Source organism: Myxine glutinosa, chromosome 9 (assembly GCF_964187855.1).
Source record: "Myxine glutinosa chromosome 9, kmMyxGlut1.1, whole genome shotgun sequence".
Lineage (NCBI taxonomy): Eukaryota > Metazoa > Chordata > Myxini > Myxiniformes > Myxinidae > Myxine > Myxine glutinosa.
In genome coordinates this window covers 100,090,448-100,162,536 of record NC_136269.1, presented here as the reverse complement: position 1 = coordinate 100,162,536, position 72,089 = coordinate 100,090,448, and the positions used below count along the sequence as shown (strand labels likewise).

The 72,089-nt window shown below is 48.1% G+C and overlaps 1 protein-coding gene across 1 annotated transcript; it reads right to left on the bottom strand.

Annotated features, from left to right (window-relative positions):
* Positions 1–36,124: 36,124 nt before the first annotated feature.
* LOC137435187 (uncharacterized) lies at positions 36,125–65,478 on the bottom strand. The gene is made up of 2 exons (XM_078785115.1): positions 65,434–65,478; positions 36,125–37,476 (listed from the first exon to the last, which is right to left on the bottom strand). The coding sequence occupies exon 2, from the start codon at positions 37,454–37,456 to the stop codon at positions 36,125–36,127; it is 1,332 nt and encodes a 443-aa protein (XP_078641241.1). The 5' UTR covers positions 37,457–37,476; positions 65,434–65,478.
* Positions 65,479–72,089: the final 6,611 nt, after the last annotated feature.

The window sequence follows — 72,089 nt, the reverse complement described above, 5'->3', positions numbered from 1 at the left end:
ACGCAAAAACAAATATTTGGAGGATCGATGTTTGAGTGGTCTACTCGGGATCATTGATATTAAGAGTAAAAGGTTCATAAGGATAGAAGGATCATAGGTTCCTCAGGGTAAATGTTAGGAGGCTCATAAGGGAATAGGGGAGTGGTTTACTAGAGATCAATGATATTAAGAGTAAAAGGTTCGTAAAGATCAGGGTGGGAGAAATAGAGGTGTTAAGGGGAAATGAAGAAAAGTGAGGGGAGATGGGAAATTAACATGTCAGTGAATGGAGAAATGAAGGTGTCCTAGGATCAACATTTATATCCTACTCATAGGCATTCAACAATGTGATCTTATGGCCTCCATAAGAAAAAACAACAAAGGCCAAATGACCTCGCCTGACTTCATGAAATGCTATTTGGCCGGATGAGATTCCTGATCTAAACCAGAAAGCGACTCCAGCTCTAGGACAATCAAATGAACTGAAAAACCAAGAACCTCTTATTGTATTCTGCCATTCGGCTGAACAGGTATCCCCACAACGTACATCTTGCAGAAAGGCGATGTCTACATGCCTTTGCTCCAATAATACCCGTAAATGTGTCTTCCGTATAGGGGCACGGCCCCCGTTTATGTTTATACTCGCAATAGATAAAACCATAACGAGTTTTAAGAGTTTATCAAGTGGCAGATCGTCGAAGTTCTTTCCTTGCTATGGAAACAAATTTTTTCAGTCTGTACACCTGAGACTCATTAGCACCACAGGCTGTCGGATCGCTTATGATGCGAAATGCAGTGACATGGAACTTGTCCAATTGTGGGAAAAATTCAACAAGTTTTATCTTTTTCCGAAAAGTATTATGAAGAAATTTAATTACTTCGGTAGGAGAGGGGGCATCTAAGTCCTCGCAGTCCTGCGAATCCCCAGCTGCACCCCCCATCTCATTAGGATCCAAACTCGAACACGTGTCGTCCGAATCGCATGACTCCTGCTCAATAACGTGGTCTTTTACCTGTACAGGTGCAGCGGACACTGGCATTGGCTTAACGAAAATCAATTCGTCAGGTAACGGATCATGCTCCGCAACCTTGGTTACCTCTTCAGAGGTTTCTGGAGTACCAGGTACACCTATTGTTTGACTGTCATGCCTAAGCTCATCATTTACTGATGTACAGTCTGCAGAAGGTTTACCTCCACTTGGAGCATCACCTGACAAGACGTGTTGCGTTGCTGCTCCATAGCCTCCTCCTCACCAGGAGGAGGACAGGACTCAGCACCGAGGAGGTTCGGACTACCCTCATTCCTATTGAGTGAGACCCTCTTCACAGCGACTGCTTCAGCATATGAAATAGGCTCGACTGAACTTGAATCTTGGTGCCTTCGTTTTCCACGTGTAACAACACAAAAGCCGCACGTATCCTCGGTTTGATTTTCAGCAGTTTCACCTGGCTCTGTGGGAGCCTCGTTACCTGGCACAGGTTTACTTTCCTTTTCAGACTCCCCCCTTAGCTGTTTGGACACGCTACTGGGACATTCGTTTTTAACATGTCCGTGCTGACCACATTTAAAACATACCAAGGTCTGTGACGTAGCAAACACCCAGTATGTATAGTCGTCGTGTTTAATTTTCAACATCACCTCCAAATTGCGAATTCCCGGCTTTAAAATAATAAATAATTGACGCCGGAAGGACAGAACATGTTTTACCTGCTGATCCTTAAATCGAACAGGAATGAAAGTTATTTTTGACACGACGTTACCATACTGCTCCAAAGCAGTCTTAATCTGCTCGTGTCGGATGAAAGGCGGAATATTGGACACGATTACTTTCACCGAAGGTGCATCCAACGGTGAAACAAACACAAAGATATCCGGCTCGACAGTCAAACCGTTTTCGACGAGCTGCGTCACCATTTCCTCTTTCGAGACGAAGATGACGACGCACTGATTCATCCTCGATGCAGCAATTACATTGTGCATACCGATACATTTACCGACACACAAAACGATCTGCTCCACTGTCACCTTGGAAGGTGGTGTGCACGACAAACCATTTTTCCGACTCAACTTTTCCAAACTGGAAAAATCCTCGATGTTTGCCATGGCCACGGGCGTGGGGAAAACACTCGATACCTTGAAGCAAACAAGCAATGTGGGATCGAGTGCGCTCTTTCACTCTCAAACTCGCAAGAAATGAAACGTATAGATAAAAGAGTAAAGAACAGAGCGGGAGAAAGGGAGGAAGGGCAGCGCTACCACACGACGAGAAACGCCGCGCAGCAACGTTCTCTGATTACACACGTGCGGCGGCACGAGAGAGAGAGAGAGAGAGAGAGAGAGAGAGAGAGAGAGAGAGAGAGAGACTTGACTTTTATGTCCTTTTATTACAAAAGTATAAAATGAAGATTTTTTACAGTCAAAACAAAATAAACAAAACAATTACATGCAATTTTACCATTGGGGAAATCAAAACCAACAAACCGTTAAGCTACCAAAAAAACACAAAAGGATATTTAGTAGAGACTACAGAGAAAGCACCAAATGACCCTCAGATATTTCACAAAAATCCTTTACACACCACATTCTTTCAAAAAGTTCAAGTTGGCTGGAAAGCGAGTAACAGTAAAAATCAAGTTTTATCCGGCTTTCGCAAAAAAAGCGAGGGTTAGGACTTGCGAGGGTTAGCGAGGGTTAGGTTATCTGTACTAAAACCACCGTTTAGGAGGAGACAGAGAGACGTTTACACAGAGAGGGAGAGAGAGGGAGAGAGAGAGAGAGGGAGAGAGAGAGAGAGAGAGAGAGAGAGAGAGAGAGAGAGAGAGAGAGACAGAGACAGAGAGAGTGAGATAGAGAGAGAGAGGGAGAGAGAGAGAGAGAGAGAGAGAGAGAGAGAGAGAGAGAGAGAGACAGAGAGAGAGACAGAGAGAGTTTTCATTCCTTTTTTTGAAGGAAAAACCTTTTCCACCAATGCAGACAGGTAAAACAAAAATATTTACAGGTCATGAGAGCATTTCTACAAATACAGACAGTGATAAAAAAGATAACCATGGTTACAAATCAATAAAGACAGCAAATAAAGTTGATATATACAGTCATAAAAAGGTACCGCTTCGAAGCATTTCACATTAAACCAAATAAGAGAGCAATGCTATATTACAAGTTTAATGTAAGGACTCCGTCAGTTAAACTGCACAAGGAACGCCGTACACACCATCGTTTCTGGAAGTCCCCACAGTTATCAAAATACAATTCCAGGTTCAGCCGAGACGACACCAATGACCTAAAAAAGACTACAGCGTCATCCACTGGAACAACACTGTTCCAGATTTTCCTTTTCCTGGACACATATATAGCAAGTTTTGCCTCAGAAATTAAAAAGTTGGCTAAAAAACATTCATGCCTACATCTGGGTTTAATACTAAAACCAAATATAAAAACACAGTGTGTAAAAACCAACCCCAACCCTTGAATGACATGCGATAAAACAGTAAAAAGTGGTGTCAATCTTGGGCATCCAACAAAGGCATGAAAAAGAGTTTCCTGGGCATCACAAAAAGGGCACTTTTCAAGGACATGTGGACACATTCGGTGTATCAAAACGTTTGAGGGTAAAATGTGGTGTGCCAATCACCACTGCAAGTCTCCGGAGCGTTTGGCAACGGGTACCTTGTACATAACAAGCCAGTTTATCGAAGTAGAATTAGTAGTGTAGTGAAATTATACCGAAGGTGAACCCAGGGAGTGCTCGCTTATCCCACTAAAAGGGGCGTCTATAAGACCCGGGACAACCGGGGCACACGGACACTCCAGCAGCACTTACTGTGACATAGTCCTGTAGTTTGAATGGTATGTACGCCCCTATATGCTGCGCTTGCTTTGTTTTACCTATTGATATCGGACATTGCCCATGTAATACTCTGATTCTAAGGTCTGTTGCATGAATGTATTTTTACAGGATGTTACTTCAGATCTAAATGATATTAAACCTACCCAAGGGACAAGTCGTGTCTGTGCTTGATTTTCACGACATTTAATATCATTTAGATCGACGAAATGACTGAACACAAGATGATCATGGTACCGATTCTCGGTGCCGACGCACAAGCTGAGGGGTCGGGATCGGAGTTCACCCACTGGCTCAAAACGCTGGAGAATTACTTTGCCGCTCACGAAACAGAGCCCACCGCTGCGGTGAAGCTGTACATGTTACAGTCGAAGGTCCATCACAGCGTTTACCGGAGCATTGCTCGATTTGAGACGTACGCTACGGCTCTGGCTGAGCTAAAGCGACTATACGTAAAGACACGGAGCGCCGTGCACGGCCGGCATCAACTCTCCCAGCGGCAACAACAACCATCGGAATCGATCGATCGCTATGCGCAGGAGCTGCGTTACCTATTGGCGGACTGCGTCCAAGAGGTTCGGACCCATGAGCAAGTCCAGGGTGACCTTCTCCAAGATTCATTCGTCTCCGGAATTAATTCTGGAGTCTTGAGGCTCCGACTCTTGGAGACCGCGGAGCTGACATTTACGGAGGCACTATGGCTGGCACGCGTCTTTACAGATGCCCGTGAACAATCCACCGCTTATGACCACCCACGAGTCGTGGCGGGGACTTCTCAACTCACGCGACCGGAGAGGGTTACCGCCGAGGATATGGGGGAGGACCCGACCACCACGGCCGAGACTCTGGGTGCTCCTGAAGCGGACTCCGCTTCAGGCCTAACTGCTGCTGCCGCTGCCCGGCCACGGCCTGACCGGTACTCGAAGTGTTATTTTTGTGGGAATCGGCAGCACCCTCGATCTGAATGCCCGGCTCGGGAGGCCATATGCCATCTGTGCTCCACCAAGGGCCATTTTGCAAAGGTCTGCAGGAAGGCCGCACGGGGCACGCGCACCCGCGCGACCTTGAATGGGCTTATCGCTGAGCCAACGGATCGAGCACCGGACGGGGCGCCTCACTCGGCTTTGATGAGCAGACCTCCTTCTCGCGGGCCTCTGGCTGCACGCACGACCTTGGTGAGATACACCGGGCCGCCAAAACAAATGGCGCGAACGCGACCGGCCGCGGAGCGACCGACCTTGACTGGCGTTCGAACGCCTCCTTCAAACAAGCGACATGCTCCTGCTTTGGAAACTCCTCTTGATGTGCGGCAAACGCAGCACGTGACTCGAGCGCCATCTGACGGCGGCTCTTACGACTTACACACACTCACTCCGGCATATGAAACTGCAGATGAGCCAACGATGCGCTTGTCACGAGGATCCTCCACGGGCTGCCCGAATGACCGGCAAACTGCAGCCGGCGTGGGAACGTCCTCTGACAGTGGGTATTACGATTTATATGCTCCTGCTGAGGCCCAACCTGCCGACGATGCCCGGAAGATTGCAGCCGGAGTGGGATCCACTCGCGAGGCGCGATCTTCTCGCCCGGCCGGTACAATACCTGCCGGGTCTGCCGGCCTTGCGCAGGCCATCATTACGCTCAAGGTCGCGGGCGTTTTTGCGCAAGCTTTGATTGACACGGGGTCTACGGATAGTTTTATCGATCAACGACTAGTGCATCAACATGGGTGGCCGGTTCTCGGGACAACACGACGGATCTTCATGGCCTCCCAAGGACTACGGTTGAGCACAAAAGGGGCATGTCGATTGAAACTTGTGATAAAGGGATGCACGTTCCCGGATGTGTATCTCATGGTATTACCTGCTTTATGTGCCGACGTTCTGTTAGGACTTGATTTCCTTAAGTGACATGGACGTTTGGAAATAGACTTCGGTGGGCCGGACACGCTTGCTGTGTGCGCGCTCGCTCAGATGGACGTGGAGCCTCTCTCGCTGTTCCCCAACCTGACCACTGATTGTACCCCTGTAGCCATAAAATCGCGGCGCTACTCTCGCGCAGACGCGCAATTCATTGCGGAAGAAACGGCCCAGCTCTTAAAGGACGGTATTATAGAACCCAGTAGGTCACCGTGGTGGGCCCAAGTCTTAGTGGTGCGAAGTGAGGCCCACCGCCGGCGCATGGTAATCGACTACTCACAGACGATTAATCGTTTTACACAGCTGGATGCCTACCCCTTACCGGGGATGGATGCCCTGGTACGCCAGGTGGCCCTGTATTCCGTTTATAGCACTCTCGATCTGCGTAGTGCGTATCATCAGGTCCCCATCTCTAGGGCTGATCGCGTCTTTACAGCCTTTGAATCGGGTCAGCGGTTGTACCAGTTCACTCGACTCCCTTTTGGGGTTACTAACGGGGTCACTTGTTTTCAGAGGGCTATGGATGACCTCGTTGCGAAGGAGAACTTGACCGATGTCTTTGTCTATCTGGACAATCTTACTGTTTGTGGGTATGACCAGGAGCATCACGACGCTAATTTGAAGCGCTTCCTCGAGGTCACGCGGAAATATCGCCTAACCATGAATGCGGCTAAGTGTCGTTACTCTCTACGCACGGTAGATCTTTTGGGGTACACCGTGACCCATGGCTCTGTCTCTCCAGATAAGGAGCGTCTGCAACCTTTGCTCGATATGGCTCCGCCTAGCGATCGGGCTTCGCTGAAACGCGCTCTTGGGCTGTTCGCCCACTATTTAAAGTGGGTGCAAAATTTATCCGCGAAGCTCCGCCCCCTCGTGGCCTGCGACACGTTCCCCATGGGCCCGGCCGCCATGGCGGCCTTCGAGGGCCTTAAAGCCGACATCGCTGGCGCCGCTGTAGCGACGATTGACGAGAGTGCCTCTTTCGTTTTGGAAAGTGATGCCTCGGATCATGCGATAGCGGCGACTCTCTCCCAAGGGGGACGCCCTGTGGCTTTCTTTTCGCGGGCTCTCACCTCCGCTGAGCGGAGGCATTCGTCTGTCAAAAAGGAAGCGTACGCGATCGTCGAATCAATTCGGCGATGGCGGCCGTACCTGCTTGGGCGGTGTTTCCAAATCGTCACGGACCAACAAAGCGTTGCATTTATGTACGACACCTTACATGCTCAGCGCATTAAGAATGAGAAAATCACCCGTTGGCGTATCGAACTCGCCGACTTCTGCTACACCATCAAATACCGCCCGGGGAAGGATAACCTGGTCGCCGACGCCTTATCGAGGCCGGCCACTTGCGCGGGGGTTGTAACTTTGGAGGGACTGTGCGTTTTGCACGGCACTATGTGTCATCCCGGGGTGGCGCGTTTCGCGCATTTTGTGCGCAGTGGAAATCTGCCGTACTCGATTGAGGACATCCGCCGGATCTGCCGTGATTGCACTATCTGTGCGGAGCTCAAACCGCGCTTTTACAACCCTCCTATGGGGACGCTGGTTAGGGCTACTAGACCGTGGGAGCGCTTGGCGATGGACTTCAAAGGGCCGCTGCCGGTGTCGAGTAACTCTCGTTATCTGCTCACTATCGTTGATGAGTATTCACGATTCCCCTTTGCTTATACGTGCGGGGATATGTCGGCTGCCACGGTTATCCGGTGCCTGCAGAATTTGTTTTCTATGTTTGGGTATCCGGCCTACGTGCATACCGATCGGGGTGCGGTGTTCCTGTCTCAGGAGGTGAGGGGCTACTTGCTCCAGAATAATGTCGCTTCGAGCTACACCACCCCGTACCGGCCCCAGGCGAATGGGCAGATCGAACGCTTTAATGGGATTATATGGAGGGCCGTCATGCTAAGCCTCCGGACCCTCGGCCTCGATAAATGGGCGTGGTCGCTGCCTGCAGCTCTAAACTTGATCCGGCCTCTCCTATGTACCGCCACCAACCAGACTCCTCACGAAAGACTGTTCCACCACCCTAGAAGCTCGGGTAGTATCCAATCTTTACCCAGCTGGCTCGCTGAGCCGGGGCCCGCCTATCTCAAACGAGCGGTTCGCGCTAGCAAGTACGACCCCCTTGTTGATAAGGTGCGGGTCCTCCAGGCTAATCCCGAGCATGCTCGCGTGTTAACGGCAGACGGCCGCGGGTCTACTGTCTCCGTACGCCATCTCGCCCCATGTAGGGACGACGACAGGGATATCGACGAACCCATCTACGAGTCTATGGACTCTACCGAAGCTTCCTCTATGGAACTACTACCGTCACTTCCGTCGTCACCCACTCCCTTGCCAGAAGGCGCTGGGGCGCCCCCTCCGACACCCACCTCCGGCGGCTATTCCGATGCGGGGGACTCCGGGCTTGGGGACGCCGTACCCGGTAGTTTCCGAACACGAACTGGCAGGGTAGTTCGCCGCCCCGACCGCTACGGGTGTACCGACTGACGTGGATTGACGTGACCCATCCGATTATTGCTGACGCTTGCTTGCCACCTGCCGAGCGGCAGTATAGTTCTAACGGCGGGGAGAATGTAGTGAAATTATACCGAAGGTGAACCCAGGGAGTGCTCGCTTATCCCACTAAAAGGGGCGTCTATAAGACCCGGGACAACCGGGGCGCACGGACACTCCAGCAGCACTTACTGTGACATAGTCCTGTAGTTTGAATGGTATGTATGCCCCTATATGCTGCGCTTGCTTTGTTTTACCTATTGATATCGGACATTGCCCATGTAATACTCTGATTCTAATGTCTGTTGCATGAATGTATTTTTACAGGATGTTACTTCAGATCTAAATGATATTAAACCTACCCAAGGGACAAGTCGTGTCTGTGCTTGATTTTCACGACAAGTAGTCTGGAGCATTCTCCTCCAGTGCACTTGTGGTTCTGCAGGTCTATCAGAAACAAGGGTTTTGACACACATACCATAAACAGAGGATTTAACCATCAACTTAAAGGAGGTGAAACCTTGAAAAAGAAGCAAAAGCTCTGGAAAGGGGGTGTTGGGATGATAGAGGGCCAGCTTCCACCTGTGGAGCCCATTTTAGCTTGGTTTGCTTGAAAAAGTGCAGAATCACAGAAAATATCCTCCCAATGACCCGAATGGACCTAACTCCAGTGGCCACAGCGACGTCAGCAGCTGGTTTCCACTTGAAAGGAGGAGGGGTTCTAAAATCTTTAACCTTGGTGCATCCAACATCAATAAACTTTTGCATTAAAGTACGATCACTGCAGACCCCTTCAAAAATGGGGTTTAAAAAGATTGGCTCGTTTAAGAACATTTCAAGGGAATAATTACTGTTATCACGGCGAACGGTAACCGCCTGCCATGCCTCCAGCACACTCCTGTAGAACAGGGGGACTGATGCCATATCGACTTTCTTGGTGCCAATAAGGAACAGCTCCTGATCGTAGCCGAGTCTCCCTGCCTGCCGAAGCAGGCAGTGAGCCAATGCCTTCCACGAGACGTCAGTGTACAGCAGTCGACGAAGCGACAGGAGGCGAAAAGCCATAACTTTACTGGTAATGGCAATCAGACCCTGTCCTCCTTCAGCAACGGGTAGGTTTAACACACCAGGTTTGAGCCAGTGCTTCCTCCCCACCCCACCCCCCCCAGAAGAAGTCAATAAAAATAGATTGCAGTTTTTTAAGAATAAAATCTGGGGGCTGCAGTGCCATAAAAACGTGCCAAAGCATCGATGCTGCAAGGTTATTTATAATGAGGGTTCGGCCCCGATAGGAGAGTTGACAAAGTAAGCCCTTCCATTTTAGCAGCCGCCTCTCAGTTTTAATTATGAGAGATTCCCAGTTTCTCAAAATGAAGTTTTCGGTACCAAGAAAGACACCAAGGTAAAGAACGCCATCCCATGCCCATTCAAGTTGCTCCGGTAGAGTCGGAGGAGTGGCGCCATTTTGCGGACCAAGGTAGAGAGCTCTGCTCTTTTTCCAATTCACTTTTGCCGAACTTGCCAAACTGAATTCATGGACGCATTGGACCAAGGCCAAGACGTCCTCATCCGAGTGAACGATTGCACAAAGATCGTCTGCATAAGCAATCACCTTGAACGGGTTCGCAGTTGGTTGAGGAACGAAACCGGGAAGACGTGCGCGCAAACGAACAAGCAAAGGCTCAATCGCGAGGGAGTACAGGAGGCCGGAAAGAGGGCAACCTTGACGAATGCCTCTACTAGCCGGGAAAGGCTGACATAAAATGTTGTTAACTTTTGCTAAACTAAAAATGTTATTATACAGTAGCTGTACGTTAGAGATAAAAAATTCACCAAAACCAAACCCCCGTAAAACAGAGAAAAGATAAAAGTGATCAATGGCATCGAAGGCCTTTTCTTGATCGAGGAACACCAGACCAACATTCCTTTGTTCGAGAGAGCAGATATCAATCATGTCACGTACAAAAAAGATACTGTCGTGAATTGACCTTTTAGTGACACAGTAAGATTGATCTGGGTGTATGATCTCCCCAATCACGACTCTGAGCCGGTTGGTGAGAGCCTTGGAAAAGATTTTATAATCCACGCATAGCAAGGATATCGGACGCCAATTTTCCACCCGATGCAGATCTCCCTTCTTGGGTATTAGGGCAAGCACCGCTCTACGGCAGCTGAGCGGCAGTTGGTTGAGTCGTAAACTGTCAGAAAATATTTCCAACAGTTCCGTCCCAAAGAGGTCCCAGAAAGCTTTGTAGAACTCTACGGGGAGTCCATCCAAGCCAGAGGCTTTTCCATTCGGCAAGGCTTGTAGTGCAACAAACAGTTCCTCCATAGTTATCTTTCTGTCCAGCTCTTGACGTGCAGTAGCTGACAAGGTGGGCAAGGACGCGGTTAAAGAATGCACCATTTCATCATCAATGTTTCATACAATACAGATCAGAGAAGTAATCTTTAACCAGGGTTCTAATGCCCTTGTGATCCTGTATCATATTGCCCTGCACAGTCCTTAACAAGGTGAGCTGCTCGCTACCCGTTGAAGTGTGTTCAAGTCGAAAGAAGAAACTAGAAGGCACGTCCAGATGACGCAAATTCTCCACGCGGAGACGAACCATGGCACCTCTAGCTTGTTTTACACATAGCCTGTTGAGAATAGCTTTCTTTTTGGCCAATGAAAGATTTGTTTCCATTGTGTTGGAAGGTGACAGATGGCTTTGCAAAGCTAAAATTTCTTTTTCAATAACACTTTTAAAGAGAGACTCATCTTTTGTACAAAAGAATCTATACTGCTGACAAAAGGTTTTAATTTGCGCCTTAGCATTATCCCACCATTGATTGAGGGAAGAAAAAGAAGGCTTCCGCAAAAGCAGTGTGCCCCAGAAAGCCTGGAAGGCTTTAAGGAAAGCTTGATCCTCTAAAAGGTCCACATTAAAAATCCAATGTGCAGCTCCATAGTTCCGTATCGGAGAGAGAAGAGAAAAGGTGACCATGTGATGATCGGAGAAACCGATTGGTAAAATTTGCACATTGCCCATCATGTTAAGAAAGTTACTATTTATGTAAACACGATTTAGCCGAGCGAAGGAAAGCCGACCGTCAAGACAGCGACACCATGTATACTGGCGTATGAGGGGGTTGTGAAGTCTCCACGCGTCAACGAAAGAGAATTTAGATAAAACCCTTGCCAGTGGGATGGTACTAGCGAGATGAGGTTCTTTACCATTCCGGTCCATTGCAGAGTCTAGAGTACAATTAAAATCCCCACTCAAGCAAACAAGACTATTAAAATCTACATGAGTGAGTGATGTTTCTAACTGTGTGAAGAAGGTGACCCTGTCAGTGCTGTCACTGGGTGAGTAGACATTAAAAAGTGTGTGCCTGTAACCATTGAAGGTGAAAGAGACACAAATTAGGTACCCCTTAATTATGTCTTCAAAAACAATGTCAGTTTGGAGGAAAGAAGATGAGAAGAATATAGCTACCCCGGCTCTAGGGCAAGCCAAGCTACTGAAAACCCATTGGCCGTTCATCAACCTTCGCCATTGGCTTTCGCACGAAGGACTGCATCTCGTCTCCTGTAAAAGCATGACATCAATATGCTTTTCCTCAGTGAGTAATTTCACCTGGGTCTTGCGCAATGGGGACCGCCCCCCATTGATATTCAAGGCAGCTACAGAAAAGGTCATGTGCAGAAGAAGGAGAAGGGGTTATATAGCGGAAGGTTGGTCTACTTGTAGCTCTTCCTTCGCTTTGACGATGTACTTCTTGAGGCGGTATACTTCTCGTTCCCCAACTCCGAACTGGCTGGACTTCAGGACGAGATATTTCGCGGATGTTATGAAGATTTTTAGGTCTGGAAAGAAATCTTTCACCTTTACTCGCCTCTTCCGAAAAGTGTCTTTCAGGAATTTTAGAATTTCTGCAGGTGTGATGCCCGGATCACCCTCCGGCCCATGAGACAACAACAATTCGTTCCAAGCCTCGATGCTCATGCCAGACGTGAGGGATGAGGCTCCATCGGAGTCATAGTCCAATTGATCAGCGTGTCTCACCCTCTAACGATAAAGCAGGCGCCGGTGTAGCAGATGCTGCGTGTGCCATCCCCTGAATGTCTGCAGGTTTTGGACGCATCTGCAAGTCAGACAATGATGCAACAGGTGTTGCGAGATTCACCACTTCATGACCCGCTATGGTCATGCCACGCTCCGGAATTATATGAGGCGTTTCAACAACAGAACTTGTATATGTCTTGAGGGCACAGCCTGAGACATCCTGAGGCACAACCTCCTCAGGTGCGCCATGCCCAGCTGATACAGAAACTGCGCATTCCATGTCTGCGCAGACCGGGACATTCTGAGGCACGACCTCCTCAGGTGCCTCACGCCCCGCACAGACAGAAACTGTACATTCCGCACAGCCCTGGACATTCTCAGGTGCCTCACGCCCCGCACAGACAGAGACTGTACATTCTATGTCAGCACAGCCCGGGGCATTCTGAGGCACGACCTCTTCAGGTGCCTCACGCCCCGCAGAGACGGAGGTTAAAATGAGCTCTGTAGGTCCATTATTGTCATCACAAGCAGCTCTTTCACTCTGATTCATTAATTCTTTATCATCATCAGGAGTTAGAGATGCAAATCTATTGTGTAAGCCTATGCCGGTAACACAAGGAGCCACCTCAGTGAGGGGTCCATTGTCATTTCCAGTCAACACAATCTTTTTTGAATCCCTCGTTGCTGCTTCGTCATTAACGTTCGGCCGTTTGTGCTTCTTCCGAGCAGTAACAACAGTGAAACCTTCATCATCCACGGAGGAATCCCTCACTGCTGCTGTCGATGTCGACGGCTGATTGTCCACAGCATTACCAGGTGCCGCCTGTTTAGGCGTGCCCACGGGGACAGTTACCTTTGTTCAGGTATCTCTCGCTGCTGCCGTCGATGTGGACGGCTGATCGACCTCAGCATTACCAGGTTCTGCCTGCTCGGTTGTTCTCACGGGGACAGTTACCTTCATGCAGGCACCTTTAACATGTCCGTGTTGCCCGCAAATGAAACAGGTCGTCGTTTCGGTCGACACATATATTTGATAGTTATGACCATTGAGCGACAGAGTCATGGTCGCATTAAGCGTCTGAGCGTTGTCTTTGAGGATAATATAACAATGATTCCGGAATGTCATGATGTGTCGGAGCGAGGCGTCTGCTCGAAGTCGCAGGGGGATCATCGATATCCAGGACACGACGGTGCCGAAACTATTAAGCGAAGAGACAATGTGCTCGCTTTTTATAAAGGGCGGTAAGTTCGACAAAATGATTCGGACCGCCGGTGTGTCCATCGGGCTAACACTTATGTCGATGCCCTGGGCTGAGGACAGACCGTGTTCCACCACCTCATTAACGAGGTGTTCCTTTGATACAAAGACCACGATTCTGTGGTTCATCCTGGAGGCAGCGAGGACAATATCCAGGCTGACAATGTTGCCAATACTGGTTACCACGTCCTCGACACTCACTCCGTCAGGTGGGCAAGCAATGAGCCCGTGTTTAAGAGTCAATGACTCGTACCTGCTATTGTGCAAACGAACGTTCGCCATAGCTATAAATAAATGAAAATAAAGAAACGGTTTCAAAATAAAAAAATAAAAGAGAACCTGTCGCGAGCAAAACCTGCAGGCGAAGGTAAAAGGAAAGTAAAAATAATGAAAAGCCGATTGCCGACTCTGGGAAAACACGGCAAGCAGAGCACAGGCCCGAAGAACACGAGGTTATTTCGGCCTCGCACACAAACCCACTGTGCGAGCTGGCTGGCTCTTTCTTTCTCTCTTTTTCTCTTTCTCTTTCTCTTTCTCTTTCTCTTTCTCTTTCTCTTTCTCTTTCTCTCTCTCTCTCTCTTTTCTCTCTCTCTCTCTCTCTCTCTCTCGTCTCAACAAAAAAAAGGAAACACGGGGAAAACTTCACAAACACGAACAAGGACACAGAGGGAGTGAAATGTGGATAGGAAAGACGCCAACACAGCACAGTACTCACAACTCAGCGCACACAGCCGCCATGACGCCACAACGGCCTGCAGGGAGAGAGAGAGAGAGAGAGAGAGAGAGAGAGAGAGAGAGAGAGAGAGAGAGAGAGAGAGAGAGAGAGAGAGAGAGACAGAGACAGAGAAAAAGAGAGAAAGAGAGAAGAGAGAGAGAGAGAGAGAGAGAGAGAGAGAGAGAGAGAGAGAGAGCTAGGTATGACAGGCTCTGGAAATAGATGAAGATGAGGGGTATTTGCTCTCAGGACGTTCCTCTCGCTGTGTTTATATCAGGTGCGGTGATGCTCCTATTATTTAACGATAGCGAAATAATAACCTTACCTTATTTCATATTTTGGGCAATATTAGCCGTAGCCTTATAAATCATTTCTCCTTTGTTAATAAAAAAATTAAAACCTTCCGATTCGTGAAGGAAAAAATCTAACGCTGCCAAAAGTATGGTCGCCACGTCCTTTAGTTTTTCAGCCTTTGAAACCTAACGCTGAAAAATATTTCTTTCTGCGTACCCCCCGAAAGTGGAGTCAATGTGAAGGACATTGTACTTGCAGCTGGCTGTATCGTTGGGATCGACAAGGTAATCGCTGCATCGAGAATGAATAAGCAAATTGATATTTTTGTTTTGGACAAAACCGATGTTCCTTGAATTGTAGAACAAGGATTAACCGTTCAGCCTGATTTATTTATTATGGCGTCACCACTTGACAGCCCCGCGATCAAAGTAATCATTTCAAATTGTCCTCCCTTTGTCCCTGATTAATTCTTAATTAAATAACTTTCTCGTTATGGTTCGTCAGTTTCACGCATTTCAAAGATCCCGTTTGACGCAATAATGAGTTAAAGCAAGTCGTGTCCCTTCGACATCAAGCCTTTATGCTCCTGGAAGACTCCCGAAAGGATTTGAACCTTGTGATTAAATTCAAACACAAAGAATTTGAATATACGATTTTCGTCTCTACCAAATGTTTTTTAAATGGTTTGGTTGTGGATTGCTCGGGCATGTTAAGCATGACTGTCCCCAGAAGAGAATGTTCCTGAATTAGAACATCCTCCACCCTTTGCAAATGATAACAACACCATCCCTGCTCTCCCCTCCTCACCGACCACTCCCCTTCTCCACCTCACAAACCATCCCTCTCCCCCCACTGTCCACAGCCTTCCCCCCATACCCTCCCCCACCTCATTGGAAATGAATAATGTTCCTTCCACAACTGAAACTGCTTATAACACTCCCGTCTTGACAATAAACCTTACACCCCCTTCCCTCCCCACCCATAGTAGAAAACCACAGCTCACCCTCATTAGAATCTGATATCATTCCTCCTACGATGACAGAGCCTAACCTTCCCACTATAGCTGAAACAGCGAATGAAAACCTGTCGTCATGATCACTGCCCTACCCACACCCCTTTCTAAAATCTCAAAAAATAGTAGATGGAAATAACCAACCAACTCAGAAACCCTTAGCTGAAACTCTCAAACAGTCCCTTCAAATCCTCATTTCAATCACTCTCCTCCTCCTAGCCCTAAAACATCCTTCCCTACTCAAAACCGGTTTTCAGTCTTGGAGGACATCACCTTGAATGAACCCCTGTCGCAAATCGCTGACCCCGAAATTAACAGCATGGCCTTACCACAGCAGTCAACCATTGCCCCTCACTCCGCCCCCTGAAGCTACTCCTCCGACCCCATCCCTTCCCTCCATGGGCAAAACCCTGCCTGGAGAAATGCAGGCGTGTGATAAGGCTGATGTGTTAAATGATGACAACGTCGGAACCATCCGACATCGATGACTCTTCGTGCGGGAGCATAAAGGAAGATATTGTTACGTTTGTGGGGGTAGGGATACTTTAGTCCAGGTAGATTTGCATAGATTAGCGTGCTCTGATTGTCGTGAAGAAGAAGAACCACCATGTAATAAGTAGGGAATTTGTTTCGTCCGGATGTCGGATTAAGTTTGTATCTTCGTCCCCATTATGAGGAGTGGGGCATGTTAACTCGGTCAGGGATTATGGGTAATTATCCCTTGTATGTCGTTACCTCTGTCATTATTCCTTTGTTCCTTTTGACAATACACTACACGCAGGGATAGAATCCCACATTTAAACGCCCTAATAAACAAACTTACTGAAGCCAGGACATTGAGCGCTGCTGCTGACAACCCTGACTTTGTAAGCACACATGTCGGGCAGACTGAGGGTTCGGGTTGGGCAGGCTGAGGGCCCCGAGGAGTCATGATTTGTCAGGGTTTTGATTGGCAGGACTGGTAAGAAGGACACGCTGATTGGTGAAGCACGACCAATGACATTAGAGAGCGGCGTGGAAAATATTTGGAGCGGCGGACATTTTTCCTAATCATTATGGATGTTAAAGTGAACGGTTGTGCTTGCTCTCTGCACGGGGAGGCTTCATCATAAACACCCACATTCTGAGACTTTGCTGGTGGTCGTGAAGAGGCGGAAGATCCGCGGACCAAGGGCTGCAGTTTCACACCATGGACGACGAAGACAGGCACGTCTGGAAGAACGACGAGCTGCGCGACAACTCCTGTTCGTTTCGCGTGCGAAGCCCAGAGTGAAGGGACGCACAGTGAGGCCTGTTTCGCGCCAACGTTTTGCGCGCAAAGCCGCAAACGCCACGTACATTTTTTTACGACCCCTGACTAGACCCCAACAGCTATCAGATCGAAGTGCACCAAATAACCACACACCTTTATTTTATCCACCATTTATTTTATCCTTCGTCTGTGTTTGTGTCTGTTGTGGGGACGTCCCAATTTAGGGAATTATTTGACCGTGTTTTATTTTGTATTACCGGCATTCCTTTTAATAAAGCCGGTATTTTTCGACATTTTAAATCCGGTTTTGTGTGAGTTTATTTTTTGCAGGGTTTGAAGACTGCCGGTGTGATCGACAAGGTAAGGCTCCGGTCCTCCACCTCCCTCTTGCTTCCCCACGCGTATTCTCTGCCATTTGACCGGGTTCGGTTGCGAGAGGACGCTGGCGTTGCATATTCGCCGCTTCTCCGACTGGATGGATGTACAGGGTCTGCTTCTACTTTTCTGACCTGACATCTCACACCTGTCCTGCCTTTTCACACCCGCACGTGCCGCGTGTTCTCCGGCTGGATAACGGAATCTGCTTTTGATGGTACGGAATACGGAATCGAAAGGCCCGCTCTCGTTGTTTGTGGCCGTGGCCTTGTTTGCCGGTGGCCTTGTGGTCTTTGTGGCCTTGTTTGCCGCTGTGGTCTTGATTAGCGGCTGCAGTCGTTTGCCGCTGCGTTTGCCGCTGCGTTTGCCGCTGCGTTTGCCGCTTTGCCTCCTCGACCTTGGCCTCGTACTCGTCCCTTCGCTCCTGCCTGGCATGGCTCTGAAGTACTCCGCCGCAAGGCTTCTTCTGCTCAATACCCGCTCCACCCCATCATGCATCTCTGCCATCAAATCAAATGGACTCCTCCGACGACCCAGGTACATTCACCGTGGCTCCGGTCGCAAGTTTGTTTATTTGCAATCAGGTCACTCCATCCCCGTCCTCTGGTCGGCTCAGCGCACTCTCACTCTTCGTCCCAGCGCACCTGGTCACAGCAACCCACACGATCGCACCTCTTGCCTACGAACCCTGGCTAAATCACCTGAATTCATCCCTGCTGTTCAAAACAACATCAAGCTCACCCTGTTCAACACCCGGTCCCTCAACAATAAATGCCTCATCCTGAACGAATACATCCTGGATAACAAACTGGACTTTCTCTGTCTCACCGAAACCTGGCAACAACCTCTGGACTACTACACACTCAACCTCACCACACCCAATGGATATTCCTACGTCAATAAACCACGCTCGGAGGGCCGAGGTGGTGGAATTGCCGTTATCCACCGTCAAGACATCAAGACCAACCTCATCTCCATCTCATCTGCTCCATCATTTGAACACCTGGCTTTAAAACTCTCTGGTCACACGCAGTCAGTCATGGCTGTCGTCTACCGCCCTCCCAAACCCCACCCATCATTCCTGTCTGACTTCTCCTACTTTCTGACCCAGCTATGTTCCCTCTCCCCCTCAATCCTCCTCCTTGGTGATTTCAATATCCACATGGACTCCACTGACTCCACAATAACCACTGACTTCACTGATTTACTCACCTGCTTTAACCTCACTCAACATGTCGACTTTCCTACCCATATCCGTGGTCACATTTTGGACCTTGTCTGCTCCACTGGATTAAATTTGCACCATCTCTATGGCTCCGACCTCACCCTCTCTGACCACTTAGCCATCACTCTGACCATCAACATCCCCGCCCCAACACCAAGGCATTATCGCACAATCAACTTCCGTAAGCTAAACGCTCTTTCACCTACCTCATTCTCATCCACCCTCTCTGAAAAAATGTCCACTTCTCCCTTCATTGACCTCCACACCCCTTCCGACCTCACTGACTACTACAACCACACTCTCTCCTCCTGCCTTGACCAGCTTGCGCCTGTAAAAACCAAAACAGTTTCTTTCACCCATTCTGCTCCCTGGTTTACCCCTGAACTCCACCTGATGAAAACTCGTGCTCGCCAACTTGAAAGACTCCGCAATAAAACGGGTCTCACAGTTCACGCCCAAGCCTACAAGGACCACATACAACACTACAAAGATGCCCTCTCCCGCGCCCGCTCTGCCTACTACTCTCAAATTATCCACTCTGGCTCCGGAAACCCAAAAGCACTCTTCTCGACAATAAACAAACTCCTCCGCCCCCTGAACACCACCACCCAGTCATTCACAGTAGACAACTGCATCTCCTTCCTCTCTTTCTTCCAACGCAAAATTGACAACATCTACAACAGCTTGACCACCGCCGCACCCGCTCCCCCTCCAACCACCTGCCCCCCCTTGTCCTGCCATCCCCTGTCTCGGTTCTCCCCAATCTCTCCTACTGACCTCTCTGAACTCCTCATAGGAATGAAAACTGCCACCTGCACTCTTGACCCCATCCCCTCCAGCTTTGTCAAAGCCTCCCTCCCTGCTCTCTCTCCACTTATCATTGCAACAATAAACTCCTCCCTGTCTACAGGCATCGTCCCACCTTCCCTCAAAATTGCTGCTGTTACCCCCATTCTAAAAAAACCTGGTCTAAACCCTGACACCCTAAACAACTTCAGACCCATCTCCAACCTACCCTTTCTGTCAAAAGATTTGGAACGCGCTGTAGCCACTCAACTCAAACATCATCTCTCTGCCAATAACTTGTATGAAACATTCCAATCCGGATTCCGCTCCAACCACAGTACTGAAACTGCTCTCCTCAAAATCACCAACGACCTTCTCCTCTCCTCTGACGCTGGCAACCTCAACATTCTCGTCCTCCTCGACCTCAGCGCTGCCTTTGACACCATCGATCACACTATCCTCCTCACCCGACTTGAATCCACCTTTAACGTCACCGGCACTGCCCTCTCTTGGATTAAATCATACCTCTCTGACAGATGCCAGTTCATCTCCATCAATAACTGCAAATCCCCCACTGCTCCCCTCCCCCAAGGTGTCCCCCAAGGTTCAGTTCTTGGCCCCCTCCTCTTCATCCTTTACCTGTCCCCGCTCGGTCACTTAATCCGCCGTCATGGTCTCCAATTCCACTGCTTCGCCGATGACATCCAGCTTTTCATCTCCACCAAGTCCGTCTCCACCGACACCCACTCTATCCTGACAAACTGCATCACTGAAATAAAATCCTGGCTTCAAATCAACTTCCTCAAGCTTAACTGTGATAAATCTGAAATAATCATCATTGGCCCAAAAACGCTCACAAAATCCACCCATAACTTTGCCCTCAACATCGACGGTATCCCAGTATCCACCTCCCCTCACATCCGGAATCTTGGCGTCATCTTTGACCAAACCCTTTCCTTCGACAAATACACTAAACAGATCACAAAGTCAGCCTTCTTTCACCTGAAAAACATTGCCCGTCTCCGCTCATCCCTCTCCTCCACGGCTGCAGAAACCCTCATCCACGCCTTCATCACCTCCCGTCTGGACTACTGCAATAGCCTCCTCTATGGTTCACCCTCAAAAATCACCAATAAACTCCAATACATTCAGAACTCCGCTGCCCGTCTACTCACTCATTCCCGGACCCGTGACCACATCACCCCCGTCCTTTACAAGCTTCACTGGCTCCCCATCCCCCAGAGAATCCAGTACAAAATCCTCCTCTTGACATACAAAGCCCTCCATAACCTGGCCCCATCCTACCTGGCTGACCTCCTCTCCAGACACACTCCCACCCGCAACCTCCGCTCTGCTGGTACCAACCTCCTGACCCCCTCCATCCGGACCAAATTCAGATCCTGGGGGGACAGGGCCTTCTCCATCGCTGCTCCCACCCTCTGGAACTCACTACCTCACACCATCAGAGACTCCTCCTCACTCACCACATTCAAAACATCACTAAAGACCCACCTGTTCAACGCTGCATTCAACATTCAACCCACAGCATTTAACCCCTGACTATCTCTTCTCCTTCTCCCTCCTTTTGCTTTAAATATTTCCCTATTGATTCTTGTCTTGTCTTTTTGATTCTTGTCTTATATATATGCCGTATATCGCTGCTGTTTGTTTTCTTGATTCTTGTCTTTTTGCAATTGTTGTTTTCATGTATTGTTATGCATTATGTTTTCCACTCTGTCAAAGCGCCTTTGGGCTTCTGGAAAAGCGCTATACAAAATAAATGAATTATTATTATTATTATTTGAACTGAACGCTTCGGAGTTAAAGCTCGCTTGGCCTTCCATGCTATCCGAAGGTATTCACCAAGGGTAGTCACGCGACAATATTTCCCAAACCTCTCCTGCTGATATCAAACTCTATCTTAAAGATACATTTTGTAAAAGAAATGCAGTCATTCAAACCTTCTTTCCAAAATTACCACAATTCATCCAAACTGCAAAGATGATCATCAAATGCTTGGATGATTCAAAGTTTAGCCCATCCCAATGCCACCGGTTAAATAAATGTGTGGAAAAAGCTGAGGGTGAATTGCTGGCAAAAGAATGAATTGAACGACATTATGGCTTCTTATACACATCCTCTTCATGAGCTTCAAAATCTGTAGTTTAAACATAAATGGAGGATGCAGGACTATCTGTAAAATTCAAGTACGAGACCTTTTATAAAATAACAAGCGTTACGCCGAGGTCCCCCGTCGGTGAAATGATGCGAGTTGACAAAGTGGAAGACGCAAGGCGACCATCTTGGATTTTGACGTGGCGACCCAATTTTCAATAGGGTTCTTCCTTATGCCTAGATACACCCACACACCAGATTATAAGTTGGTACTTCGCTTATTTTTCAAGATATTTCGCTCACAAGGTTCAGACATATATATGGTGGCGGCCATCTTGAATTTTGACGTGGCGACCCAATTTTCAAAAGCGTTCTTCCTTGTGCCGAGGTACACCCACACACCAGATTAGAAGTTGGTACTTCGCTTATTTTTCAAGATATTTCGCTCACAAGGTTCAGACATATATATGGTGGCGGCCATCTTGGATTTTGACGTGGCGACCCAATTTTCAAAAGCGTTCTTCCTTATGCCGAGATACACCCACACACCAAATTAGAAGTAGGTACTTCGCTTATTTTTCAAGATATTCATCTCACAAGGTTCAGACATACATGGAGGCGGCCATCTTGGATTTTAACGTGGCGACCCAATTTTCAATAGCCTTCTTCCTTATGCCTAGATACACCCACACGCCAGATTAGAAGTTGGTACTTCGCTTATTTTTCAAGATATTCAGCTCACAAGGTTCAGACATACATGGCATCAGACATACATGGCGGCGGCCATCTTGGATTTTGACGTGGGTTGCACCCACACACCAAATTCGAATGCGGTCCTTCGCTTACACACGCACGCACGGACGGACGGACGGACACACGGACGGAGGGGAAAACCATAGTCCCCCTTTCGCTCTGCGGTGCGACGGGGGACAAAAAAGTTGACTTAGCCCTCCCACAGGAAACCCATGCAAATGACCGTTGTGTTACAGAATGGTCTAATCTTTTCCCCAGTGTTTATTTCTTCAGTAAATGTGGCTCTCGAAAAGGAGGCATTGCAATAATCCTTAGGCCTTCCTTTCCCCCCTCGTCACTTGGTTTTACTGAATTACAAAAAGGGTTTTCTGCATCCTTAGAATTCTCATACCCTGGCGAGCCTTATCCCATCTTAAATATCTATGCTCCAAGCACACCTGTAGCTCGTCAAGAATTATTTGGCAACCTTGAAACAAACTCAACTACCGATGATGGACGTGACCTATGACATCATAATTATCATAAAACAAGAACAGTCTAACAGCAGCATAGCTGGGCTTGTAAAATATTATAAACCACAAACACATATGATTAGGTTTCCAAACAGTCGCTAATACTGTTTATAACATTAAACTAAGAAATCTGGAGGAATCCCGACATCCGTGAGGTATGTTTTACTTTCAGAACTGAGCGAAGATCTACTGTAATCTATATACCCCACAAGGGTTCGAGGTGTGCTCATTTACCAAGCAGCTGGCTAGCGCTTGCCAAGCCAGCCGTTCCTTAATGGGTTTGAATGGAGTGCTTGCTCGAATGCTAAAACCACTTGGCGATCTCTCCACAAGAAACTTGGTAAATGAACACACCCAATGTTCTTGAGACCCGACCATAGATAGACTGTAATCTATATGACATTGGGATTATAGTGTAATGGTCATATTTACTATATTATTATTATTATTATGAAAGCGCTACGACTGAAACAATGCACTACTGTATGAACAAACCTGGGCTTAATTTGTCCAAAGCGTTCCGAAGATGAGGCATAACGCTTAAGGCCTTTCGTACCGTTTTGTTGGAAGTGCCGTAACGTCGATGCTTTCGATATTTGATGGTCATTTTAACAGTCGGTTTGTTTGTGTTTCACACTGAATGAAAAGCATAGAGGTAGAGCATGGCGATTGTGATATATGACAACGATATATTCGATATATTCGACGATATATTCGGCATGAACGAAATTGGAATCAAAATGCCAGAGTGGAGAGTCAGCCGCTGTCCTGGCGTAATGACATCAGACGTAATCACATCACCCTGTCATGCGACCAGATCCTCAGCTCTGATTGGTATACATTTGAGGGGACATACATACACACATACAGACGGACAAACACTGTTCTCGGCGGCTTTGCCTGGTGGGCTACGCCGTAAAAATTCTTCAGGAGGTGCTCCTACAGTGAAAATGTTGTGTCCATCGCAATGCGACTGTCGCAAATATGCCTCCGCATAGTCCCACAACAGGTAGATGCCTGCCTCTTTCACTGTCCTAAAAATAAACAAGTTTGATTTAAATCCCTTTCGCTGTTTTGAAGTATCACATTTTCACCAGCCTTGACAGGTTTCACATCGATTGGTGAAGCGCTTTCAGAGAAGGGATTTTTTGAAATATCGACTTTCAAACTAATATATCTGCCACACCACATAACATGAAAACTGAACACACTGCATTTGTATGGGTGGAGGATCACATTTGTGAAGTTTTGTGTTGATCGGATAAGGTTCGTTTTTCTATCCAATATGGCTGCCAAACCACATGACCTATGATGTCATTATTTTCAAACTATATGCAACAGTGGTGCGAGATGATATTTGTAAAATTTCGCATTGATAGGGTAGTGGTTTCAGAGATTAATTTGATAATATTTTCCTTCAATCGAATATGGCTGCCACACCATGTGCCCAATGATGTTTTCGTGGTCATGTTTTAATCGCCATGCCTAGTCAATGGCACACGTAGAGTTTCCAGTCTTGAGGTGGTTTGAGAGAAGATGTTTTTATGGGGTTTTCGGTTTAATCCAATACGGCTGCAAAACCATGTGACCTATGGTCATAAATTTAACATTTCAATACAAATGGGTCATAAATCATGTGCGTGCAATTTCAGATTTTTCGAATGAGGAATTCAATTACATTTTTGGCTGGTATACCACTTCAGCTAAGATGTCATCATTATCATGCTTTTGTTCCCCATTGGGAGTACTTGACAATGTGCCAAGTTTCAAATTTTTACATTCAGCGGTTTCCGAGAAATAATTTTTTAATTAATTGCGTTTATTCCAAGATGGCTGCCATACCACGTGACCTATGTCACAATTGTGATAAAAACATTCTGCATGGGTGTCACTCCTACCCTGAAAGTTTCGTCTTAATCGGACATGTGGTTGCTGAGAAAAACGAGGTTTAGCCCGTACGGATGGACGGACAACCCGAAAACATAATGCCTCCGGCCACCTTCGGGGGCGGAGGCATAAAAAATATTTCATACTGATCGGACAAGCATTGTACTTGTTGAATTATGTCATAATGCAGGCACCAATGACATCATTAACATATCTTATTCCCCATAGGGTGGACTTGACAATGAGCCATGTTTCAATTTTTTCCATTGAGCGATTTCAGAGCTGGAGGTGCAACGTTTTTGGTTTTTCCAAAATGGCGAATGTACCACGTGAGCTGTGACGTCATAATTATGACTTAAAATTGTACAGGCGAAGGCGATGCTGTGGTGAAAAATTCGTGTCATTCGGACCAATGGTTGCCGAGAAAAGGAATATTTAAAATGCAGACACGCACGTACGCTGCACGTACGGACGCCACACGTACAGACGCACCCCATCACTTAACCCCACTTTTCACTTCGCGAGCGCAGGGTAATGAGGCCATGTACCAAGTTCGAGTTGAATATTTCAAAGGGTATGCAGGTCTGAAAAACCTCAGGTGGGACGGACGGACGGACGGACAGACACACATAGACAGACAGAGCAAACCCCCAGTCCACTCCGGGGAAACCGGTAGAGAGGACTAACAAACTACGAGTCAGAGAGGTGTTCTTTGCAGATGAATGTACCTTATTAGTTCACACAGGAGGAAAATCTACAGATTATCACTGACTGGTTTGGAAATCAAGCAAAGAGATTTGGCCTTTCCACCAATCTTAAAAAGACAAAGGTACTTTTCCAGGCAACACCTCCAAATCTACATCCACTCGATGAGGGCACAGGCCCCAAGGTTATGTCTCACAGTCACCCATCTTTGCAGCACAATATCTTAAATTTGCTCCTAAAGGAAAAACATTGCTCTGTATTTGCAAATGGCTAGCCAAGCTTGGGAAATAGCAGAGTGAGCACAGGATAAAATGTCAGTAAAAGCATACCAACCGACAAGTGTAACTGCGATTAGAGGTAATGGTTTTCCCCAAAGAAGATAGCTGGAAAATAGAGCTGAGGGATTTGATCGAACCGGGGTCATGAAAAAGAATATGGAATCTGACGAGGAAAAACAAAAACCCACCGAAGCAAATTATAGCAAAAAGTCAAGATCAGGTCAAATTGCAAACAAAATATTCACTATATTGGTGTCTGATTTTGTGAATACAGTTACAGTTCCTGCAGAAAGTATTCACACCTCTTGACTTTTTCACATTTTGTTGTTACAGCCTGAATTTAAAATGGATTAAATTAATTTTTTTGTTGCCCATCTTCACAAAATACCCCATCAATGACAAAGTGAAAAAAAATAATTCAGAAACTTTACTAATTTATCACCAGAAGCCAAACGAGCAACAGATAACTCTGTGACAACGGGTTGCGTGACAACGGGTTGCGAAGCAACCACAGACGTTGGCGAAGGTGACGAAATCTGGTAGGAACCCCATGCCAAACTTTTGCGTTACCTTCCCGGTGATTTAGTTTTTCAGCTGGGGAACCGTGCCTCAAGTTCCCACCTTGTCTATTTATCACGTATGGCCGAGCGAAAATGTAGGTGGGATGTCAGCTAAACTAGTGCAGCGAAGTAATGGGGTACAACCTCCTGTCTATTTATTTGGGTCTCCACGTGTATCCAGTGTCCCCACCAATTTCCCGGTTTTGAACGATTTCCCGGGTTTTTTTCCCTGTTTTTTACAGGGTGAAATTTTCGTTTTTCAAGGTTACAATTTTCTTCAGAAAATACAGTGAGTAAGTTATTGCCATCAGTTTTCCAAGCTCATAGCACAAACAGTAACACAAACAGATAAAGTGTTGATGCACCAAAAGAGGTTGATGGCAAGGCACACGTTAACATTAACCGGAACAAAACGGACCATTCCCGGACCTCTCTGAAAGCCCTGCAAATGCTTCCGGATGTTGTGATCCGGATTTTAAAAAACATTCCTTCAACATTATTTTCAGGAAAAACAGGCACTCAATACTGTCGTTTTTATTTGCATTTTGAAAAAACATACAACCCAGAAGCAACATTCAGTTCACATTTCTTCTGTTTAGGCCTGCAAAAGCAAACATATGATCTAAAGGCAAAGAATATAAGGAACAATAACACGTTCTTTGTCTTGTACTAAAGTAAGATAAACTTATTTCAATATGTGAAATGTTTAACATCAAAAGTTAAGTGTCAAACAGAATTATTATAAACACATTTAATCAATGTAACAATGCCAATGTGTGGCCAATGAAGGAAATAAAATCACAAACACATCACTTTATATTTCTGTTCAACTTTCCTGAATTCAAAATGTACTTTTTTATTTCCATATAACAGTAATCTATCAACATATGGTGAAAGGGTGTTGAAGAAAACCAAAGGTAAAAGGCAAATAAGCATTACCTTTTACAATGTTAAGTACAAAAAGTGTGTATTCAAAAGATGTGAATGTACACAACAAAAATGGATCACAAGTCCTTTAAACATGGACTAATTAACCTCATCAGGAAACCAAATAACAGGCACAGAAAATTAACATGAAAATTAAAAAATCTCACAAATGGTTCAATCAAAACAAAAAATGCTGCAACAAAGAATGAAATTGACAAAAGTAAATAAGTGAATGCTTCTGCTTGAGAATAAAAACTGAACAAGTCAGGAGATAATGATGGTTCATGAGCGAGCGGTATTCAATGACAAAGGACGGACTATAACTGAAACAGGTCCAGACTGGGGGGTCGGGGGCCCACGTGGCAGGTCCTTCAAAGGTCAAAGATTCTGAAATTTGTTGTAAAACTCGTATTTCATGATGTTTGTGATAATATAAGATCATGTACGACATTTCACCCGATCAGGAAGCGAACAATGCAATAAAACCATCAAAAGTCGACTTTTCTAAATTTCGTGACCTTGTGACCTTGACCTTGGGGCGAAAATGAAAAATCGAGCTCCGTGGGGCTAGACACATGACATTCGCCGAACCAAATACCGAAACCCCTGTCAGATTCCACCAACTCCCTCGGAGAAGATGGAGCTTGAACTCGATTACCCCCTAAAAAGACATCTTTTTCGGGCGTCGCTCCGCCCACGATGGGCGCAATACGCCCACTCTAGGCAGGACACAACTAGATCATGATATCAACCTCCCACCCAAGTTTCATCAAGATCGGATGATATCGGGTAGTTATGCTGCAGTCAGACAGACAGACAGACAGACACATAGACACACACACAGACAGACGCACACCCATGACAAATATAGTGGTCACTCTGTTTGATAATTCGTGAACCAATACAGAACTCACATTTCTGCTCAGCACAAGTCAGCAGGGCTTCGTTGAGGAAAAATAATTTTGTGTCAAAAGGAAATACCGGTTGTAAATATATACAAAAAAACAACATAAAAATGTTTATCTCGCACACTTGTTTTATTAAGTTTATTTAAACTTCGACCCTCTGCTTTTTATTCATCAAATCCCCAAGCTATCTTTACACCAACATCCAATCACAACTAAGGATGACAAAACCTAGAAAGTAACAACTTTCCGAGTGAAATGGGTTTGTCATTTTTAGACTTGCGCCGTTATTCCCCGCCTTATGCAATTATTAATTTGGGGAAAATAGCATAGTTGCTTGTATTCATAAAGGCATTACCTATCAAGTAACAACCAATTTAATTTCTGGCAAGGAAAAACATAATATGCCCATCAGCATCACTGTGTTTTGCCATCAGGGCAAGATTTATATACAAGAAAGATGATGCTCCATCTTTGTGACGAACTCTATTTTGCTTCTCAAACACTGGACTGCCTTTTCCTAATGATATATTGAAGGCTGCACTTCATCTCAACATGTGGATGTCTTTACTATAACAACATTAAATGTGACCAAAACAAAGGGGAGGGAATTACCAAAGTCATGAACCAAAACCTCGTGAGATTTTAAAGCAGTTTATCTTGAAAGCAGACAGATTTGTAAATGTGCATGGGGTGATAAATCACTGAATGTAGAGGCAAATACATGGGAGTGAGACTAACGAAAGTGAGTGTTATTTTAACAAAACACAAGTTAACATTACATGAGATCAAAAAGGGGTTTAAAAAAATGAAACCAAGCTGAAGAAAGGAAGTCAAACAACTTCTCTGAATGTATAATCATGCTCATGTCATACAGGCATAAATGCAACCACCTGGCAGTGGCAGGTGACACTCAAAACAGAATTCATCAGCAGACAAAAAGCAACAAGAGGTATTAAAAAAGAAAAACACAGATATCACAAGAACCTGAGGAAGACTTTTTGACCATCAATTGGGTTTCTGTCACAAACTCGAATAGCCAGGGCCGCTTGTTCTTGACTTTCAAAACTAACAACTGCACGACATGAGTGTGCATAGATTCTTCTTTCTACTTCGATTGAATCTGAAATAATGTGATAGCCTTTAAAGAAATCCATAATCTGCTGAATATTCACCTTCAATGGCAGGTTTCCCATTTGAACCTTTCTTTGCCCAGATGGCAAATTCGTATGACACACGGTTTGATGACCAGGAACCTGATTTTTAACAATTGGAGAATCACCTGCAGCTTTCGCTCCCTTAAAACCTTGCCCGGGCATCAAATTCCCCTCTCCTTGCAGTTGCTCCTTTCCTTGCAGTTTTTCCTCTCCTTGCAGCTTTTCCTTTCTTTTTATTGAACTGGAGTCTGGTGGAATCGTAGGAAGCTGCAGTGAGTCAGAGCAGATGAACTTCTTCTTTTTCTTCTTCTTTCTTTTGCTCGGAATTATTCCCTGAAGCTTCAGACAGTGCCGCCTTGACCAGGGTTCTAGTGGAAATCTAAGAGGCGGCCGTGAGTCAGAGCCATGCGGCGATTGAAGAGTGCAATTGACAGTCACCTGAGCAAAGTTATTTTGTTGAGAAAAGTGTGGAAGAAAATGTTGTGACATGACCAAAGGCTGTTGTGATGGGGGAGGCAACCCACTGAAACGTGGTTGTGAGAAACCAAGACTTGGTCTAAACTGAGGATTTCCAGCAAAAGTAGGATGTGGATCTACCAAAGGCAACAGCCTTTGTTGCAATGGATGGGGCTGAGCAGGGCGATTTGGAGGAAGAGGAGAGGGAGGAACAGCAGGAGAATAAGGCAGGAGAAGAGGAGGAGGAGGAGGACGATGAAGAAAACGAAAAAGTTGTTGCAGAACTTCGAAAGGTGGTTGCAATGGAGGGGGCTGATGATGGGGAGCAGGAGGAAGAGGAGAGGGAGGAGGAGCAGGAGGAAGAGGAGAGGGAGGAGGAGCAGGAGGAAGAGGAGAGGGAGGAGGAGCAGGAGGAAGAGGAGAGGGAGGAATAGCAGGACAAGGCAGAATAAGAGGAGGAAGAGCAGGAGGGGGAGGAGAGGTAGGAGCAGGATGTTGTTGGAACTGAGAATTTCCAATAATAGAAGGGGCATGGATTCTTTGTGCTAAACAATGTGACTTAGTACATGATACTTGAGACTTGTTACACATATAGCGTCTGCACCTAAAAAACATATTGTTTGCAATTGGAATCAGGCAAACCAGCCGACCAGCCAGTTTCCTGCTTTGAAGATGTTGAGCATCTGAAACCAGTTTTTCAGAGATGAATGCCACCAAGGCTTCACTATCATTATCTTTAGAGATGATAAGAACATCGTCCTCTGAAACTCCAAAACCTTCAAAAAAAATCTGCACTTCCTTCTTGCTGACATTTTTGGGGAGATTTTGCACAAGCAGACACTTTTTACTGAACTTCCTCAACTCATTTTCTTCGTTGATACGAAGCTCCGCCATCTTCTGTCTCATCATAATATTGGAAATGGAATGAACAAAAATCTTCTGTTTGCCAAGGTGCTGCCCAGTGCGACTGAGAGCATTTGAAAGATCTATTTGTGTGGAAAACTTAACAAATGCTTCCACGGATGCTCCTGCATTCATGAGATGTACTGGCTCAACTACAGACAGTTTGTTAAAGAACCACAACAATGTATATTTATCAGAGTGACTGGGCAAACCCGTGACATGAACACAGAGCTCAAGAGGTGACTGCGATTTTTCATGAGTGGAGGGGACATTCAGTCTTGTTAAATGCAACTCCTTATAGTAAATATGGTATGAATTTAAAGAGGAGCTTAAATGAGACTGATGGGGAGAAAGGTCAGGATGGGGAGAAAGGTCGCGATGGGGAGAACGGTCGCAAAGGGGAGAACGGTCGCGAAGGGGAGAACGGTCGCGAAGGGGAGTACGGTCGCGAAGGGGAGAACGGTCGCGAAGGGGAGAACGGTCGCGAAGGGGAGAACGGTCGCGAAGGGGAGAACGGTCGCGAAGGGGAGAACGGTCGCGAAGGGGAGAACGGTCGCGAAGGGGAGAACGGTCGCGAAGGGGAGAACGGTCGCGAAGGGGAGAACGGTCGCGAAGGGGAGAACGGTCGCGAAGGGGAGAACGGTCGCGAAGGGGAGAACGGTCGCGAAGGGGAGAACGGTCGCGAAGGGGAGAACGGTCGCGAAGTGGAGAACGGTCGCGAAGTGGAGAACGGTCACGAAGTGGAGGACGGTCGCGAAGTGGAGGACGGTCGCGAAGTGGAGAACGGTCGCGAAGTGGAGAACGGTCGCGAAGTGGAGAACGCTCACGAAATGGAGAATGGCCATGATGCGATGAGCGTGACTGCAATTGAGCTGATGCATTCTGAAGTGCATTGCTCCAATCATTCTCAGTTGCTGGATAAACCTCAACTTGGCACCTCCCCCCACAATGGTTAATATACTTGCCTTGTTGTTGCAATCCAGCAATTGCATCACTTGGTGTTGCAAATCGTACATAAGCTGTTCCAACACACTCCCCTTCTCGATCCTTGTTTAAAATCACGCACTCCACTTGCAACTTACCAAATAATAAATAAACATCATCTTCATCTGCATTTGATGGGAGTGCGCAGACCTGGACATACAAATTATCTGCAACATGAAGGGGCAAAGAGAAACTTTCACAAGTTAATGTATCTTCTTGCTCATTCAACGATTCCCAGTCCTTTAATATAATTAAATTTCTCGATCTCGCGATCTCGCGAGATCTCGCGAGATCTTGGAGACGGCGGCAGGGATTTTCGAAGCTCCACACGGTCTCCACGTTTTTCGAAGTTAAGTCTGTTCACAATTGTATTTTGTCGAAACTGTATTTATCTTTCGGTGTGTGAAGTTATTGTGTGCAACTTTGGTTGTTTCTCGGTGTTTATCTTTCATAAATTGATCGTCTGTTTGCCGTGTCGCGAGCAAGGCCTTGTACAGTGTGCACTGTACAACCTTGAGGCTTTGTTTTTCTCTCAGTGGTCCGTCGTTTGTGATCCAATAACTTTCGTTCTCTGTATTCCCAGTCTTTTCACCCATAGCCTACTTTCCTTGTGTAAATCTCAACTCAAAAAAAAAAAAAAAAAAAAAAAAAAAAAATTCCTTCTCTGTTCTCATTCGTTTATTCATTCTTATTCGTTCGTTCGTTCTTCGACCACGTGTTTCTCCCCCATTTCCCCAGATAGTTTTCACTCATTAACCTTCAATGTTTACACTTTCCCCTCAAGTTATGTATTCCGTCATATTTTATAACACCTTTTTCTTCTTCTTCTTTAAAAGGCTGCTTTCGACTTGCTCACCAAATCAATTCATCCCAAAAAAAATATCCATCTCCTATAGTGCCTTTGTTCTACATTCCCTAAACTCTCCTGCACTCCATCCTCCATCCAGCGTCCTTAAACGTATTTTTTACTCGAAGGTCACAAGAAACTCATTTTGCAATAAATGTTCGTTTCCCATAAATCGTACACTTTCAAAAATCCAATCTCACCCCTCCCCTCCAAATCTTCCCCATAACCCCTCCCCTCCAAATCTTCCCCATCACCCCTCCCCTCCAAATCTTCCCCATCACCCATCCCTTTCAAATCTCCCCCCTTGCCCCCTCCCTCCTAAACTACCCCCTCACCCCTCCCCGCCAAGACGCCCCCTCGCCCCTCCCCTCCAAGACTCCTGCCTCACCCCTCCCCTCCAAATCTCCCCCATATCCCATCCCTTTCAAATCCCTCCCCTTGTCCCTTCCCTCCCAAACTCCCCCCTCACCCCTCCCCTTCAAATCTCCCCACCCTCATTGCTTCTCAATTTCCCCCCGCTCACTCCCCCTCCTCAAAGCGTCCTCCCCGCTTCTTCCCCCTTCAAACTCTCACCTCCATCTCCCCCAACCTTCTGCCTCGCTCTTCCCCCTCCTCAAATAACACCTCATTGTGGCTCACCCAATCACCATCAAACCTTTTGTCCGCCCCATCCTTCCCTTTCTCCGAGCTATTCTGAAATCTCTGACACACCTTCAACAGCTCTCCCTACCTCTTCCACCTCTTCCACATCTTCCCCTACCCCTCCTCCCCCCTGTTCTGTATCTGATGCTCCCCCTTCCTCTTCATTAACGGTATGGACCTCAAACATCCGGGGCCTTCGTTCAAACTTAACTGATCTCTCCATACAGGTTGCTTCTGTCAAACCAGACGTGATCTGCTTAACAGAAACTTTCCTCCTTTATGATGTCTCTGATTCCATAGTATCTCTCCCGGGCTACTCCCTCCTCCGGTATGATAGACCTGAGCCTCGTCCTGGAGGCGGGGTTGCTATCTTTATCAAAAACTCTCTTCCTCACTCGCCCTGCACTGCACTCTCTCCACCTCACCCCCAGGAATACCTCTGGCTACGGCTTCCCCTTCGCTCCCACCTCTTGTTCATATGTGTGTTGTACCGTCCACCAAACAGTGATGACTCCATCTACATCTCGCTGTCTGATGATATGGACCAACTTCTATCTACTCATCCCAACTCTCTCTTCCTCATATGTGGTGATTTCAACTGTCATCATGCCAGTTGGCTGGGTGTGGGTACCTCTCTCACCAGCCATGGCTCCTCAGCAAAGGACTTCTGCGACTCACTGGGACTGACACAATCTGTCAATTTCCCGACCCGGATCTCAGTCAACGGAACATCTTCTCTTCTGGACTTGGTTATGACTAACTTCCCTGAAAATGTCTGCTGCTCTTCTTCTGCTCCGATCGGATCATCTGATCATGTCCTTGTTAAAGTGGACATCTCTCTGACCATCCTCAGGGAGCCTGCTCAGCGTCGGCGAGTCTGGCATTTCACTCAGGCCAACTGGCACGGTCTTCAAGCAGCCATCAATCATCTGGACTGGTCTCCCATCTCTACCACCTCTGACATCAACTCATCCTGGGAATTCTTCCAAAGTAAATTGCTCTCTCTCATGCACAGATTTATCCCATCTCGTCTTCAGTTGTCATACCCTTCCTCCCGTCCATGGTACACGGAATCTTGTGGTGAGGCTGTTGCCCAGAAACAACTTGCCTTCGTCTCCTGGAAAGCAAATCCAACGGAAGGAAATCTCATTTCCTTTCACAAAGCCCGAAACAAGTGTGTGTCCACCCTCAGGAGAGCCAGGAAACAATATCTCTCCGTTCTCAAGACCGAACTCTCTTATCTGTCTCCCTCTTCCAAATCCTGGTGGCGTCTGGTCAAATCCGTTTCTGGTGTTTGTTCCCCCTCCATCCCCTCCCTTACCTCAAACGGCTACACAGCTGACTCCGCACGTGAAAAAGCTGAATGCCTCAACTCTGTGTTTGCCTCTAAATCTTGTGTCCCAAACCCATCCCTCTCTGTACCCACCATACCCAGTCGTACCCTGCTGCTCCTGGACTCCGTGTCCTTTCCTCCTGACAAGGTGGAAAAGTTTCTGTCAACCCTCGACTCTGATTCTGCAACTGGACCCGACGGCATCAGCCCACGGGTCCTAAAATCCTGCTCTGCTGCTCTATCTCACCCTCTCTCTGTTCTCTTCACCCTCTCTTTTGCTCAAGGTCAACTGCCATCTGCTTGGAAATCAGCCAACATCACCGCTTTGCACAAAAAAGGTGCAAAAACAGATCCTAGCAACTACAGACCAATCAGCCTTCTCCCAATTATCAGCAAAGTCATGGAATCCATCATTGCTTCTGATATGAAATCTTTCCTCTTCTCCAATGGCTTGATCTCTGATCATCAATTTGGTTTCAGACCAGGTCACTCTACTCTGGACATGCTGCTTCTGCTGTCTCAACAATGGATGGAGGTCCTCAATGCCAAACAGGAAATTAGAGCTGTCTCCCTCGACATATCACGTGCCTTCGACACGGTCTGGCACCCCGCTCTGCTCACCAAACTCTCCTCCTTTGGTATCCATGGAAATCTCCACGCATGGCTGGCGGACTTCCTCTCTAGTCGTCGTCAACGTGTGGCCCTGAATGGGTTTCTCTCATCTCCTCTTCCTGTTCAGGCTGGAGTTCCCCAAGGCAGTGTTCTGGGCCCCGTGCTTTTTCTGGTCTTCATCAATGATCTCTCTGACTCTCTCGAAAATCCTCTCTATCTCTTTGCTGATGACTCCACTCTCTGCCGCTCCATTCCTCTTCCCTCAGATCGGCAGTCTGCTGCCTCCTCACTCTCTGAAGACCTGGACAAAATCACAGACTGGTCAAACAAGTGGAACATGTCTTTCAATCCTGACAAATCTCACACTCTTACTATGTCTCTCCGAAAAGATCGACTGGACAACCCTCCCATCTACTTTCTCAACAATCCTCTCCAAGAAGTTCTGTCGCTCAAGATTTTGGGTCTCACTATCTGCCATGATCTTTCTTGGGAAAACCACATTTCCAAGCTGGCCTCCAAAGCCAGTCGCCGACTGGGCATCCTCCGTCGTGCGAAGTCCTTCCTCGGCACACCTGAGCTCCTCACCACATACAAGGCTTTCATCCGCAGCTCAATGGAATACTGTTCTCCCCTATGGGCCGGTGCTCCTGCCTCACACCTAGCTCGGCTTCACGCTGTTGAAACCAAAGCTTTCAGAATTATTGGAATCTCCCGCGATGAAGCTATCTCTGAGGGCCTTTCACTCACTCACCGCAGGCAGGTAGGTGGTCTTTCTGTCTTCTACCGACTCCTCTCCGGCCTTGCACCCCCAGCTCTCTCTGTGCTCTGTCCCCCAAATATTACTACAGGTCGCACAAGATCTGCCAGCAACCCTCTGATGGTTAAACTGCCGAAATCTCGGCTCTCCGCTCACCTTCACTCTTTCATTCCTCTTTTCTCCCGCCTCTGGAACAAACTCCCTCACTCCCTTCAATCCCACTCCTCCCTCCAGGTCTTTAAAACAGCTGTTCACCACCATCTCTTATCTTCCCCCATCCAAAACCTTGATCTTTTCTACCCCCGCTAATTCACCCCAGATCCACCTTGTTTGAAATTCCAACTTCTTTCCTGGAAGTCCTGGCAGTGTCCATATGTTTTATACCTCTCCCACTGCCCCCTTCCCACGCCCCCCCCCCCCCAAAACCCTCGCCCTCTCTCAGATCTCTCGATGTCTCCATGTCTCTCGGTCCCTGCTCTCAAATGTTGTGTTTGTGTCCTTATCCCTCTCTCCCCATCTTGTCTACCGCTCCCTATGTTATATGTTTTATGTGTCGGTTTGTCTTTCTGTGTGATTAATGTTCGCTCTTTCACGAGCCTCGATATTGTATACAAAAAAAAAAAAAAAAAAAAAAAAAAAAAAATTTTCGATCATTTCTTGAACTTCGACGGCTCTCCTCTTTACAGCTCAACAGGCCTATACGACAAAGGTATTCTACCTCAACAGGAAATAAACCCTTGAAAATTGTGTTTTCTTTCTTCCTGTTACATTCTTTCCTTTTTGGTACAACATCCTGAACACAATTTTCTCGTAATGTGCTTTCCTTGCTGATGCTACCGCGACGTTTCTTCTGGACATCTTCACCCACCCTGCGACAATCTGCAGGCAATGTTGGTGCTTGAGCGAATGCACCCTCCATGCAAGGCTTCTCATTTTCTGTTCCTTTCAAATCTTTTGGAATAATTGCCTTGAGGGAAAGTTTTAAGTTTAAATTTGCAGACATTTTAAGAGCCTGCAGGTTAGACATGCTGCTAGATTCATCACAATTAGTACTTTTTAACTCTGGAGCTGGGTAATTCATTGTGGAATAACATTTTTCAAGATTAATTACATTTCGTCTGCTTGTTACAAGACTTCCCTGGTGATGGTCTTTATCCCCAGAAGCTTTCACATCATTTTCCCGAAGGTTATTCAAAATCCCTCTATCCCCAGGTGAATACAATCTTTCACTGCTTTTTGACCATGCCGATGTCAATCCAGGCAAAGTTGAAGTAATACCATCCACTCCAGGATGACCAAGTCTATTAGAACTTGTATTCAAGTCCTGATCCTTGGAGCCAGTTGATGTCAGATTTCCATGTTGTGCTGTTTCCAGTGGGAAAACTTCATGCAGCTTGAGTCCCTGTTGTAGCATCCTCTGTTGGTTGGGAAACTGTTCTCGAGTTTCCAGTGAAGATGTAGACCATGGAGGCGTAAATGGGATGTCATTTCTTGGTAAAACCCTTGGACCAGTGTTATGTGCATCTCCCAATTGTCCAATAGGCAAATGATGCTCACCAGAAAAATAGACATTCTGGGAAATGGCTGGAAGTATCCTTGGGTCATCTTTCTCATCACTCCGGGTTGTCCTTGTCTTTGACGAACCTCCATCAGAACACGAATGACTCCGCTCAATGGCACTTAGCATCTGAGACTTTCTACTCAGAAGCAGCCGGACCTTCGATCCCATTATCCTGCCTCCGCTTCGCTCCCTGGCAAGGCATGCATCCTCAACCTTCTCAAAAGCGATGTATGCCTCTCCAAGCTTCCCTCCAATTATGTGCACTCCTCCATTTGGGACAGCAAGACCCGTAAAGAAATGGCGGATATCCATTGGGCCTGCCGCATCAGGCAGTCCTTCCATGTGAATGACCACCGCCATGGCAGAGCACTCCGTCGATGCTTGATTGTACACGTGTGCACCCGAAAAAACATGCACACACGAGCAAACACAGATGGGGGATGGGGACACAAGGGGAGAGGAAATTTCAATGAGGCAAGCCATAACAAGTTTTTAGTATTAATATCTGCAACAAGTTATTAGTATATGATGTTATTACGATGCTATTATAACGTTATTATGATAAAATTTCATAACAAGTTATTAGTATATGATGCTACCCATACTTTTTCCCTGAAACCTTGGAAAGGGGAAAACTAAAAAAAATAACAAAAGGACTCATAATAATTGAATAAATTGCTGTAAATGGCAGTCAACAGCAAAAGGACATCAAGACCATGTGACAAACTTGTTCTTTGCACAAGTGTGAGCCTTTCTCATAAGTCGGGTCATCTTCACTTCAACTACCAAAACTAGCGCATATATCGACTTTTTCTTGTTTTTTTCTTTCAAAACAACAGCTCCATCAACTAAAATGCACATCAAGCTTCCAATCAGAGAATACCGCATCAACATAATGCAGACAAATCACAAAAGGGGGCAAGTACAAATTGCAATTAAATTTCAGGAAAGATAAAACAAGACAGGAAGTTTAGGGAGACATAAAAGTAAAGTGGAAGGAAGGAAATGCAACAAACATATGGCAGGAAGAGAACAAAAATTCAACATTTTGAGTACGTGCAGAATTTATCATTAATCCTTGGTCTAACACACAAAGAAAAAGAATTTTTTTTTATCATCTTTGAATTTAAAGTTGAAGACTTAGAAAAGCATGAAATAGAGATATCGTTTTGTCAGTCATTAACTTCCTACTGATCCATCAGTCATAACAATATTTAAGATGCCATAAGATCACCATGAACATCACTGTTTGTGTAAGTCCACCTTCCCTCCCTCCCCAACTTTATCCACAAATGAATTTCAGTTCAAATGCCCTTTTATGAAAGTCCTTTAACAGCATTGCTCAGACCCATAGTGCCTCAGTTAACAATATTTCTCATTGAATGGTTAAACTCGACGCCCATTTGTATTTTTATTTTTTCATAAAATATATAAAATTTACAAATGCAACTTTTCTCAGCGAATAATTAATGAAAACGACATAAAAAAGAATGAGCAGAAGGGGTTCATCACATCAAAGCCAGGATGGCCTAAAGGTACGCACATCCGCCTCTAAGTTGTCCCGTCTGGGCTTGAATCCTAAACCAACTATAAACTGTCATCCTGCTGATTTACAGGCAGGGTGATTCATCAATATGTGTGCCATCCGGTGGACGTTAAACGGGTGTCCCTTCTGCCAGCATTAGTTGGTGGACGTTAAATATCTCACGGTGTCCGACGCGAAGAGTAGGAGAGCTATTGTCGACACTATTATCCAAGTACATTGCATACTTATAACTTCCTACGTATGTTTAATGGGGTGAAAACCCCACCACAAAAAAGAAAATAACCAAGTTTTTGCTGTACATATCTTGTATATTACAAAACATAATGAAGCTGCATGCGTCGGAAGCCTTCAAACCTATTGGCTGGACAGCTGGGTTAACTCCACCCACACAATCGTCAGGAAGGAAAATCATGCGTTTGCCATGTTGGTTTTCTGATGAGTATAAATTGTCTTTCAAAGTCTCAGTCACAATTGAACTAGATTGGCACTCAAGAGAGCACACACCTCAGGTCGGCTCAACAAGTTAGGTTTTGTATAGACAATAAAATAGACTGGATCCAGATGATGGATCCAGATCTAAAACAAAATCGAATCGATTTGACCTTGTCACACACCCAACCTGTCCACAACTTTTTGAGATATAATGCTATACAGTGCGTATCAAAAAAAGGTAATCCGAATTCAAGGGGTTAATATGCAAAGCTTATTTAGTTTGACAATTTACATGTGGTTTACCATTTATGAGGAGATCCTCAGCTTTCCATTGATGCCTTTCATGCATCATTGTTGTCACACATGACCGAGTACATGCTCATTGAAAAAGTTCAAATCACATTTTTACAAGTTTGGCTAATCGGTGCAAGACAGTTTTAAATGGACGCATTACTTGTCGACTGCCAAGTTGATTATGTAAAATTGTTAAGCTGGTCTGGTAATCATCGGTTGCGTCATCCTTTGTTTAAGATGGGTATTTAAGATGGGCCTACTTTCGAGACAGTCTGAGTCATTGAAAAGATGGTTCAACTTACGACTGAACAGCAGACCTTCGTGGTTACCTTTCACCAAACTGGAAGTTTGCAGCGAACTTGTGATGCGTTCAGGGAACGTTTCCCAGAACGGGAGCCTCCAGCAGCCAAAACCATCTGGGCGAATGTAAGAAAATACCAAGAGCATGGCACTAGCTTCAACCACAAGGAGAATTCTGGTAGGAGGCACAGTGGGCGATCGGAAATGAACATTGCAGCAGTATGACAGCAAGTTTTGGAGCATCGGAGGGATACCAGTGCAATACGAAATGGGACGGGATTGCCTTGGGCAACATTCAACCGAATCACAAGACTGGACCTCCACCAACATCCATATCGGATTCACATCCGGCATCAACTTACGCCAGGGGATTTTGCCAGGAGGCTGGTGCTTGCCAGTTGGTTGATAGCACGTTGCGAAGCAGATGTCAATTTCCTGCGGTATCTCGTTATCGGCGACGAAGCTACTTTCGCCGTGGACGGCAAGGTCAATACCCATAATGTTCTTGAATATGCACCGACAGGACAACCCCCGGAATTTAATTTTGACACCAAAATGAATCGACAAAAGTGGAATGTTTGGTTGGGACTTTGTGGATGTGGTCAGGTCATCGGACCATTTTTCTTTCAAAGGAATGTCAATGGTAACAGGTATCTGCAGATGATCAATGATGAAGTTTTACCACAGCTGGAGGAGAACTTTGAGCGACAGGTTCGTGGTGTCTTCAGATATCTCTGGTGGGCCCAAGACGGCGCCCCAGCACATCGTCTTATTGCTGTCCGAGATCGACTGAGGGAACTCTTTGGAGACGGAGTCATTGACCTCAACCATGCAGTGGAATGGCCGCCAAGATCACCTGACCTCACACCATGTGATTATTTCCTTTGGGGACTTTTTTTTTTTTTTTTTGGGATACAGAGTCGAGGCTCGTGAAAGAGCTAACATTTATCAAACAAACAAATCAAACAAGCAAGCAAACAAAGTATATTGTTGTGGATTTGAGAATTGTGTTGTGTTTTTTATTATCGTTGTAAGTGTAATGAAGCTTGTGTAAATATCACCCTCCGTTTGTGTGTAAAGGTCAAAGGTCGTCCCTTAGTTAGTCCATATACAATCACGTAGCAAATCATAGATCTCCCTGTTCAGTAGTTATCTCCTTATTATGTGTATTAGTTTAAGGCTTTGTCTTCCATTAATTGACACTCCATTGCATCGAATTCAAATAAGGTAGATTCCTTTCCAATTCCCCTTTTGGTCAGCTATTTCCAACTGCGTTCGCCGCTGCTGCTTTGGGGTTGCGGTTTTTGCCGCAAGACTCCATTAGCCACGAGGTAAACTCGGAGAAGAAGGGCGTTGGCCGCCCATCGTCATCAGGGGTGGAGCAAAAGAGCCCGTGCCAGCCAACCGGCACTGGAGTGAGCGACCCGGGAGGCGTGCCCTGGGAGCCCGCGGGTTGATCTCGAGGCGCGATATAAAAGCGCGCGCACAAGCCTTTTGAGGAGATGCGGCAGATGAGTTCAGATGCGTCAGAGAGTCGGCAGTCCACCGGGAGAGAGTTGAGTGGAGTTGTTCAGTTCAGTGGAGGAGGAGCAGTGAGGTCGAGCGCAGGAGGCGGAGGACGCGTGAGACAGCTGCCGGTGTGAAACCAAATACGTGGAGCTGCCGGCTCCTCGCTGCCAGCCCGAAGCGGCGCTGTGTTTGCCGGGTTTTCGCCTCGACCCCAAAGCGTGGATCGGAGCGCGCGCTTGAAGCTGGACCTCGACGCCTACCATCTGCCGGGACCCTCCTCTGCCGTCCCAAACCATTCCTGCCAGTCCATCCTTCTGTGTACGTGAGTTTGCTCTGTGTGTCTTGTCCCTGGGAATAAGTAAGACTGCCATAGGTAAGCTAGCGTTGCACTGTGTCCTTCTGGTCCGTCCCTCTTTCTGTAATTATTTTCTTATTCTTTCCATTCTCCTTGGTTCTTTTGGTCTTGTAAATAATAATAATAAATTAGATTTGTTCTTCCTACTTTGCCTTTCTTTCCTTTGCATCCGTTTCGTCTTTGTGATTTCCCAATTGAATACCTGTGGCACGATTTGGCCAACGTTCAGGATCGGGTTAGTCGCTGCTAATGGCTCGAACGTCGGGTTGCTAACACCGCTCGGCAATTGTAACATCTAAAACCGGGGTTCGAGCGGGAGTCCCTCCCTTGCTCGCGGTCAGGAGTGGCACTCAGGTCCTTGGGACTTTTTGTAGACCAAATACCCTGGCTGCTCCCGACCGGGAGGAGCGTTGGGACCCCCAGGACTCACGTCGGTCAGTCGCGGACAAGGGGATTGACCCCCCCTTCTTAAGGGGAGAAGGCCGACGGAGAGATCCGTAACAAATTGGTGTCAGGAGTGGGATTCAGGTCCTTGGGACTTTTTGTAGACCAAATACCCTGGCTGCTCCCGACCGGGAGGAGCGTTGGGACCCCCAGGACTCACGTCGGTCAGTCGCGGACAAGGGGATTGACCCCCCCTTCTTAAGGGGAGAAGGCCGACGGAGAGATCCGTAACAAATTGGTGTCAGGAGTGGGATTCAGGTCCTTGGGACTTTTTGTAGACCAAATACCCTGGCTGCTCCCGACCGGGAGGAGCGTTGGGACCCCCAGGACTCACGTCGGTCAGTCGCGGACAAGGGGATTGACCCCCCCTTGAGAAGGGGAGAAGGCCGACGGAGAGATCCGTAAAAATTGGTGTCAGGAGTGTCGGATTCGGACCCGAAGCGCGAATAGCGCGCTCAAAATTTCGAGTGGCCCGAGATTTTATTTTTAACATCCTAAATTTAAAATCGTGCCATGGATGGTCAAGGCGACGGGAATGCCGGTGGGGGAATTAGAAGAGGGGTTAGGGGTAACCCAGGACCAGAGGGAGGAAATGGAGGAGGAGAGAAATGAGGATGTGGTTGAGGGGGCTTCAGGTACACAAGATGGCGCCCTCGCGCACGAGGGTTCAGGCGCACAAAATGGCGCCTCGCACGAGAGCGCGGGAGCCGGGCCCGCTGTGCCAGCGGGCTTTGACATGCAGCAGTTCATGGCACGGTTCAGCGAATATATGGCGGAGTCGAAGTGCGACAACGAAAAGAGAAGCAGGGAAATGAAAGAAATAAGGGATAAGGTAAGGGGGAGCAGATGTGAATTGACCGAAAAAATGGGAAGCCAAAGTGAAGGGTTGGAAAGCAGAATGAGGGACGAAGCGAGGGGTACCAGTGAGCAATTGAGACACGGGTTAAGTAATATGGGAAATAAATTTGAGAGTTTAGACAATAAATTTGAGGGGTTAGACAATAAATTTGAGAGTTTAGACAATAAATTTGAGGGGTTAGACAATAAATTTGAGGGGTTAGACAATAAATTTGAGGGGTTAGACAACGGGATAAAAGGGATGAAGAATGGGTTAACGGGGCTAGAAGACAAGATGGAAGGCAAATTGAGGGAAATAGGGGAGCAATCCGCCCGGGAAATCAAACAGATGGGGAACCAGATAGAGGAGGTGAAAATCGGGTTGGAAGGTAAATTGGATGCTCAGAGGCATGAATTGGAACAGATGAGGGCGGCATCTACCAAAGAGATGGGAGAAATGGGGGAGGAGATAAGACGAGGTGTGGGCGAGGAGGTCTCGGGGGTACGCGAGGAGGTAAAGCGAGGTGAGGAGCGTATGAAGAAAGAGGTGAGAACTAGTACGGCTAGGTTACAGGGGGGCATAGAAGATCTAACGAGGGGAGTGGAACAGCTGACGGTGGGACAAAAGGAACTAGTGGAGCAGGTGGAAAAGAACACTGCGGTACTATGAGGGTTGAAAGCGACACAACAAGAAATCAAAAATGAATTAATAGCGACGAAGAAGGAATGTCGGATGGTACATGAGGGGCTGACAAAGAGGTTGGACGAGGTAACGGAAGCGATGGAGACGAAGGACCGGGAGGTGAGGACGCACATAGAAACGGTCAAGGTGGCCTTAGAGGACGAAATTGAGGGGGCGCACTGGGAAATGAAAGAGGTGAAGCAAAAGTTAGAGGATGTGGAAGAGGGGGTGAGTGAAATTAAGAAGAGACGGAGGGAAACTAAGAGGGAGATAAAGGAGGAAGTGATGGAATATGTGCAGGGTCGGTGCTCAAATCGTGATGGTGTGCTTGCTAACCAAATAAAGAGTTTGCAGGTGGCGGAGGAGGAACGGAGACAAGGTGTCAAGGTGAGTGGCGATATACTCGGAAATGTATATGGTGTGAGGGGAGATTCAGTCGGCTTGGGTGTTGATTTTGACCCGGGTGTTCGTGAGAGGCCGCGGGTGAGGTGTGCGACAGGTACGGAGTGTGAAGGTGGAGGTGTGCGAGGATGTCCAACTATGGGGTGTGTGAGGAAAAAGTGCGCGCCGAGGAGTGAGTGTGCTCTCGAGAGTGAGTTGGTCATAGCGCAAGTGCGGGGGGGCACATGGAAGCGCGTGATGGGGAGTGTTACAGGGGATGTAACGAAGGAGTGCACACCTGTGGTGAGTGTTACGGAGGGTGTAACGGGAGAGTGTGCGCAAGAGGATGCGTGAAAAAGGTGTGTAACAGAGGAGTGCATGATTACAGAGTGCGCTGTCAAGAGTAAGGGTGAATGCACGACCGAGTGTGGTGGTGAAAGTAGTGAGAGTGACACGGAGCACGAGTTGGTTGTGGCAGGTGAGAGAGGATGCACACCTGGAATGGAAGGATGTACACCTGGAATGACCTGGAATGGTCGAGCGCGTGTGGGGATGCACGCTTGAGCTGGTAGTGGAGCACGTGATTGGGTGTGCGAAGGAGAGCACACCCATGGTTGTCACAGAGGATGTGACCGAGGAGGGGGTGCGAAGAGGTGTGTTGGTGAGGTGTGCGAATGACGAGTGTGTGCTAAGGTGTGCGGTGGTCAGGTGTGTGACGAAGTCTATGAGTGTACAGGGGGGGTGTGTAAGAGAAGGTGCAATAACGGAGAGCATGGAGACAGCTGGATGTGTGAGCAAGGAACGGAACGCGGGGTGTGGACATGCAAGTGGAGCATCGACGTTAACCGGGTTTGCGGTTAGATCGACTTGTAGCCGGAGCGAGCCCTCGGTTCGTGCCGGGCTTCGTGTGCCGCGGGAACCAGCAGGGATCGTAACCGCGGCGGTTTCGAAAGAACCGCCGTACGGGATCCACGCCGGGCCGCGCGCTGAACGGCCGCGTCCGTGCTCCGCTAGGCGGAACGGGCGGCCCGGTAAGAAGGGTCGGGACGGCGAACCCTTTTGGTTGCGGCGTTCTGGCAGGGTGAGATCGGGTCATCAGGCGGGAGACCGAAAGGCTCCGCGCTGAGGTGGACCTTGGGATCTCGGCCTGAGCGAACCCCCTTCCCTGCACTGAATGCCGGACGGATCCAACCGCCGGCAACAAACCACCCGCATTCATTGCTCGGCTTCGCGAAGCCGAGCTTTGGAGATGAATTGGCGCACCGAGAGGCTCCAGTGAGTGGACTGTGATGATGATAGTGTTTTGGACCCGAAATTGAGATAGAAAAATTTGATGATTGGCAATGATTGGTAGAAGGATTGGCAGTGATTGGAAAATTTTTGATTGGTTGCAATTGGCTGAGCCAAATTGATAGTGGGAGATACCCGATGTGAGGGGATGGCAACTCTGCCATCCCTCCCACCGGGGGCAAAGGAGCAATAGTTTTATGGGGTTTATGGCAGTGTAAGCTCGCCGAGGGAGGGTGTGGATAATGTGTAGGGACCTAGAAATGACCATAGGTAACGGTAAGGTAAGTAGCAACATTGGACAGGTAGTCGGGGACATAGAGAGGGTAGTTGGATAATAATGACGAGGGAGCGCAATAATGAAAGGGGCGACGGGGAAGCGCGAGTTTCAGAGGGGAGTAGTCAGATCAGATGATGCCGTGTGTTTGAGAATTGAAAGTGTATGGAGCAGTGAGTGAGGAACAATTGTGATTGCACAGGTGTGCAACTAAACAGGTGTATGGAGCAGTGCATGAGTGAGTAATAGTGAGTGAGTGTTGTGTTGACCAAATGGTCCTGGGAAGGAGGGTGCAGCGAGCACCAGGAGTGATGGCACAGGTGTGCAAATCCAGGTGTATGGAGAATGGTTGTGTGGAATACATGGAGTATGGAATATATATGGAGTATGGAATGGATGGTGTGGAGTGAGTATGGTGAAAACAGTGGAGTGGAGTGGATGGTGCGAAGGGAGTGTATGGGGAGGATGGACCCCATCACGAATACCCGGGGAGGGTAGTTTAAGAGTTAGGTAGAGGGAGTAGGTAAATTGTGGTTGGATATTGGCATCTGTGGTGCGTGTGGAAGAATGGTGTTTGGATGGGTGCATTAGTGACGTGGAAATGGCTGGGCGTGTGGCCTGTTAGTGTGTGTAGTTGGTTGGGCACTCCACCACTGTGAGGATGTCGGCCAGGTGAGGCCACAGGTGGGCTCTGGGAGCCGTTAGAGTTGTGGATGGGGCCCGAGGATCCGGAGGACGGACCCGGGTAGGCCAGTGCCAGAGGGCACCGAGTGGGGAGAGCGCCAGAGGGCCTTCCTCAGTTAGATAGGTTAGGTGAGGAGCAGGTAAGCTCGGAGGCAACTGCAGTGGTGGAGGTGTGCAGGTGGTAGACCTGCTGGGAGAGCCACACGACCCAGACCTGAAATTGTGCAAAGGCACAGGGAGTTGAATCGGGGGAGTGAGACCCCAAATTGATAAGCACCACAGTTTGGTCAAAGGGAATTTGGTTCTTAAAACCGCAAAGAGTAAGATTGCCAATGGTTTGGCAGGGAAAGACCTCGGGTAGTGTAAAGTGTATTAAAGTCATTTAGAGGATAGTTCGGATTGAAGTCTCCTCGCACCATCTACATCCACTCACCTGGGGTGACGTAACTCAACACCCATGCCATGTTTATGATTTTTGTGCAAATGTTTGGAATGTGAGACGCATCATGACGTGGGTGTGTCATTGTGTTGTGTTCCATCTCTCCCTCCTTATGAGGATTGATGATGAATTGGTGATGGCAAATTTTGGTTAGAGGGATTGTGGTGACGAATTTGGTATAGGGGAGATATAGGGAAGACGAGACAGTAGCGACGAATTTGTAAAAGTGTAGATTGGTTTTGTGTACATGTGGGGTAAGGGCAAGGGTCGAGTAGGTAACAGGGGGGGTGACGTACGGTAGGGACGAGCTTTCTCACTTCGCTCTCTGTACGCACCTCATCTTGCATTGCCTTGTTTGATGTGTACCCTTGTGACCTTACCCCTCGCTCACCTGTCTTTTGTTCCCCTGTCTCCCACCCGAGGACTATGCTCTCTGGGCACCGAGGGGAGCGTGCGGGAGTCCGCCATTGTGTACCCGAAACTCCCGCAACCAGCTGTCTGCATCGATGCACCACTTATGGACCACATGTCTGTGGCTGAGCACCACTCATGGACCCCACGGGTTGGGGCATGGCCCCTCTGCTGGAATCGGCCAGGTTGGCCGGAGGAAGATCTTGCTTGCAGACCTCGGTCACGTGGCACCTATGCCCCACAGGTGAACCACCCATAGTCGGCCCCCTGTGGGCCATAAATTTAAAAATGGACACGTTTTGTGCTTTTTTAAATTATGTCTAAATCGGCCGCCAGCAAGAAGACGAAGTTGACAACATGTGGAAGAATAATGGCCAGCAGAGGGAGCCGAAGAGGAAGACCAGCACCAGGGGTTTGTTTATCGTTTATTATTGACTGTGGTGAAAGTGCACTCCGGTGCGTTTTGGTGCTTTATGGTGCTGGTTATTGGTATGGTGCGTCGATGCAGGGCAGGCTGTCTCCCCCCCCAAAAGAACTATCACAGGTCCTGGGTTGCGTTTTGTAAATACAAGTAGCGTCAATTGTAAATAATGCTCCCCACCGTAAATGTGTAGTTTGAAGACAATTCCGCAATTCGGTTAGCTGTGGGCGTAAATCTGTTAGATAGGGTGCAATGCAGCAGGGGGACATACTTATTTGTGTTTTAAAACTGTCACACTCAGGGTCAGGTTAAATGTAGAGGGAACTACACCTACGTGTCACACTAAAGGTAAAAGTTTAATAGGCTCGGGACGTGCCTAAGAGGAGGAGGGTGCAGTGTTGTGGATTTGAGAATTGTGTTGTGTTTTTTATTATCGTTGTAAGTGTAATGAAGCTTGTGTAAATATCACCCTCCGTTTGTGTGTAAAGGTCAAAGGTCGTCCCTTAGTTAGTCCATATACAATCACGTAGCAAATCATAGATCTCCCGGTTCAGTAGTTATCTCCTTATTATGTGTATTAGTTTCAGGCTTTGTCTTCCATTAATTGACACTCCATTGCACCGAATTCAAATAAGGTAGATTCCTTTCCAATTCCCCTTTTGGTCAGCTATTTCCAACTGCGTTCGCCGCTGCTGCTTTGGGGGTGCGGTTTTTGCCGCAAGACTCCATTAGCCACGAGGTAAACTCGGAGAAGAAGGGCGTTGGCCGCCCATTGTCATCAGGGGTGAAGCAAAAGAGCTCGTGCCAGCCAACCGGCACTGGAGTGAGCGACCCGGGAGGCGTGCCCTGGGAGCCCGCGGGTTGATCTCGAGGCGCGATACAAAAGCGCGCGCGCAAGCCTTTTGAGGAGATGCGGCAGATGACTTCAGATGCGTCAGAGAGTCGGCAGTCCACCGGGAGAGAGTTGAGTGGAGTTGTTCAGTTCAGTGGAGGAGGAGCAGTGAGGTCGAGCGCAGGAGGCGGAGGACGCGTGAGACAGCTGCCGGTGTGAAACCGAATACGTGGAGCTGCCGGCTCCTCGCTGCCAGCCCGAAGCGGCGCTGTGTTTGCCGGGTTTTCGCCTCGACCCCAAAGCGTGGATCGGAGCGCGCGCTTGAAGCTGGACCTCGACGCCTACCATCTGCCGGGACCCTCCTCTGCCGTCCCAAACCATTCCTGCCAGTCCATCCTTCTGTGTACGTGAGTTTGTTCTGTGTGTCTTGTCCCTGGGAATAAGTAAGACTGCCATAGGTAAGCTAGCGTTGCACTGTGTCCTTCTGGTCCGTCCCTCTTTCTGTAATTATTTTCTTATTCTTTCCATTCTCCTTGGTTCTTTTGGTCTTGTAAATAATAATAATAAATTAGATTTGTTCTTCCTACATTGCCTTTCTTTCCTTTGCATCCGTTTCGTCTTTGTGATTTCCCAATTGAATACCTGTGGCACGATTTGGCCAACGTTCAGGATCGGGTTAGTCTCTGCTAATGGCTCGAACGTCTAGTCAGGTTCACTTTGTTAACAAATATAATTTCGTTCAAAATTTTTGGAGATTAGCAAAACTATACATTTTTGGAATATTCAGAGCATGGGGAATCCAAAAATTAATGTTTACATTTGCGTAGACACCTTTGCGAAAATGACACTCAGGACAGTGATGAAGATAGTCAGGTTCACTATGTTAACAAATATAATTTCGTTCAAAATTTTGGGAGATTAGCAAACCTGTACATTTTTGGAATCAGAGCATGGAGAATCCGAAAATCAATGTTGGCATTTGCACAAACACCTGCATGGCCGCCATTTTGGATTTTCAAAATGGCCACCATAAAATACATATTTTGCGCTATCTCGGCTTCTAGTCAACCTAGAGACTTAATTAAATATGCTAATCCTATGTTTTCTGGGTCAAGGAATCCAATAAAGGCCTCAAAATAGTGCTCAGGATTATAGAAAAGCAACAAACAAAGGTAATTGAAAACCATTGTCTTTATATTTGTGAAATAACTATTACATAATACATGATATTGCAAGTTCTTTGAAGTTATAGGTTGTTATAGGTAGTATCAGATTGAACTATAAGTCCTATACACAGGATCTACGAGGTCTATACCGTTCAGGAATATGCTTTTACAGATCTTCATCACTGTCCTGAGTGTCATTTTCGCAAAGGTGTCTACGCAAATGTAAACATTAATTTTTGGATTCCTCATGCTCTGAATATTCCAAAAATGTATAGTTTTGCTAATCTCCAAAAATTTTGAACAAAAAAACATTGTGAACCTGACTAGTCGGGTTGCTAACACCGCTCGGCAATTATAACATCTAAAACCGGGGTTCGAGCGGGAGTCCCTCCCTTGCTCGCGGTCAGGAGTGGCACTCAGGTCCTTGGGACTTTTTGTAGACCAAATACCCTGGCTGCTCCCGACCGGGAGGAGCGTTGGGACCCCCAGGACTCACGTCGGTCGTCACGGACAAAGGGATTGACCCCCCCTTCTTAAGGGGAGAAGGCCGACGGAGAGATCCGTAACAATATAATAGGACCGTGGGTAGTGAAAGAGCGGAAGAACAGGCTTTTAGGACCCGTGGGCTGATGCCGTCAGGTCCAGAGTCGAGGGTTGACAGAAACTTTTCCACCTTGTCAGGAGGAAAGGACACGGAGTCCAGGAGCAGCTGGGTATGACTGGGTACGGTGGGTACAGAGAGGGATGGGTTTGGGACACAAGATTTAGAGGCAAACACAGAGTTGAGGCATTCAGCTTTTTCACGTGTGAAGTCAGCTGTGTAGCCGTTTGAGGTAAGGGGATGGAGGGGATGGAGGGCGAACAAACATCAGAAACAGATTTGACCAGACGCCACCAGGATTTGGAAGAGGGAGACAGATAAGAGAGTTCGGTCTTGAGTACGGATAGATATTGTTTCCTGGCTCTCCTGAGGGTGGACACACACTTGTTTCGGGCTTTGTGAAAGGAAATGAGATTTCCTTCCGTTGGATTTGCTTTCCAGGAGACGAAGGCAAGTTGTTTCTGGGCAACAGCCTCACCACAAGATTCCGTGTACCATGGACGGGAGGAAGGGTATGACAACTGAAGACGAGACTGGATAAATCTGTGCATGAGAGAGAGCAATTTACTTTGGAAGAATTCTCAGGATGAGTTGATGTCAGAGGTGGTAGAGATGGGAGACCAGTCCAAATGATTGATGGCTGCTTGAAGACCGTGCCAGTTGGCCTGAGTGAAATGCCAGACTCGTCGACGCTGAGCAGTCTCCCTGAGAATGGTCAGAGAGATGTCCACTTTAACAAGCACATGATCAGATGAGCCGATTGGAGCAGAAGAAGAGCAGCAGACATTTTCAGGGAAGTTAGTCATAACCAAGTCCAGAAGAGAAGATGCTCCGTTGACTGAGATCCGGGTCGGGAAATTGACATATTGTGTCAGTCCCAGTGAGTCGCAGAAGTCCTTTGCTGAGGAGCCATGGCTGGTGAGAGAGGGACCCACACCCAGCCAACTGGCATGGTGACAATTGAAATCACCACATATGAGGAAGAGAGAGTTGGGATGAGTAGATAGAAGTAGGTCCATATTATCAGACAGCGAGATGTAGATGGAGTCATCACTGTTTGGTGGACGGTACAACACACATATGGACAAGAGGTGGGAGCGAAGGGGAAGCCGTAGCCAGAGGTATTCCTGGGGGTGAGGTGGAGAGAGTGCAGTGCAGGGCAAGTGAGGAAGAGAGTTTTTGATAAAGATAGCAACCCCACCTCCAGGACGAGGCTCAGGTCTATCATACCGGAGGAGGGAGTAGCCCGGGAGAGATACTAAGTAATCGGAGACATCATGAAGGAGGAAAGTTTCTGTTAAGCAGATCACGTCTGGTTTGTCAGAAGCAACCTGTATGGAGAGATCAGTTAAGTTTGAACGAAGGCCCCGGATGTTTGAGGTCCATACCGTTAATGAAGAGGAAGGGGGAGCATCGGATACAGAAAAGGGGGGAGGAGGGGTAGGGTAAGATGTGGAAGAGGTGGAAGAGGTAGGGAGAGCTGTTGAAGGTGTGTCAGAGATTTCAGAAAAGCTCGGAGAAAGGGAAGGATGGGGCGGACAAAAGGTTTGATGGTGATTGGGTGAGGCACAATGAGGTGTTATTTGAGGAGGGGGAAGAGCGAGGCAGAAGGTTGGGGGAGATGGAGGTGAGAGTTGGAAGGGGGAAGAAGCGGGGAGGATGCTTTGAGGAGGGGGAGTGAGAGGGGGGAAATTGAGAAGAAATGAGGGTGGGGGGATTTGAAGGGGAGGGGCGAGGGGGGAGTTTAGGAGGGAAGGGACAAGGGGAGGGATTTGAAAGGGATGGGATATGGGGGAGATTTGGAGGGGAGGGGCAAGGGGGAAGATTTGAAAGGGATGGGTGATGGGGAAGATTTGGAGGGGAGGGGTGATGGGGAAGATTTGGAGGGGAGGGTTGAGGGGGGGGTCTTGGAGGCGAGGGATGTGGGGGGAGTTTAGGAGGGAAGGGGCAAGGGGGGAGATTTGAAAGGGATGGGTGATGGGGAAGATTTGGAGGGGAGGGGTGATGGGGAAGATTTGGAGGGGAGGGGTGAGATTTGATTTTAGAAAGTGTACGATTAATGGGAAACGAACATTTATTGCAAAATGAGTTTCTTGTGACCTTAGAGTCAAAAATACGTTTTAGGATGCTGGAGGGAGGGTGGAGTGCAGGAGAGTTTAGGGAATGTAGAAAAGAATCATTGTAAGAGATGGAATTGGTTTTTTTTTTGGGATGAATAGATTGTAATATAGATTTAATAATTGTAATATAGTAATAAATAGATTTAAATAACAAGGTGTTCGTAACTCCTCCCGTGATCTTGACGAATTGCAGGGCCGTATTCGACATGAAGTGGATGCTTTGCGCAATGACCCGGCTATGGTGAGACGAGCATGCTCCACCGCTGTGAGCTTTTTGTTGAAAGGGGAGGTGGACATGTTGAAGGTGTGGGTGCATAAAGGCCAATCATTCCTGAGAAAAGTTCACATCTGACGTTCATTTTGCACCAATTATCCTGACTTGCATCGATTAGCCAAACTTGTAAAAATGCGATTTGAACTTGTCATTTTCAATGAACATGTACTCGGTGATGTGTGACAGCAATGATGCATGGAAGGTATCAATGGAAAGCTGAGGATCTCCTCTTAATTAATAAACCACATGTAAATTGTCAAAATAAATAACCTTTGCATTTTAACCCCTTGAATTCGGATTACCTTTTTTTGATACACACTGTATAATCGCTTTCAGCCCCATAATCAATGGTAAAGAATCACTTATAAAATTCTCTGATCCAGATGCGCATCCAGATCTTCACCGAAATCTAATCATTTTGTCCTTGTGACATAGCCAACTTCTCCACAAAATTTCGCCCAAATACATCGACAACGTTTTGAGATATCCTATTCACAGACAAATAAACAAACAGACAAACAGAGCTGAAAACATAACCTCAATCCACCTTTGGTGGCAGAGATAATAATCTGAGCTGCATAAGTATTATTATACATGCACGTAAGCAGTAGGCATATTTTTGCTTCATGTACTCATTTTGTCAGGTGTTTTGATTTCCTGGTCCGGGCATCACTTCCACGCAGGACACTCAAATGGCACATTCATCCCAGTAAGCTGGGACTCATTTCGCCGACCTCAGAAGGATGATAGGCTGCATTAACCACACATGGTGTTAATTCCACAAACAACCGGGATTTTAAATCAGGATCCTGGAATCCCAAGCTAACAGCTTAACTGTTAAGCCGTTATAATATGTCTGCAATATAATTATAAAAAAACATGAGGGTCTGTCCATTCTGAAACGAATCCCTCAGTTTTGGGGCTAGCTCCACCAAACCTTCTGTGGAACGTGTTGGAGTCCCAGCAGATGTTATAAGGTAGGTAGGAGCATTCATAAGTTCCTCAATAAAATTATGATTTTGAAATTGACGATATGGAGATGCTCCCGAATCCGGAAGTGAACAGATGACGACAATGGGCTGGTTTGATAATATCTAGATGCAATCGTGGTTCAACACAGTATTTTGTTATCGTATTAATTAATGTATGATTGGAATGATGCTGTTTAGAATGAAAAGAGATCTTGAGTTTAAATAATAATGAGGAAATGACATGAGGGTTTCCACTTGCTAACCGTTACATTTGCAGATTCGCCATTTACTGGGTGTAGAACCATTCAGACAGGGTATGTTTTTTATGCAAGTCCTTCACGAACCTGCTGCCAATGCCTGACGTTCGATTGAAGGAGGCACAGGAATGTGGAATTTATTGGTTCCATGGTTTAGCATTTACCGTTTCCACATTGTGCGTTTGCTTTTGGCTTCCCACCTGTGCATGGCAAGGGTACCTCGTATGTAATATATATATATATATATATATATATATATATATATATATATATATATATATATATATATATATATATATATATATCTATCTATCTATAATTCCAGTAATCTCTGTGTGTCTGTGTGTCTGTGTGTGTGTCTGTGTGTTTGTCTGTGACCGCTGTTTCGCGGCAACTACCGGTCCGATATACTTGCAACTTGCCAGGTATATTGCTGGGGACCCGAGGATGTGCCTTTTCAACGTTTCATATTAATCGGACAAGTAGTTAGCGAGCTATGTCCAAAAAACGATTCAAACAATTCAACCAATCAGAGAGCAGCGAGCTATCACGTGTGCCGAACGTGGCGAACAGACTCTGCCTCGGACGGCACATTTGAGAGCGTATTCATTTATTTCACGTTGGCAAACTATGTTGGCGCTATGTTGGCGTTAAACTATGTTTTAAAACTAATTAAAACTAATTTGCGATTCATCGTAACTGCGATATGCGACCTTCGGACAGTGAAGACTGCACTTCCGGCAGCCAATCACAGAACACGTTGTTGCGTAGGCCTGGCCGATGTGAGAGCAAGCCGAGCCGAGCGCGTGCGCCATTACGGTTCGTAATTCGATTTCTTCCGGAGAAAATAATAATTTCTCGATTTCTTATGCGCATTATTTCTCCCAATTCAGTCAGAGCGAAGGGCGGAAGCGAAGAGCGTTGTTTTTTTTGTTTACGGGCGTACGGGCGTACGGGCGGGGTAGAGCGTACGGGTAGCGTTTTTTTTTTTTTTTTGGCAAGGAACGGGCACCCACGTACGGGTATATAGTACGGGCATGCCCTAGTATATATAACTGTGAGAAATAGTAGAAACTCCACAGTACGAGCAGGGCGTCTCATTTGCATTGAATATATATATATACATACATATATATATTGTTACAGTACGCGGTTAAGGATGTTATATTTGCCGAGCGGAGGCTCCGCGACCGAACAGTTGTTCCCCGACTAAACCCGATTCACCCAAACGTTGGCCGTATTGCGCCACCGCTATTCAATCGGGAAAAGACTAAGACGACGAATGCAAAGAGGAAGAAGAAGACGTACAGAAGAGTAACGGGGTTTATTATTATTTACACACATAAGCAAAAAGAGCAGTCACGGGTATTTACAGCGGACATGAAAACGCAGGTGACACAGTGAAAATTACTAGCTTATACAGACTTAGTTACTACCCAGGACAGCACGAACAAAACAAACTCACGTACGCAAATGGGGAACTTGCAGGCAGGAATGGCTGGAAAGGATGAGCAGGTGGGATCACAGGGCGCAGCGAGCAGGTCCACTCCGGGCGGGAAGCGAGGAGCCGGCAGCTCCCTGTATTCGGCTTTACAGCGCACACCGTCAGGGCTTCACGTGGCTGGTTGAAACGGGGCTGCACTCCTCTGCCGTATCTCTCGTGTAGCTTGTTTCGTAAAAGCTCCTCGGCTTTCTCTTGGACCCCTTCTTTTTCGTGTACCTCTCCACGCAGCTCAGCTTGTATTCCCTTCCTCTCACTTCTCTCCAGCGCGGGACTGACACGCCCTCTTACGCACCTGGACTCATCTGCCGTATCCCTCGTGTAGCTTGTCCCAGCGATCGTCGCACCCTTCTCTCCAAAACCTTCAGCGCGGGTCTGACACGCCCCCCTCGGTTTCGGTACCGCCCTCTCCCCCGTGCTCTGTTTCGTGACCTTGTATGGTAATCCCACGGGCTTGTCTCCTTATTTGGGCATGGCGCCGACGGCACGCCCCTCGTGGCGAGCCACGGGCTTGTTTCCTTATTTGGGCATGGGGCTGAACAGCCCCGCCCTTCATGGCGCGCCCTGGGCTTGCCTCTCCCTGGCGACCCCGCCCCTCCTGTTCAAACAGAGCACGGAGCACATATTCACTATCGCAGCGAAATGAGAGGGCGTGCAACCCACGCTTGTGAACTGCTTTACCCGCAGATGGAGAGTTTGGCTGGGAAATGGAAGTATTGAAGGGGAGCTATTCTTAATTGATTCGGTGCAATGGAGTATTATTCTAATGGAAGACAAGGCCTTACTCTAAAACACATAATAAGATATAAGCTACTGAACAAGGGTTTTATCGGGTCCTGCAATGTGGTGTTTCATGGAATAACTACCGAGACGCCCTTTTTACCTTTACACAACTCTGGAGGCAGGAGGTGCAGAATAGACAATAATAAAGCACACAATAAAAAAAATACCATCCTCATATCCGCAACAATATATATATATGTGTGTGTGTATATATATATATATATATATATATGTATAGATATATATATATATATATATATATATATATATATATATATATATATATATATATATAGTTACGGATCTCTACGTCGGCCTTTCCCCCTTAAGAAGGGGGGATTAACCCCCTTGTCCGCGACTGACCGACGTGAGTCCTGGGGGTCCCGGACAAGGGGATTAATCCCCCCTTCTTAAGGGGGAAAGGCCGACGTAGAGATCCGTAACAATTGGTGTCAGGAGTGGGATTCAGGTCCTTGGGACTTTTTGTAGACCAAATACCCTGGCTGCTCCCGACCGGAAGGAGCGTTGGGACCCCCAGGACTCACGTCGGTCAGTCGCGGACAAGGGGATTAATCCCCCCTTCTTAAGGGGGAAAGGCCGACGTAGAGATCCGTAACAATATATATATAACAATATATAATTAACCAGTATAAAATACTCCAAAGACTGCAAAACCCTTAAAGACCCAAAAAACAACAAAAACCCAAAAGGCCCTGAAGGTGCAAAATTCCCCAAAGACCCAAAATACCCTAAAGACCCTGATGACCCCAAAGACCCTTAAATACCCAGAAGACCCAAAAGACCCCAAAGATGGAAAAGACCCCAAAAAACCCCAGAGACCCAAAATATCCCAAAAACCCCAAAAAAATAATTTGAAAAGACCCAGAAGACCCTTAATGCCCCCACAGAACCAAACAACCCAAAACACCAAAAAGACCCTTAAAGACCCTGAGGACCCAGTGGAACCCAAAGACCCAAATTACCTAGATGACTGAAAAGACCATGATTGATTGGAACCATGATTGATCCAGGTGTGTTAGACAAAAGTGTTGGAGGCTGGGACAAAATTGATAGACGAGCAGGACACAGCCTTCAACTGGCTGCGGGGGCGATGGCGCCAATATTGGGACACAGGGTTGTCGGGATGTGGTTAGGTAGTCTGGGGGTCAACATGGTGGTATGGGTGTCCGAGGTGTGTGGACCGATTCTTCTGGGATGAGTGTCCTGGTGAAGCATGGCTGCCTGCTAGACCCTGGGCGTCGTCAAGTGTGGGTGGGCACTGGGGGCTGCATGTGGTCGGACTGGGGGATGATGTGGAGGTGCATGGGGACGTGGCTGTTGGGATGCCACGCACTGTGACTGTGCCTCCCAGGTCCGAGGCCTTGGGAATGGCAGAGTTGGCAGTAGGTGCTCACCACATTGGCCAGCTGGGGCTAGTGGAGCTGTGTTCCTCACAGGCGGCTGAAGGATGGATGGTGGGTCGCACCCTTATGGACACTCATTGGCCATGTTGGCATTTCGGCTGCTCAGCTTATCCCGATGGCCCTTGCACGGTAGAGGGGCGGCGCTGTCACAGCCAAATGTAGTGGTGCAGTAAAAGTCACCAGAGGAGGCGGATCCACATAATTTCCAGCACAGTGAAAAAAACAAGGAAATTTTGTAAAAATTGATAGGCCCCGTGGGACAAATTTGGGATTCAGTAGGGTGGATGGAGTAGGGCACTCTTGGACCCGACCAACCTGCAACTACCTGCACATCAAGGTAAAGGTAAGGTGCCTTGATGTTTATCGTCCCAGGCCTCAGTACTTGCTTATTTAAATTGGAACATGAGAATTTGGAATGGGGGGGGGGGGGGGGTGGGTGAGAGTGATGGCATGGCCGGTGAGGGGATTGGAATGTGTGCCACAAAGTGTCTTGTGGGTGGCGTTTGTGTATGTGTAGAGGTTTTGTGTTTTGTGTGGTCGGGAGAATGGAAATGGAGGTGGAAGTGATTATTATTGAAATGTGTTTGGAAATGTGAATGGGGATTTCACATGTAAGCAGGCCATGGCAGCACCTTTGTATGACATCTTTTTATGGAAATATGTGGTTGAGAATTGGATGGCAGCGGGGGAGGAAATGTTATTGTGGATTTTGTGGTTGGGGAAGGTGTGTGTGTTCGCGGGTATGGAACAAGCTCTGGAGGAGTGGTGACTGCGGCCCCCTCTGCAATATTTGCCCCTGGCAGCCAGTGGTGTCTGGAAATTTGGAGCCTGTCGGCGGTGGTGTCTGGTTGGGCGCCCTGCGGTATGGAGACCCTTGGCGACCCGTGAGGCTATGTGAAAGCCTGAGGCGATGGAGCCTGGAGTGCTCTCCTCGGTGGGACAGTTCCGCGTGCAAGGACGTGGAGGCCTGGTGACGATCTTTGACGATTTGTGATGAGTTTCAAGAGCAACTCGGAGCTCAGTGTCCAAAATAAATAACACATTTATTTTCGTTCTTTTATATTTCCCTTTGTCTGTAATCGAGTCTGTATGGGGAGGTCCCGTTGAGGAATCATAGTTTTTTTACCCTACATTATTTTGTTACCGGCATTTCGTTAATAAAGCCGGTATTTTTGCACAGTAAATTCTGTGTCAGCTTGGAATTAATCATCACAGGTTCAAAGAAGTCGGGTGGAAGCCGTCCAGGTAAGTTCGTCATCCTGCTTTCCCTCACGTGCAAAGAATACTATCATTTTTGGATTGAACGTCTTGGAGTAAAGCTTGTTTGGTCATCCATGTTGCACCGGGGTTTACTACAGGGTAGTCACACGACAATATGTACTTTTCTGGAGCATTACTTTGTTCCTCCTAAGAACACAAGGGTAGTACAGCATGCACACAAAGTTTTGTGAATGTCCCTTCTCTTCTATTATTTGGCATTTTCTGCAAGCTATGGAAGGTCCATTCTTTTCTATACTTTGCCATATGGCACATACCATTGAAAGAGGCCTTTTCTATGCACCTGGCATTTTTCCCAATAATATCGTGCTATATATAGTTTTTGTTCCCACTTGCAGTGGCCATAGAAAGTGGACATCACAATGACGGATGAAAAAATACATGGAGACATCACACACATCAATTAAATTGCACTAATAAAAAAACGTGTTTTCCATGGTCTTCATGCGGTTCCAGCTCCTAACCTTTGGGGGGTTTTTTTTGGGGGGGGGGGGCGAGGGGGGGTTCGCACCGATGAGCCAAGCAAAAACTATGGCAGTTATGTGGAATTTCCTGTGTGTGTGTGTGTCTCTGTCTCGTGAGCATCCGTTTTTTCAGTGTGGAAACATGGTGGCTGTGTTTGAGAGAGAGAGAGGGGGGGGGGGGGGGAGGGGGAGAGAGAGATGGAGCTCGGCATGACAGGCTCTGTATATAGACGAAGATGAGGGGTATTTGCTCTCAGAACGTTCATCTCGCTGTGTTTATATCAGGTGCTGTGATGCTCCGATTATTTAACGTTCGCTAAATAATAACCTTACCTTCTTTCATATTTTGGGCAATATTAGCCATAGCCTCATAAATCATTTCTCCTTTGTTAATAAAAAAAAATTAAAACCTTCCGATTCGTGAAGGAAAAAAATCTAACTCTGCCAAAAGTTTGGTCGCCGCGTCCTTTTGTTTTACAGCCTTTGAAACCTAACGCTGAAAAATATTTCTTTCTGCGTACCTCCCGAAAGTGGAGTCAATGTGAAAGACATTGTACTTGCAGCTGGCTGTATCGTTGGGAACGACAAGGTAATCGCTGCATCGAGAATGAATAAGCAAATTGACATTTTTGTTTTGGACAAAACCGATGTTCCTCGAATTGTAGAACAGGGATTAACCGTTCAGCCTGATTTATTTATTATGGCGTCACCACTTGACAGCCCCGCGATCAAAGTAATCATTTCAAATTCTCCTCCCTTTGTCCCTGATGAGTTCTTAATTAAAGAACTTTCTCGTTATGGTTCGTCAGTTTCACGCATTTCAAAGATCCCGTTTGACGCAATAATGAGTTAAAGCAAGTCGTGTCCTTTCGACATCAAGCCTTCATGCTCCTGGAAAACTCCCGAAAGGATTTGAACCTTATGATTAAACTCAAACACAAAGAATTTGAAAATACGATTTTCGTCTCTCCCAAATGTTTTTTTAAATGCTTTGGTTGTGGATTCCTTGGGCATGTTAAGCATGACTGTCCCCAGAAGAAAGAGAATGTTCCGGAATAAGAACATCCTCCACCCCTTGCAAATGATAACACCACCCCTGCTCTCCCCTCTTCACCGACCACTCCCCTTCTCCACCTCACAAACCATCCCTCTCCCCCCACTGTCCACAACCTTCCCCCCATACCCTCCCCCACCTCTTTGGAAATGAATTATGTTCCTTCCACTACTGAAACTGATTATAACCCTCCCGTCTTGACAATAAAAACAAGCGTTACGCCTAGGTCCCCTGTCGGTGAAGTGATGCGAGTTGACAAAGTGGAAGACGCAAGGCGGCCATCTTGGATTTTACCGTGGCGACCCAATTTTCAAAAGCCTTCTCCCTTATGCGTCGATACACCCACACACCAGATTCGAAGTTGGTAGTTCGTTTATTTTAAGATATTTCGCTCACAAGGTTCAGACATATATATGGTGGTGGCCATCTTGGATTTTGACGTGGCGACCCAATTTTCAATAGCGTTCTTCCTTATGCCGAGATGCACCGACACACCAGATCAGAAGTTGGTACTTCGCCTATTTTTCAAGATATTCCGCTCACAAGTTTCAGACAGACATGGAGGCGGCCATCTTGGATTTTGACGTGGCCACCCAATTTTCAACAGCCTTCTCCCTTATGCATCGATACACCCACACACCAGATCAGAAGTTGGTACTTCGCTTATTTTTCAAGATATTCCGCTCACAAGGTTTAGACATACATGGCGGCGGCCATCTTGGATTTTGACGTGGGTTGCACCCACACACCAAATTTGAATGCGGTCCTTCGCTTACGCACGCACGCCCGCACAGACGGAGGGGAAAACCATAGTCCCCCATTCGCTCCGCGGTGCGACGGGGGACAATTACCACCACCCATATATATGGGCCCCCCCACCCCTAGTAGAAAACCACAGCTCAACCTCATTAGAATCTGATATCATTCCTACTACGATGACAGAGCCTAACCTTCCCACTATAGCTGAAACAGCGAATGAAAACCCGTCCCTCATGATCACTGCCCGACCAGCACCCCTCTCAAAAATCCCTAAAAATAACCAACTCAGAAACTCTTCGCTGGAAACTTTCAAACTGTCCCTTCAAATCCTCATTTCAATCCCTATCCACCAAGCCCTAAAAAAATCCTTCCCCACTCAAAACCGATTTTCAGTCTTGGAGGACCTTGGATGACCCCCCTGTCTCAAATCGCTGACCACAGAATTAACAGTATGGCCGTACCACAGCAGTCAACCATTGCCTCCCCCTCCGCCTCCTGAAGCTATTCCTCCAACCACATCCCTTCCCTCCATGGGCAAAACCCTGCCTGGCAAAATGGAGGGGTGTGAGGAGGCTGATGATGAGTTAAATGATGACACAACGTTGGAGTTGTCCGACATAGATGACTATTAGTGAGTGCGGGAGCATACAACAACAACGGCATTTTAAGGCCATTTTCCCTGCTAGAGCGGGGGTTAGCCTTGCGGGCCCCATGACAATCCTCTCCATCTTGCCCTATTTTCTACATCTCCCCTTGTTAACCCCCTTGCCCGCATTTCTTCTTCCACCATCTTCATCCAAGTCTTTCTCGGTCTTCCCCATCCTGGACTTCCTTCTACATTCATTTCCATCCCTCTTCTCTACGTCACTTTCATCCTTCCTCAACACATGACCAAACCATCTCAACCTGTTCTCTTCACAGCATCAATCACAGGCTCTATTACTATCATCTTTTGCAATTCATCTTTTTTTTTTTTGTATACATAATCGAGGCTCGTGAAAGAGCCAACATTTATCACACAAACAAATCAAACAGACAAACAAACAAAGTGTATAAAAAGGGGAGCGGTAGACAAGATGGGGAAGCACATAAACACAACATTTGTGAGGGACATCGGGAATGTGTGGGAGGGAGAGGACTTGGGGGGGGGGGGGAGGCGGCGTGGGAAGGGGGGGGAGAAGAAAAACACAAGGACACCAAGGACTTCCAGGAAAGAAGTTGGTATTTCAAAAAAGAGAATTTGGGGTGAAATTAGCGGGGGTAGAACAGATCAAGGTTTTGGATGGGGGAAGATAAGAGATGGTGGTGAACAGCTGTTTTAAAGACCTGGAGGGAGGAGTGCGATTGAAGGGAGTGGGGGAGTTTGTTCCAGAGGCGGGAGAAAAGAGGAATGAAAGAGTGAAGGTGAGCAGAGTGTCTTGATTTTGGCAGTTTAACCATAAGAGGGTTGCAGGCAGATCTTGTGCGACCTTTAGGAATATTTGGGGGACAGAGCCCAGAGAGAGCTGGAGGAGCAAGGCCGGAGAGGAGTCGGTGGAAGACAGAAAGACCACCTACCTGTCTGCGGTGAGTGAGTGAAAGGCCCTCGGAGTTAGCTTCATCACGGGAGATTCCAATGATTCTGAACGCTTTGGTTTCAACAGCGTGTAGCCGAGCTAGGTGTGAGGCAGGAGCACCAGCCCAGAGGGGAGAGCAGTATTCCATTGAGCTGCGGATGAAAGCCTTGTATGTGGTGAGGAGCTCAGGTGTGCCGAGGAAGGACTTCGCACGACGGAGGATGCCCAGTTGGCGAATGGCTTTGGAGGCCAGCTTGGAAATGTGGTTTTCCCAAAAATTTGGGGGTCTACTGGTGGGAATAAATTTTAGGGAATAAATTGATTTTCTTGACATTGGTACATCAAGGGTGATGAAGGTTGTGGTCAAGTTTCATCGAAACAGTGTGTGTAGTAGTTTCAGAGGAAATAGCAAATTCCTTTTGGGGCGGGAGAGGGGAGGGGAGGGGAGGGTGTGGGGAGGGGTCAAACGTGGATCCAATTTGACCACCAGTAGACCCCCTTAGACACCATTTTTTTTCATGCCATGAACAAACTTTAGTCACAACATAACAAATATAATTTGTGCCAAGTTTGGTCACAATCCCATCAGCGGTTTGGGAGAAGAAGTTGCAAGTGTTGACAGACTGACGGACGGACGGAAGGACGCGCCGTCGCATAAGCTCCCCGGAACTTCGTTGCAGGCGAGCTAATAATAATAGTATCATTCGGCAAGAATAATAATGAACGTATTATCCACACCCTGGCACAAGTGTATCTGGACTTGGTGAAAGGTAATTTAATGCTCCAGCAATACGGGAGGCCGATGTGTTACAAGGCGGCGAAGACCAATGAAAATTTGGTCCAACTGACCAAGTAGTAAGAGGTATATAAAATGAGCGTTAAGTAAGGAAGCAGCTCACAAATTCTTATTTTAGTCATTGGTATGTTGTGTTCAGGGCTCACTGAAATACCCTGTCTTCTATTGTGTTTGTGTTGCATGTGATCAATGCACGGTTACAAGCTTCTTTCACACATGCACGCACAAACACACCAACACACACACACACACTGCCTCATCTATTTATTACGCACACAATTACACCTCATCTGCTCCAGCGCATGCTCCCATACCTGAACTGACCAATATACAAACTGGCAACTTGAAAAATCTGACAACCCTCCCAACCTCCGCTCAAACCAATCCCCACAACTAGTGCGTACGTTATAAATAGACGACTAAGCGGATTACATGCGACAGTTACAAGGATGTGAAACGCCGACCTCACAAACTGAGAACAGATGCTCCAGGTCGACCGATTTCGCCACCAAGGTTGGAAAACTAAAAGCAAAAGGTCGCCTCCTCTTGGCGAAAGATACCACGAGACGTTTAACGTCCACCAAGTGATTGATGTCTGATGCAAATGCAAGTGGACGAGACACTCATCTCAACGTCCTCTTTGACGGGCGGAATACTCATCGATGGGTCTACCTACTTCAGCACAAGGATGACAACCTGTAGATGCATGGGGGCGGAAAACAAACCGAGACTAGATAGGCCAAAGGACTATACACTACCCTGACAACAAACCTAGACTAGATAGGCCAAAGGACTGTACACTACCCTGACAACAAACCTAGCCTAGATAGGCCAAAGGACTGTACACTACCCTGACAACAAACCTAGACTACATAGGCCAAAGGACTGTACACTACCCTGACAACAAACCTAGACTAGATAGGCCAAAGGACTATACACTACCCTGACAACAAACCCAGACTAGATAGGCCAAATGACTGTACACTACCCTGACAACAAACCTAGACTAGATAGGCCAAAGGACTGTACACTACCCTGACAACAAACCTAGACTAGATAGGCCAAAGGACTGTACACTACACGGACAACAAACCTAGACTAGATAGGCCAAAGGACTGTACAATACCCTGACAACAAACCTAGACTAGATAGGCCAAAGGACTGTACACTACCCTAACAACAAACCTAGACTAGACAGGCAAAAGGACTGTACACTACCCTGACAACAAACCTAGACTAGATAGGCCAAAGGACTGTACAATACCCTGACAACAAACCTAGACTAGATAGGCCAAAGGACTGTACAATACCCTAACAACAAACCTAGACTAGACAGGCAAAAGGACTGTACACTACCCTGACAACAAACCTAGACTAGATAGGCCAAAGGACTGTACAATACCCTGACAACAAACCTAGACTAGATAGGCCAAAGGACTGTACACTACCCTAACAACAAACCTAGACTAGACAGGCAAAAGGACTGTACACTACCCTGACAACAAACCTAGACTAGATAGGCCAAAGGACTGTACAATACCCTGACAACAAACCTAGACTAGATAGGCCAAAGGACTGTACACTACCCTGACAACAAACCTAGACTAGACAGGCAAAAGGACTGTACACTACCCTGACAACAAACCTAGACTAGATAGGCCAAAGGACTGTACACTACCCTGACAACAAACCTAGACTAGATAGGCCAAAGGACTGTACAATACCCTGACAACAAACCTAGACTAGACAGGCAAAAGGACTGTACACTACCCTGACAACAAACCTAGACTAGATAGGCCAAAGGACTGTACACTACCCTGACAACAAACCTAGACTAGATAGGCCAAAGGACTGTACACTACCCTGACAACAAACCTAGACTAGATAGGCCAAAGGCCAGTACACTACCCTGACAGACGTTTCCCGAAAGGTGAAACAAAACCACGTTTGTCCGTGAACGAAACGGAAAGATAAAATCGAGAACATTTTAAAATAATCTTACATTAAAGGCGGATGTTCGTACAGAAAACTGAACTCGCACGTCGGTAAACTGAAGCAATGTGGAAAACGCGCACATCGATATAATCCAAACATAACCAGCAACAGTCCACGTACAAAGCAAACAAACAATTTGCAAAACAAAAACGATCAGTTTCGGTGTTTCCTCTAAATCCCCACTTCTTTGAAAGGACCCAAACACACCTCTCGTCTCTCGATCACCAGATCACGAACAGCTGGCGCATGCGCATAACTGCGATGTGAATTGTGCGGGACAACGTGTTTCTTGTGCGGAATGACGTCGCATAGTGCGGAATGACGTTGATTTGTGCGGGTCGACGTAAACTTTGTCCTCCCAATCACCGATTTCCTTCCTCCACAACAATATGTCAACATGAAACAGTAACGGTTTGAAACACTCGAAATACCCAAAGTAAAGACGCCATATTGCTCTTAAGTATTGATTGTGTTAAAGCGCGATGCTGCGCACGCTAATGCTTACGCAAAGAGCAAGCGGACAACGCGGTTCATAAAAGAGTCTTTATTCAAAGTACTCAAACTGCAGCACTAAGCTGCTCAGGGCTGCGCACTCCGCGTATATCGTGAGGCCACGCCTCTCTCCCTGGCGTGGCCCATCCCCACTTGGTGTGCGGGGTGATGTCACCGCGTCAGTGCTTTCGTGTCCGCCACACGCGCCCCCCCCAGAATCCCCGCGCACCTGAAGGGTCAGTTTGCGGGGCAAACGGATGACCCGGCCGAAGCGCCCCCTGGCGGCGTCTGGGATGCAGGGATGCCATCTGGGATGCCTCCGGCAGCAGGACCGGGGGGCGGCGTGGCGGCGGGGCTGGGCGGTGCCGGGGGTCCGCCCACAGGGGGGCGGCCCCGACGCGGGGGTCGGGCCACTGGCGGTGGATGGTCCACGTCGAGGTGGGCCGACTTGAGGCGGTCTACAGAAACGCGGTCAGGAGTACCGCCGATGTCCAGGGTGAAGTGCTTCGCCCCGGTCTCCAGCACGCGGAAAGGCCCGTCGTACGGGGGCCGCAGTGGTGTCCGGTGGGCATCGTGGCGGACAAAGACGTACTGCGCCGTGCGAAGCTCCGGGGCGACGTGCGTCGGTGGGTGCCCGTGGCATGCCGTTGGCACCGGGGCGAACCTCTGGGCGGTCTCTTGCAGAGCGGAGCGCTGCTGTGCCGCGGACCATGGTGCCGTGGAGTCGGGGAGGAACTCGCCCGGCACCCGCAGCGGTTGCCCGAAGACCAACTCCGCCGCGGATGCGCGCAGGTCCTCCTTGGGCGCCGTCCGGAGGCCCAGCAGGACCCAGGGGAGCCTGTCGACCCAGCCGCCGTCGCGGAGGGTGGCCCGGAGCGCGGCCTTCAATGAGCGGTGAAATCGCTCACACAGGCCGTTAGCCTGGGGGTGGTATGCCGTGGTTCGGTGCAGCCGGACCCCGAGCCCCTGCGCGACCGCCCCCCAGAGCTCCGAGGTGAACTGGGGGCCGCGGTCGGACGAGATGTCTGAGGGGGCGCCGAACCGGGCGACCCAGGTGGCGATGAAAGCCTGCGCGACATCCGCCGCCGTCGTCGACGCCAAGGGCACGGCCTCCGGCCACCGGGTGGTGCGGTCCAACATGGTGAGGACATGGGTGAAACCCCGCGAGGGGGGCAGAGGTCCCACCAGGTCCACGTGGACGTGGTCAAACCGGCGTTCCGGCACCGTGAACGGGGCCAACGGGGCCTGGGTGTGCCGGTGCACCTTGGCGCGCTGGCACGCGAGGCACGTCCTGGCCCAGCCGCGGACGGCCTTCCGGAGGCCATGCCAGACGAACTTGTCGGCGATCAACCTTTGGGAGGCCCTCACGCCCGGGTGGGACAGGCCGTGGATGGCGTCAAACACCTGGCGCTGCCAGCCCGCGGGCACGATGGGGCGAGGACGCCCGAGGGAGACGTCGCACAAGAGGGCCGCGCCTGCGCCGTCGAATGGCACCTAGGTGACGCGGAGGCCCGTGACGGCGGTCCGCAAGGCCTGGACGTCGGGGTCAGCGGCCTGGTCCGCTGCCATCCGGGCATAGTCAATGCCGAGGTGGATTGCATGGGCGACGGCCCGGGCAAGGCAATCCGCCACCGGGTTGTCCTTCCCCGCGACATGCCGGATGTCTGTCGTGTACTCGGACACGGCCGAGAGGTGACGCTGCTGCCGGGCAGACCACGGCTCGGTGACCTTGCCCATCGCGAAGATCAGCGGCTTGTGGTCGACGAAGGCCGTGAACGCACGGCCGTCGAGCAGATGGCGGAAGTGCCTGACCGCCAAGTGAAGCCCGAGCAACTCGCGGTCGAAGGTACTGTAACGGCGTTCGGGCGGGCGAAGCTGCCGGCTAAAGAACGCCAGCGGTTGCCAAGCTCCACGCACCCATTGCTCGTGCACCGCGCCCACCGCGTAGTCCGAGGCGTCGGTGGTGAGGGCGATCGGTGCATCGGGCGCCGGGTGCGCGAGCATGGTGGCGTTAGCCAAGGCGAGCTTCGCGCCCGTGAACGCCGTGTCCATCTGCTCGGTCCAGGTAACGTCGCCTTTGCCCGGCTTACCTCGGAGAGCTTCGTGCAGGGGGCGCAGGAGCTGGGCGATACGGGGCAGGAACCGATGGTAAAAGTTCACCATGCCCAGGAACTCCTGCAGCCCTCTGATCGTGCGGGGGCGCGGAAACCCCTTCACCGCCTTCCCCTTGGCCGGCAGGGGGACGGCTCCGTGCCTGGTGACACGGTGCCCCAGAAAATCGATTATGGCGGCGCCGAACCGGCACTTTGCGGGGTTCACAATCAGGCCATGCTGGCCCAGGCGTTCGAAGAGCGTGCGGAGGTGGCGTAGGTGCTCTTCGCGGGACGCGCTGGCGACGAGGATATCGTCCAGGTAGACGTAGACAAAATCCAAGTCGCGCAGGACGCTGTCCATCAGTCGCTGGAACGCCTGAGCCGCATTCTTCAGACCGAAGGGCATCCGCAGGAACTCGAAGAGTCCGAATGGCGTGATGACCGCCGTCTTCGGGACGTCCTCCGGCCTGACGGGGACCTGATGGTAGCCGCGTATGAGGTCCACCTTCGAGAAGAAGGACATGCCCGCCAAACGGGCAGAAAAGTCCTGAATGTGGGGGACGGGGTAGCGGTCGGGGGTGGTGGCGTCATTGAGACGGCGATAGTCCCCGCACGGTCGCCATCCCCCGCCGGGCTTCGGCACGATGTGCAGCGGCGACGCCCAAGCGCTGTCTGAGCGCCGAACGATGCCGAGTCGCTCCAGGGTAGCGAACGCCGCTTTTGCCACCGCCAGCTTCGTCGGCTCGAGGCGGCGTGCCCGGGCGTAGACCGGTGGCCCGACGGTGGGGATGTGATGGGCCACCCCGTGCTTGACGGCCCCCGCCGAGAAGGTGGGCCGCGTGAGGGCCGGGAAGCCGGCGAGGAGGCGGGTGAATGCGTCCGCTGCCGGAAGCGTACAGACCAACGTGGCCGGAACCGAACCGTTCGGCAAACCGCTTGGCAAGCCACTCGTTGAGCTGCTCGACGAGCTGGGCAGCGCACAAGCGAGCGAGCTGAACGTCTCGGCCTGGACAAGACGTCTGCGCTTTATGTCGACCAGGAGCCCATTAGCGCACAGGAAGTCCGCGCCAAGCAGTGCCATGGGCACGTCGGCGGTGACGAACGTCCATCGGAAAACCTGCCCTCCGAACCGCAGAGAGAGGCAGCGTTTTCCGTACGTACGGATGGGCGTCCCGTTCGCGGCAAGCAGCGCGGGGCCCCCGCCCGCGGCGTGCTTGTCTGACGTGCCGGCGGGAACGACACTCACCTGCGCTCCCGTGTCGCACAGGTAACGGTGCCCGGATAAGGTGTCCGTTATGAACAGCAGGCTGCTCGAACGGCCGGCGCTCATCGCCATTATTGAGCGCCGACCCGGGCGTTTCCCGACCTGTTGAAGGAGCATGGCGGATGACATAGCCGAGCCTCGTGGTCAAACTTGGCGTGGAACCAGCACCAGGTGGTGGAGCTGGAGGAGCGCGGCTGGCTCCGCCAGGCCGGTGGAGTTGGCGGGTTTCCCCGCGGTGGCGGTTTTCGCCGCGGCGGTGGGCGGGGCGTGGCGGCGGTCACGAGGTGCGTATCAGCATGCTGCGTATGCTGTATAAGCTGATGCTGTGGAACAGCAGCATCAGCAGCATCAGCCACGAGGGCCGTGACGGCCACGCCGACTCTCGCCCGCGTGTCCGAAGCGGCGAAGTACTTGTCCGCCTCGGCCGCCAATGCTCGGGGTTCCGTTAGCCCGGTCCCGGCCAACGCGAGGCGAACCTGCGCTGGAAGTTGGCGACGGAAAAGCGCCCGGAATAGAGAACCGGGGGCTTCGTCGCCCAACAGTGACAGCATATGGTCCATTCTGACCGACGGGCGCGTGTCGCCGAGCTCGGGGAGATCCAGGAGGCGGTCGGCCTGTGCGTCGTCCGTGAGGCCGAACGTGGCTAGGAGTAGCCGCTTGAGTGCCTCGTACTTGTGGCTGTCCGGTGGGTGGCGAAGGACGGACACAACTCGAGCGGCCGTGCCGGGCCCGAGGGAGGCGACGACGTGGCAGTAGCGCATGTCGTCGTTGGTGAGGCGCCGAAGCTGAAATTGGGCTTCGGCTTGAACGAACCAGACTTCGGCCTGGGCCTCCCAAAATTCGGGAAGTTTAATCGCCATTGCCTTGTCGTTGGCCATTGCAATGGCGTCGTGTTCGGAAGGATCGCTACGGCAGATCCAACGTCGAGGTCACCATATAAAGCGCGATGCTGCGCACGCTAATGCTTACGCAAAGAGCAAGCGGACAACGCGGTTCATAAAAGAGTCTTTATTCAAAGTACTCAAACTGCAGCACTAAGCTGCTCAGGGCTGCGCGCTCCGCGTATCTCGTGAGGCCACGCCCCTCTCCCTGGCGTGGCCCATCCCCACTTGGTGTGCGGGGTGATGTCACCGCGTCAGTGCTTTCGTGTCCGCCACAGTGTTCCCAAGTGATTGAATAAGATTAGACAGAGTCGTGTTTGTCCCGTGTTCCCATGGGAAAGAATAAGATGGGAAAGAATAAGATGGGAAAGAGTCGTGTCTGTCCCGTGTCCCCATGGGAATGAACAAGAGTAGATTTAGTAATGTCTGTTGTTATGCTGGTGGGGCTTATTGTTTAATTATTGCTCAATAATGATGGTACTGACTTGGATTTACTTGGATATAGAGGCTGGATGCGATGCTAATTACCCTCGCCCGAGGAGAGGGTATTGCATTTGTTTGTTACTTGGCAGAAAAAAAAAAAAAATTGGACAAGTATGTTGATCATTCCGGTTTGTGTGTGTGTTTGTTTGTATGTTTGTTTGTCCGCTCACTTATACTTGCCATCAGGTCACAATTTTAAACCACTCTTCACGAAACTTCACCAAATGGTGGAGTTCGTTGTCTGACAAAATCTTATATATTTTTAGGTGAAAAGGTCAAAAGGTCAACAGAGGCCAAAGGTCAACCACTTTTTATCAAATTTCTAAAATCCTCAATTTTAATCCGAATGACTTGAAATCTGAATAGGATTTACATATCAGCTTCCTGAAACCAACCACCAACTATTTTGAGGTCAACATCGGCCAAAAAGTCAACATAGGCCGAATTTCTAAAATTGTCAATTTTCATCAGATTAACTTCAACTTTGAAGGTGATTTGCATATCAGGTCAAATTCAACCACCAATTTTTATTTTATTTCTTTTGTATACAGAATCGAAGCTCGTGAAAGAGCTAACATTTATCACACAAAAAAATCAAACAGACACACAATGTACATAATAAGGGTAGACAAGATGGGGAGAGAAGGGGAATCACACAAACACAACATTTGAGAGCAGGGACATCGGGAGATCTGTGGGAGGGAGAGGGCTTGGGGGGATGAGGTGTGGGAAGGGGGGGGGGGGGGTATAAAACACAAGGACACTGCAAGGACTTCCAGGAAAGAAGTTGGTATTTCAAAAAAGTGGATCTGGGGTGAAATTAGCAGGGGTAGAAAAGATCAAGGTTTCGGATGGGGGAAGATAAGAGATGGTGGTGAACAGCTGTTTTAAAGACCTGGAGGGAGGAGTGGGATTGAAGAGAGTGAGGGAGTTTGTTCCAGAGGTGGGAGAAAAGAGGAATAAAGGAGTGAAGGTGAGCAGAGAGTCTTGATTTTGGCAGTTTAACTATAAGAGGGTTGCAGGCAGATCTTGTGCGACCTGTCGGAATATTTGGGGGACAGAGCACAGAGAGAGCTGGGGGAGCAAAGCCAGAGAGGAGTCGGTCGAAGACAGAAAGACCACCAACCTGCCTGCGGTGAGTAACCTCGGAGTTGGCTTCATCGCGGGAGATTCCAATGATTCTGAAAGCTTTGGTTTCAACAGCGTGAAGCTGAGCAAGGTGAGAGGATTATTTATTTATTATTTATATCATTATTTAAATTATTATTATTATTTATATTCAATTATTTTTGAGGTCAAAAGGATGCTCTACTGAATGCTCTACTGAGTGCCATTCTACTTTGTTGTGTTTTGCCAAGTGTCGCTCTATGAGTGATTTTTCATTTATGTGTTTTTTCTGTCCGCTCACTTATACTTGCCAACAGGACACAATTTTAAACCTATCTTCACGAAACTTCACCAAATGGTGGAATTCGTGGTCCGACAAAATCCTATATATATTTGAGATCAAAAGGTCACAAGGTCAACATTGGCCAAAGGTCAACCACTTTTTTTCAAATTTCTAAAATCCTCAATTTTCATCCAATTGACTTGAAATTTGAATAGGATTTACATATCAGCTAACTGAATTCAACCACCAACTATTTTGGA

What these genes read in the sequence shown, in the direction of transcription:
- LOC137435187 (XM_078785115.1), bottom strand. Translation starts at nt 37,456, where the DNA reads ATGGCGGTGGTCATTCACATGGAAGGACTGCCTGATGCGGCAGGCCCA.